We start from the raw sequence: 72,089 nt of genomic DNA on the forward strand, positions 1-72,089 counted from the left end.
GCTACTTGGTCTAAATAGTTTCCGTGATCACTAACTGTTTTCATATAAACAAAAGGAGAAACGGGTTAGAATGTACCTAAGCGGACTGCATAGTATTTATGAAAACAATATGAATGCGTAAAGAAAAAAAATCAACAAAATATAATCTCCACAACAGAAATACTTGACAGGACTTGAAAAGGTGCTGAAAGCACTCATAGAATATGTATGAGAAAATTTGTCAAAGTATATATATAGCGCTTTTAGACCACCATATTCATTAGTACAGTATAGTTTGATCAAGTTAGGATTATGGCATACATGATATTGTCACAAGGAAGAAAGGAAAAGAGGAAAAAAAGTTAAGTACTTTCCGTTAAATTGAAATTATGTGTGCTGCCTTTGTTGTTTGATCCAAACACCGTATACGACTCCTATTTTCAGAACTGCGTGGAAAATAAAGAAAATGAAAGATGTTCAACATTCGTATCAGTCAACTATTTGCAGCTGAAGGCTTGGAAAAAGAAGATGTACAAAGAAAGATGCAAGAAAATGCAAAAGGAAATAAGATCCGTGGCCATCAGTTTGTAAGCTCAGAACGAAATAAACTAAATAGATAAACTGGATCCATGGTTAGCCAATATATGCAGCGAAAGATCTGAAAAACCAATACCTTTGATCTATTGCAGTATTAGTGGCGTTTGCTCGGAGCAGAGAGCAATGTGCTCTGGTTCATAGAAGATATCCATGAAAGAGTTAGAAAGACCTGGAACAATTTGGCTAATACAGATAGCATTACGTCGTGGTGGTGCTCTTATCCATGTCCGGGTTCTCCCTCATGGGAGCATTCTAACGGAGCTTAGGTGTTATAGGGCGTACCGTGGTTTGGTGCTCAGTTCTTCCCGTGCTTTATTTTGGTAGCGTAGTCACATGTGTCAGGTTCCGTTTATCCCAACTAATTAAAAAGAAAATAGGGAAAATGGACAATGTGTTGTAAAATGAAGATGATTACCTTTTTCAGCTGATGTGAAAAAAATAGAACAAACTTGTCACCATCAGACGAATGACGCTTTTGTTTTCTGTTGTACATAGAAACATTAGTTAATAGAATATCCAGGATGAAAGATAGTTAGCTCATGAAAAAGAGAGGGGGGCACCTTTGTTTCTAGAATAAAAATTTATGTGCTATAGCCTGGGCGTTAAAAACCTATGAAATTTTATTGTATATAACCCTCTGATCATTGCTCAGTGTGGCATGCAAAGACCGAGATTCTTAAAGTAGACTGTATTCTTCATCACAAAAGAAAAATCTAAACCACGGAAAATTAGATGTGTAACCTATATGTCAATTTTTTCTCTTACGAATAAGAAGATGTGTAACCTATATGTCAGTTTCTTCTCTTATAATAAGAAGATCCTACAGTGCCCACTCTGTTAGAAGTTCAGAATTGATGGGCATGGAGTTATCACTCGCAACATGTAGCTCTTTTTCTCTCGATCAATTACGTCTATTTATTTTCTCAAAGCTAGTATATATCTGCTGTGAAAATAACTTAACAAGTTTTCTTTGCAGTTTGAATATGGTTAGTCATTCTATATGGTAGTTCATTTTATCTTTGTAGATATGTGATACTGTTGGACTGAAAATATTTCAGTCTTGGTGTCGCATAACTACAGAGTATGTTTGTTTTCTATCTTACGACCTACAAAAATCCAACTTGTGTGGGAAGTGGGATACACTAATTCTAAGACCTAGATGAGACTGAAGAGTGGTGCCCGAGTAATAATATGGAAAAATTGAATCATGCCGAGTAATAATATGAGTAATAATAGAGGGATTTGAATCAGACTGCACATTAGCGTCATGCATCAATCAAAAATTCAAAATGAGAGAATTGAAATAGAGAGAGAGAGAGAATTGGGAGGAGAGAGCCAACAACCTACATCTAAGAGCCACGTGAGGGTCACCTCTTGTCACGCCCAGATGCGACCCTATCCTCAATTTGGCACGAAGGCCTCGTCAGGGATAGAAGCGCATCTCGTCGTGTCGCAAGAATGGATATCGTTACAAGTACATGTACTGAAAAGATGAGATATATATAGAATTGGTTTACACTCGCCACAAGCTACATCAGAGTCACATCAGTACATTACATAATCATCAAGAGTAAAAGCAGGGTCCGACTACGGACGAAAAACAAACGAGAAAAAAGAACGACATCCATCCTTGCTATCCCAGGCTGCCGGCCTGGAACTCATCCTAGATCGATGAAGAAGAAGAAGAAGAAGCAACTCCAAATGAAAAATCAACGCGCTCGCGTCAAGTAACCTTTACCTGTACCTGCAACTGGTGTTGTAGTAATCTGTGAGCCACAGGGGACTCATCAATCTCATTTCCAAAGGTATCAAGACTAGCAAAGCTTAATGGGTGAGGTATGGTTAAGTGGTGAGGTTACTGCAGCGGCTAAGCATATATTTGATGGCTAAACTTACGAGTACAAGAAAATAAGAGGGGGAAGGTCTACGCATAACGGACGTGACTACTGATGATCAAATGAATGATCCTGAACACCTACCTACGTCAGACATAACCCCACAGTGTCCTCGATCGGAGAAGGAACTCATAAAAGAGACATTCACGATTACGCAGACAGTTGGAAGTTTTAATTAAGTTAACTTCAAGTTATCTAGAACCAGTGTTAAACAAAGTTTCCACCTTGCAACATAACCACGTGCACGGCTTTCCGAAAAGATTTAACCCTGCAGGGGTGCTCCAACTAGTCCATCACAAATTACCACAAGCCGCATAGAAATCCTCAATCACGAAGCTCGCGATCTCGTCGGATTCCCTAGTGGAAAACATCAACTCTGAGATTACCCAAAGCATCACCGGAATCCCGATGCACAAGATATGTCGTCAAAGGTAAAACTAATCCAGCAAGGCCGCCCGACGTGTCGACGAACCCGATAGGAGCCGCGTATCTCGTTCTCAGGACACGACGGATGGGTCACACTAGGAGAACCAAACCTCGGGTTGCCCTGCCGTGGCCCCGTAGTCTGCCAGTTTGGACCAACACTCATGAGGAGCACTGCCCCGGGGGTTGATTAAATTATCCTCGGGATCCGGAAAGTCCCTATGCAATTTTATTAGGTGTATAGGCAAATGTAGTACCAAAGTTGGGCCTTGACAGACCAGTCTTAATCTAAAAGGAATTATCAAGGGGGTCCCCATAACAACCCCGATCGTGTTAGGATCGCTCATTTATGGAACATAACACCGGTGGCCGAATACTAAGGGGGCAAAGGTGGAACAAAACACCAGGCTAGAAAGGCCGAGCCTTCCACCTTTTACCAAGTATATAGGTGCATTAAATTAAATATCATTTAATATGATGATATAACAAGGAACCCATGTTTTCACATGGAAGCAACTGCACCTGCAACTAGCAACGGTAACACAGGGTTAAGCAAGCGGTAACATAGCCAATCAGTGGTTTGCTAGGTTGAACAGGTTGAAGGTTTCATGGCATTGTTGAGAGGCTGATATTTAACATGTGGTAGACAACGAGACATAAGCGAGAGAAGCGATAAAACTAGCATGGAAATGATAGTAATGGTATCTGGGGAAATGGTCATCTTGCCTGAGATCCGCTTGGAAGAAGAATGACTCCGTGAAGCAGACGAACCGACGTAGTCGAACGGGTCCTCACAATCCGACACGCTTGCGGAACTCTATCGAGATGAAGGAAACCGGAAACAAGAATCAACACACGATATTCACCACACGATGCACAACACATATGATGCATGAGCAGCTGAATATATGCAAGTCACGGCATGACAATTCACACAATCAAACACTACACATTAAGTGAAGTTCAATATGCAACGAGTTGCATATTGAAGAAACTCCACGTTTATTTATTTAGTTCTATCCCGATTAAATATACGGCAATATTAAATGTGGTTAAACATAGCAAGAGGTGAAGCGTAATTAAACTACCTATCTAGGCATTTTAAATGAGGTCGGAAATGTCATATAGCACTTCCGAAACGACCTGCATGTAAATTTACAATTCTGTCCAGATCTGAACTAACACATTTAATTAGTTTTTAAACAGCAAAACAAATAGGTTCACGTGATTCTACGCGTCATTTCAAGCAATCTACACATAGAGAACATCTCCAACGGAGCTACGGATCAAAAGATACAAGCACCGCAAGAGATGATGACATGAATGCAAAATGTGTGCAACGGCGGCTACGAGAACTTCAAACATACAACCAGCAAAAGAAAATGAAACTACACGAGATTCTAAGCAAGTTTCATGTAGGACACGATCAAATCGGAGCTACAGTTCAAAAGCTACGAGCAAAACAAGAAATCACTACAATCTGCCAAAATCAGCCACATAGCACTTTCTACGCCCCACAACTACGGACTATTCAACTCAAATATAATCAACCAAGGCATGACACAAAAGAGGGTGAGAAGCACTACAACATGCAACCAACAACAACTAGCATGACAGCAAGGAACAGTAGGAAAAGAAGACACAACATGCCATGCCACACACTATTTCAGACTTAGTGAAAATTACACCTCATGAAAGTGCAGTTTTCGATCTGAAGCTATATTGACAGCAGCAAAACCTATAGCTACAGGACTCCAAATGGCATGAAAATTCACATCATCCTAGAGAAACATAAGGGATACAACTAACTCCATTGGACCAACCTCAAAAGAGCTACATATCAAAAGATAGAAGCAAGACAAGACAGCAACAAAATATAACAGATTCCAGACTTAGAAATATTTCAGGTCCTCCAAATCAGCACTATTTCTAGCAACTTGAGAGCAAGCAAACCATACCTAAACATGCATTTCTATTGCAACCAAAAATACCAGGGGCTAGTCTAAACACCGAAGAACAACTTCCTAGTTGACAACTCCGTCACACGACGCACGGAATAAATCCTACGAAATAAACAAAAGGGCATCACGGCAAAATATTGCGCAAACTAATTTGCTCAAAAGCAAAACTAATTGCACAGAAAAATCCCATGGATTTTTCTACCCCGGAAACATATAAAATATGTGGGGTTGCACAACAATATAATGCCCCACAAAAAATGCGAAATAATACCCTAGACACGGTAAAATAAACTAGCACAATTCCCTACACGCAAAAATACCAATAACCGCTCTAAAATACATGGAAAATAGGTTCCTAAAACATGGGCATTTTATCTAAGGCACTCGAGCAATCCGGACTTGCGCGAAAATTAAATACGGGATGTATCCTATTAAAACAGCACGTTATTCTAGGCATCCGGCACGCTAAACGACGTCAAACAATTATGCAAGTTGGAAGAACGGATTCTACGCGAGAAACTACATGGAAACCATATACTACACACTTCGTTCCGACACACGGTTAAGAAACTACGCCATTTTGAAAATCAATGTTTTTTTTCGAAACTAAATAAATCCGAAACCTAACAAAATAAATCTACCGGGCCTAATCTAATAACGGGCCGAACTGGCAGCGGCGAGATATTGCTAAAATGCGCCACGATGCAGAATAGAGGGCAGGGGCTCACCTCGCTCCTGGGCCCGATGTGGTGGAGGGGAGGATGGGCCGAAGCGGTGGGACGAGCTGGTGGGCCGCGACGCTGGCGAGCGAGGCGACTGGGCCGGCTGCTGGGCCATCGGGGCCCACGCGCGGTCAACGCGCTCGAGCCGACGCTCGATCCCGATCTGGAACGCGGCTGCGACGTTGCAGCTCGTGGCGACGGGAACCGGCGATGGGAATGTTGTTGCCGGCGCTGGAGGAGTGGCGACCGACGGGAGGCGGCGGCAGGAGGCTGCTGCCGGCGGGTGGGCAAGCGGCGGCTCGGGGAAAAGCGGTCGAGGGCTCCTCCCCTCGACCTGGCGCACTCGCTCGCGGGATCGAGGGCAGCAGGAGGGCGAGGAAGCTCGTGGCCATGGCGGGCGACGCGACGGCTGCAGGTCCGGGGCGTCGATGGGGCGAGCTGCTCATTCCGGCGAGCTCCGGCCGGCGACGAAGAGGGCTCCGGCCGCAGCTTCCCACGGGAAGACGACGAGGAGGAGCACGGGAGGCAGGGAGGCGCCCGGGAGGTGCTGCGGCGGCGGCGGGGCGATCCGGGCCTGGGCGGGCCCGATCTGGGCTTGTGGGCCCGCGGCGGCTGGGGCTGAGGAGAGAGAGGTGGGAGGCTAGGGTTTGGTGGGGGCTCCGCGGAAAACGAGGAGGAGAGAGTGGGCTGTCTAAAAAATATGATGGAGGGGGTATTTATAGAGAAAAGAGGGGCTCGGTTAATCGGAATCGCGTTCCGGGATCCAACCGTGCGGTCGGATTCGGACGATTCCGCACGCGGGAATGGGTACGCGGCCGTGTAGAGGGGATATCCGGAGACGAGAGGGAGAACGGGCGGCGCGGCAACGATTTTTAAAACACCGACAGACGTCCGACGGTAGACCGAATACGGTGCCGCTACGGTCGACCGTTCGGGTACGAGACGGTCTCCGATCGCGACGAAATTCGACAAGCGGCCTAGCTATATTAAAATAACACCGCACGTCAAATCTCAACCCAATCAGAGAAAGTTTTCAGCACACTTTTAAAAACAAGGATTTGACGATGCCGCGGGAGCGTGCGTGTGTGGTCAGGCTCGGAACGAACAACGACGATAACCGGCAACTAACAACGGATGCAACGTTTGAAAACTGGCGGCAACGGAGATGCCGATGCAATGCAGATGATGCGCATGATGCGATAAAGATGCGACAAAAGAAAATAGACACACGACGAAACGGAAAGAAGGGGGAATTTTCTGGAACGTCAGCATCGGGCTGTCACACCTCTCTAGTTACGCTCCAACGAACCGATTGAGATGCCACTGCTCGCCGTGCCCATCGTGGACAACTATGAAGCCATGGACAACAACGGAAGGGAGGCCTCATAACGTGGCCTGCGTCAGCACGAGTGGTGAATGCGCCCAGTAGACGGCGCCAAGCAAGCAGAGGAGCTCGTCCACGTCGTCCTTGAAGGTGCCTCCGCCTGACCTCCCGCGAAGCCGGCTGCGGATGTCCATCACCCCTGCAACTACTGGTATCCTGGCCAGCACCGCGTCCCCTAGCTTCTACGCCACCACCGTTGATGCGCCGCCCTGCTGCCGTCGTACCATCCCTCAAGAGAGAGATGGGAGGGGGATTTGGATAAGAGGAGGAGTCTTGAGAAGAAATTGGTCGACGGTTTTCTAGATGGGTCGAAGGCCGTGGTACGTGGACATAACTGAGAACGTCGTGGGTCAAAGCGGCAGGCCGAAAAGACGTGAAGGAGGCCACCAGTCCACCGCATAACAGGAACAGAGGGAAAACCAGCCCGCCCGGTCTAGCACAATAAAAAAGGTACGAAAAAATCAGGAGGAAACCATGAATACGTGTCAGTCCGGGGTAATCCATCGCTAGCACGTAGGATGAATGTGGAGTGAGCCTGCTTAGTAGCTATAATATATTGTATTATGTGTCTAAATTTGACATGAAAATTCAGTTTGATGCTGAAACTTGCGGTATATATCTATGTGGTTACACAACTAGGCTTCGTCTTGCGAATACGGTCAGAACCACGTTTGTGTACGAACTGGGTGCTGACGAGGCATGCTTGCGTGGCGCATGACCCGCTGAACGGGACGGGCAGGGCCGCGTGGCTGATTTTTTCACGAAAATCCCTAGAAGTATTATTGCTGATGCAGAAAAGCCCTTACAGAGGTGAGAAAGGTGTTGCACGATAGTTATGTATAGATGATCCCACATATGGTAGGATTAGTGAAGCAAAACCCTACCGATTCAATCTGTTATGATAACGCCCGACGCAACCTCACCCATGCATTTAAGAAATACATCTATCTAGGAGAAACTAGTTGGTGATTGTGGTGTTCAACCATTGAAGCTATCTTGCATTCTTCATTACCGCCCCGATTGACATAAATGGGAGCTTCATATCCACACCTAGTTACTTTGACCTTGCGGCTTTTATTTGAAGGATATTTATCCAAGTAGTTAACAATGCACTTATCTTTTGAGGCCTGACATCCCTCCCTTGAGAATAAAAAATGCTTCCAATGAATTTCATTGTTCACCAACCTTTGCGCCTCAAGGCGGACACCAAATCCCACATGACTTTTAAATATACTTGACCGCCCACTCACAGAGTAAAAGCCCCCCCCCCCCCACTCTCTCGTCGACCACACCCTTCCCACCTGCATTGATCCACTTTCGACGCCACCCTACTTGCCTCCGCCTACCATCACACACAAGCACCGACCCCTCTAGCACCCCGCACTCGTCGTCGCCAGTCGATTCAGTCGCTTCTCATCGCCGGCGCCAGAATCGACGGCTCTACCCCCGTCACCATCATAGCCGAATTCGAGGTCGTCGCTGTCGCTCGTACAAGCCACTTTGACCACTCGGTGTCTCTCAGTATGTCCTCCTCTAACTACGAATTGTCGGCTATTTTGCGATGTTTCACTTGTGTCACGGAAAAAACATTTTTCATCGCGAAACATACTCTCGTCTAACCAATCCGTGAAGCGTCGTCATATAAAATAAAGTCTTGACGGTGCCACTTCATCCATCACGCAAGATCGTGTCTTTGCTGACAAACCCAAATTTGTTGTTGATGATATCTTCAGGGACGGCCAAAATATGTCACTAGAACTGTTACCGTATATGACATGCTCGCCCCTCATCGTACTTTTCAGTGACAATACATCTATCACTAACAACTGAGATGACCAGTCAACGTTTCTGACATACGACCCATAATATGCTGACGTGGCACCTTACAGCTGGGCCTGCCTTAGGTTTTATCCCTGATGATGGCCGGCAGTAACATTAAGATTTGATCGGTCAAAGATCCTCACATGTGGGCCCATGGGATGCTAAAGTGGCTGCTTACATATGGGCCTGGAAACTAGCGGTGACATGTATTTCCATCACTATTACGAACATATGTTCATGAATTCATACAAAAGGTTCGTATAATTCAAAAATTGTTCTTCTGATTAGAAAACATGTTATGAAATCCTGATCATTTTTCAAAATTGGAGAACATTTTTTGAAATACAAACATTTTATGAATTTAAAATTTGTCCATGGAATAAAAAACATTCATCATATTTATTTATTTTCGTAAAAACCCAAAAATGTTCACCTAAATTCATAAAATTTTCAAAAAATATTTCAGTTTCCTGTTTATCAAATTTCAAATAATGTTCGCCAAAATCCAGTTAATATTTGTTTTTCGATTTTCTGAATATTTCTTGAATTTGTGAATTTCTTTTGCATTAGTAATTTTTTTTAAAAAGCCATATTTTTGAAAGAATGAAAAATTAAAAGATGAAAAGAAAATAAAAAACAAAAAAAGAATAATAAATAGCGAAGCCCGTCCGCACCTGGGCGGACCAAGTTTGTGCACGAGGGAGCGTGCTGCACGCCTGCTCTTTCCCCCCGGCATTTCCTATTTAGGGCTGCAGGCACCAGTTAACGTAAATGGTCCGCCCCTTCTAGGTGCCGGTTGACGATTTTTTTTTGACAATTCGATAAACTTCTTTAAATATTGGTAAAAATAAATAAAAATTTTACAAAGATTTTTTTAATATTGATAAGCTTTTCTCTGAAAATTGAGGAACCTTTTCTAAAATATTAGAATTCTATGAACTTTTTTGAATACCGATGAATTTCTTTGAAAATGGATGATTAGTTTTCAAACTTTATGAACTTTTTTAAGATTTGTGAAATTTATTTCAGTTCAATCAACTTTTTGTAAAAATACATAATTTTTTTTTGAATTTCTATGAACTTTGTTCAAATTTAATGAAATTTTTACAAATTTAATGAAGTTTGTCCAAATTGAATGAATTTTTTTTCAATTTCAATGAACTTTTTTTCAATTTGACGAAGTTTTTTCAAAATTGATGAACCTACCTTTTTAAAAGATATGAAGTTTTTTTCAAATTGATGTACCTTTTTTTTAAATCTGTAAAACTTTTTTGATTTCAGTTTTTTATTTTTTTAACAAATAGAAAATCTGGATGATTTTTTTCTTAGTGGATCAATAGAAAAAAGCTGGGCAATTTACGAGCGTGCTAGTGGGCCGACCCATGCCAGCGAGGCTGCAGACGTCGGATCGTGCATCCTGATTAGAGCATCTCTAGTAGACACTGTATACTCGTTGAAATTGTAAAATCCGACGACTATACGGTTCGGGATGTTTTTTGTGCCAGACCAGGTACTGCAAACGCGGCCCGACCCGTAATTTTTTTCGGTGGCCCGTAAACGCGACCGCTCGACCGCTATATCTGTGGGTTCGACCGCTGGATGCGGGTCGAAACCCTAACCCTCCACCGCCGCGAAAAGCACCCCCACCTCATCGCTGGTGCCTCAGATCCACCGCCGCGCGCCTCCATTCCGCCGGCTAGCCACTCCATTCCTCCGCCTTTAATGGCCAACTCCGGCGGCCGTAGGAACAACGACCCCGAGAGGGCTCGTCGCGTCAGATCTGACGTCGCTCGCTGGTACACGCAATGAGGCATGACGCCGTCGCGAGACAGAGGAGTACGACCGCGCGCGCGCCCGCCTCTTCTCCGACAGCTCCTCTGAGGTGTTGAGTTCGCGCTCGTCCCTCCCCTGGGTGAAGAGGGAGCTCGAGGAGCTCCCGCCGATGAAGATGGAGCCGAAGGCCGAGGCGGTGCCGGAGCGACGTGCAGGGGGCGTGGTCGGATCGAAGGATTTCCTTCCCCCCGGAAGAGGCGGATAGCCTTTTGCCCACGCTGTTGGCGCGGAGTGCGTGGTAGGCGGAAGATGACCATCGTCGTCGTCGGAGGGAAGGGGAGATCGACACCGTGCTCTACGAGCAGGGTGTCGCGTCGGCCCTCGCATTCGGCCACAAGCAGGAGTGGCGCCGCGAAGTGACTGCGCAGGAGCATATGTACGTCGAGCTCGTCTCCGACGAGGACAACGAATGAGCGATGGAGAGCTTCTACTACCGCATGAGCGCGACTCCGGTGAGCTCAATTTTACGGAGTGCGGTAGGATAGTTGAAAGCACGTGGATGTCGCCTAGAGGGGGGGGGGGTGAATAGGCGCTTTAAAATAATTACAGTTTAGGCTTGAACAAATGCGGAATAAAACTAACGTTTAATTTGTCAAGCACAAAACCAAAATCAACTAGGCTCAACTATGTGCACCAACAACTTATGCTAAGAAAGATAAACAACTAAGTGATAGCAAGATATATGACAAGAAACAATATGGCTATCACAAAATAAAGTGCATAAGTAAAGGGTTCGAGTAAGAGATAACCGAGGCACGCGTAGACGATGATGCATCCCGAAGTTCACACCCTTTGCGGATGCTAATCTCTGTTGGAGCGGTGTGGAGGCACAATGCTCCCCAAGATGCCACTAAGGCCACCGTAATCTCCTCACGCCCTCGCACAATGCAAGATGCCGTGATTCCACTATTGGGGCCCTTGAAGGCGGCGACCGAACCTTTACAAACAAGGTTGGATCTATCTCCACACCATGCTCAGAGGCTCCCAACAAAACCATGAAGCTTCACCACAATGGCATATGGCTTCAAGGTGAGGACAAATGCTCGGGGCAATCTCCCCAACTTAATTGAAGACCCCGACGCTTGCCCGAGCTTTACACCACAATGATTGAGCTCCGAGGCACCACCAAGGTTCTAGGGGTACCAAGTACCCAAGGGTAATAAGCTTCTCAACTTCTCACTTCCATGTATTACCGTGGAGAACTCAAACCGATGCACCAAATGCAATGGCAAGGGCACACGGAGTGCCCAAGTCCTTTTCTCCCAAATACCACCAAAGCAACTAATGCTCGGGAGGAAACTGAGACGAAGAACAAAGAAGAACACGAAGAACTCCAAGATCTAGACCCAAGGGGTTCCCCTCACTTAGAGGAGAAAGTGATTGGTGGAAATGTGGATCTGGATCTCCTCTCTATTTTCCCTCAAGAACTAGTAAGAATCATTGGAGGGATTGAGAGTTAGCAAGCTCGAAGAAGGTCAACAATGGGGGAAGAACGCGAGATAAAGAGATAAGGTTCAATGGGGAAGAAGACCCCCTTTTATAGGTGGGGAAAAATCCAACCGTTATGTTTCACAACCCGCACAGAGCAGTACTACCGCTCATGGGAGCGGTACTACCGCTCGGTAGGTTCACCAACCATGCTGAGGCCAAAAAGGATGCGCAAAAACAGTCTGACGGAGCGGTACTACTGCTAGGGAGCGGTAGTAAAAAATTACTACCGCTCCGGGGGCGGTACTACCGCTGGCACGAGGAGCGGTACTACCGCTGGATACTGAAACTGCTCTAACTTTCGCATACGGACTCCGAATTCAACGAAACCAAGTTTGTTGGAAAGCTATCAACATGGTCTAACACAATATTGATAGAACTATCAATAAGAAGCAAGTGAGAGAACACCCATAAGAAAATGGTGAGAACCCTTCTTCGAATAAGACCGGTAAAAACTCCCAACATCGAAAACATCATAGAAGATGCATATGTACTCCGTTTTCGATGAACTCGAGCTGGTGACGAAGATGACCATAAGCTCTCAAACTCAGAAAGAGAAACACCAAACAAGAACCAAGAAGTATGATGCAAGGATGCAAATAGTTTGAGCTCTCAACGAACGATACGATCAAGCTACTCAATTGAGAGCCCCCCTTGATAGTACGACAATCTATCCTAAAACAGAAAACCTATCAAGGTGAAACCTATACCTTGAACCTCGTCCTCTTGAGCTAGATGACGATGATCTTGGCTTCCTCAAGATGGACCACCTTTGTTGATTGCGTTGGCTTGATGAAGACTAGTTGATTGCTCCCCCATACACACTATGGGTGAGCCGCTCTTCAGCATATCTTCACAAGTCCATTGCCACCATCCTCCACCACTTGACGTCATCCTCCATGGGTTATGAGATCTTCCTCTTGACACAAGCCCATGAAAACACACCTAACCCCACATAGAACTTTCACGAAGACCTTGGGTTAGTACACAAATACGTAATGGACAATGCTTACCATACCTCAGGGTACATCTTGTATGCTTTGTGTGTTGATCATCTTGATTTACTCTTTGTGTGACGATCTTGATCAAACTTGTGTCTCTATGACCATTCTTTGGATAATACCTTGAATACCACCTTGGTCATCATATAAACTCCTTGAACCCAACAGATGGACTTCAAGAAGTGCCTATGGAAAAATCCTATAAATATAACTTAAGGCAACAATTAGTCCATAGGAATTGTCATCAATTATCAAAACCACATATGGAGAAATATGCTCTAACAATAGTTAGTTGCTCCGGTGAGCTCCAGTAGGATAGGTTACCTCTACCCCGAGTATGTATGATCGTCTACTATGTAATGAACTCTGAATGTAGTGTGCTTCCAATTTCACTTGCGATTTTTTTTCAAATTACGCAGTTTGATTATACGGGTCTGTTCTATAGCAAGATTTTGCCTCGCAAAATCCCACTTCTACGAACTCTAAAACGTTTTTGCAGGTGGCAAATATGGATGTTTGGGAGCTTGAGAGATTGGGAATAGGAGTTTATGTGAGGGAGTTTGTGAAGGGATTAGACTTGAGAAGTAGATTATTAGTCCCAATTCCTTGTTTGGTGTGTGGTGGGAGTTGCTAATGGGAATTTAAGAGATAATTTACTGTTCCTATTTAATTGTTGGGATTAGGTAGAGGAATAAACAACTTTCAATGTGAAATACCTGCCCTCACGGACGTGTCAACTAACAAAACGTTTTTTCTACATCAATTCCCAATCCCCATTTAAATTACCAGGGATCCCCAAGGAAGAGATTTGAAGGAGTTGGACCTGTTAATTCCGGGGGGAGCTGCTGGAAGTATATATGGAGATACAAAGTACCACCAACTATAAAAAACTTTGCTTGGAGACTCTCGATCGATTCGCTACCAACCTGGAAAAAGAAGCATAAGATTCGGTTGGAAGTCACTAGCCGATGTCCAATTTGCGGCATGGAGGAGGAAGACAACTTTCATCCCTTTGTTAGATGTCAGTTTGGTAGGGATCTATACTTAGCTTTGGCTGAAGTCTGGGATCTCCGAGCGCTGCATATAATGGAAGGAATTGGGAAGGAATGGCTTCTTCATGTGCTCGCTCCACTATCCGATCTGCAGAGGGGTTTACTAATGCTAATCTTTTGGAGGAGTTGGTATGTCCGCAATCAACTGGTGCACTCTAAACTTGCTCCCCCACTGGCGGTTTCGGTGAAATTCCTGCAGGATTATGTTGCAGCTTTATCAAGCATCAACGAAGGCTCTTCACAGGATCTGATCAAAGGGAAACAAAGTTTTTGTTTCAGCAAAAACCCATCTAAAAGAGGTGGAGAGAATAGTCCTGCTACCCCCTGGACTCCCCCCCATCAGGTTGGGTGAAACTAAATACCGATGGCTCCTTCCTGGAAGATGGTGATGCTGGGGCAGGAATGATCCTGAGAGACAACCTGGGAGCTATTGTGTTCTCATCTTGTAGATCTCTTTTCTCTTGCAGAGATACTCTGGAGGCCGAATGTGCTTGTATGGAAGGGATCTCCTTTGCCATTCAATGGTCTGACCTGCCAATTATGATAGATATGGACTCAAGCACAACGGTGACGATGATTACAAGCGATGAACCAGATCGATCGGTCTATGCCTCTCTAGTTGGTGAAATAAAACATCTTCTGAGTCTTAGGAAATCTTGTTTTTCTCCTATTCCTAGATCTCAAAATAAAGCTTCTGATTGCCTTGCTAGCTTTGGTAGGATTGAAGGTAGAACTATGATTTGGGTTAGTTATGCTCCAGAGGATGTTTTGAAGTTGGTCTTAGATGATTGTAAAGAGCTTCATATACTATGTAGCCTTTGTTTATGCAAAACTGAGATTTAACTAAGACAGTGTGTGTGGGTGTCTTTAAGACCGTACTGATCTATTTCTATGTGATATTGGTAAATTAACTCTAGTGTTCACATATCATATTTGTTGTAAATATATTTTCAGGTGAGCTTTAAATTCCTAGATCCACCCTCTCCCTCGTCGCCAATAAAGCTGACACCTGTGCGTGCACACGCCTTGCTACGCAGAACCAGGTGGTCTCTCTGCGCAACCCTCCCCGCTCCCCCGCCTCCTCTTGCTCTGTGATCGTTTTCACCTGACTCATCCATTTGTAACCTCTTCTCTTGTCCCAAACAACAGATGCTTCGGTTGGGCAAATCAGATCCGGCCGACCACGAGGACCTTCTCTGGAGTACCAACAGGGGCGGCTGACCCGCAGGTACCTTCTCTCCGCAGAAACCGCCTGTGCCGTGGCCCCGTGGTGTTCAGAGGAATGGCTCGTGCAGGGTGCTGCGAGTTGCGAGATTGATTGAGGATTTCATTCCAAATGCGTGTAACTGATGGCAACTCTGTGCATTGACATGTAGGATTGCGCGGAGAAAGTTGGTCATGTGAAAGCTGGAGATGGCGAGCTCGATGTTGCGATCGTAGGTGGAGGCATGGTGGGCTTGGGTGTTACTTGTGCACTGTGTAGGTTTTGCTGCCTTCGTGCACTTCTGTTCCTTCGATAAATTCTTCACGAGCTTAGCTTCGTGTTACTCTTAGTCTGATAATCGACCCCAGCATTAGTTATAAAAGGAAACTTGGCACCATTAGAATAAAGTTCTCAGGGATTCTCCCTGTCATTTTACTAGTTCAGTGTGAAGTATTGCTAATAATGTTGGTAGAATGGTGGTTGCAGGGGAGTTTGGAAGCTGTATGAAAACACATTGTGTATGAATTAGACAATCCTCTGCTATGATTGTTTCAGATTAGAAGTACCAACTTTTATACAATCTCGAGTTTCTTATATGCTTATTTATCCTGCATGCAACCAATATGCCATTGACCAAACATTTGCGAGTTGCAGTCATCGATAGCAATATGACATTGAAGTCAAGGAATTATTTGAAAAAAGATGGTGTACCTGATTCAAGGGTCAGCAATGTTACTCCTGCAACCATTTCCTTCTCCAGAGGTAAGATTATCAATATAAAATGGATATGGCATGGTCTGTTTCTAGTCAAAACTTTGGATGTGTTTGCATATGTGCCTAGCACTTGTCATCACGAATATTCATCTGAAGTGCATTTCTTGTTGAGTGTAGTGTAGTGATAACCTGTAAATGCCATGGAGTGTATGCTACTGCAATAAAAGACCTTCCAACGGCGCCAGAAATAGGCACGTCGACGGGAGAATACTTGGCTTGATCTTTCTGCTGCGGCTACGCCTTAAGGGACTTCCTAGGCAAGTATGCAAAGGATTTCCCCCGTGGCCTTGGAGCCTTGCGTTGGTGTTCCCTCGAAGCGGAAAGGGTGATGTAGCGTAGCGGTGGTAAGTATTTCCCTCAGTTTGATAACCAAGGTATCAATCCAGTGGAGGAGTATCTCAAGATCCTGCACAAACACAAAAACTTGCTCCCAACGCTATGAAGGGGTTGTCAATCCCTTATAGATTGTTTGCCAAGTGAGAACTGAAAGCAACAAAGTAACAAAGCAAAGTAAAAGCGGAGATGTAAACGATGGATGTGAATAGACCCGGGGGCCGTAGTGTTTACTAGTGGCTTCTCTCATGAAAGCAAGTAGACGGTGGTTGAACAAATTACTGTCGAGCAATTGATAGAACCGCGCAAAGTCGTGACGATATCTATGCAATGATTATTTCTATAGGCATCACGTCCAAAACAAGTAGACTGATACTGTCTGCATCTACTACTATTACTCCACACGTCGACCGCTATCCAGCATGCATCTAGTGTATTAAGTCCATAAGAACAGAGTAACGCCTTAAGCAAGATGACATGATGTAGAGGGATAATCTCAAACCAATGATAAAACCCCATCTTTTTACCCTTGATGGCAACTACTTGATGTGTGCCTTGCTGCCCCTGCTGTCACTGGGAAAGGTCACCACATGGTAGAACCCCAAACCAAGCACTTCTCCCATTGCAAGAATCATAGATCTAGTTGGCCAAACAAAACCCAAGACTTAGAGAGACTTACAAGGATATCAAATCATGCATATAAGAAATCAGCAAAGATTCAAATATATATCATAGATAATCTGATCACAAATCCACAATTCATCGGATCTCGACAAACACACCGCCAAAGAAGATTACATCGGATAGATCTCCATGAAGATCTTGGAGAACTTTGTACTGAAGATCCAAGAGAGAGAAGAAGCCATCTAGCTACTAACTACGGACCCATAGGTCTGAAGTGAACTACTCACGAGTCATTGGAGGGGCGATGATGATGATGAAGAAGCCCTCCAACTCCAAAGTCCCCTCCGGCAGGGTGCCGGGAAGGGTCTCCAGATGAGATCTCGCGGAAACGGAAGCTTGCGGCGGCGGAAAAGTATTTTCGAGGCTCCCTTGATTTTTTGCGGAATATTTGTGAATTTATAGGCCAAAGATCTAGGTCAGGGGGCGGCCAGGGAGGCCACAAGCCTGCCCACCGCCGCCTCCCCCTGGTGGCGGAGTGGGGGCATGTGGGCTCCCTGGAGCCCACCTGGCTTGGCCCAAAGGCCCCCTGATCTTCTTCCGTTCGGGAAAAAATCATTTCGGGGTTTTCTTACGTTTGGACTCCGTTCCAAAATCTGATCTGAAAAGAGTCAAAAACACGGAAAAAACAGGAACTGGCACTTGGCACTGAATTAATAAGTTAGTCCCGAAAAAGATATAAAAGGTACATAAAACAACCAAAGAAGACAAGATAACAGCGTGAAACCATCAAAAATTATAGATACGTTTGAGACGTATAAAGCATCCCCAAGCTTAACTCCCGCTCGTCCTTGAGTAGAGAAGTGATAAAGAATGAATTTTTGATGCTTTCATGCTACCTAGCATAGGTGTCCTTTGTAATTCCTCTTATGTGACGTGAATGTTCAGACCCATTAGATTCAAAACAATGGTTTGCTATTGACGTGGAAACAATAATAATTCAAGCAAACTAGCAAAGTAATCATGAATTTTCAAAATAACAAGGCCAAAAGAAAGTTATCCCTACAAAAGCATATAGTCTGGCTATGCTCTATCATCATTGCACAATGAATTTAAATCATGCACAACCCTGGTATTGGCCAAGTAATTGTTTCACACCTTTACTTTCTCAAACCTTTTCAACTCTCACGTAATACATGAGCGTGAGCCATGGTTATAGCACTATAGATGGTGTGGAATGTAGTGGAGGTTGCAAGACAAAAAAGTGGTAGCATTGTCCCTTCTCTCTTTTTCTCTCCTTTTTTTGTGGGCTCTTTGGCCTCTTTTTTTTGGTGGGCTTCTTTGGCCTCTTTTATTTCCTCACATGGGACAATGCTCCATTAATGATGATCATCACAATTTCAACTCAAAACTTAGAGTAACAATGACTCTATATGGAATGCCTTCGGTAGTGTACCGTGGCAATGATCTAGCATGGCATAGACATCAATGGAAACATCATGCTAGCTATCTTACGATCATGCAATAGCAATGTAGACGTGGTGGCACATGTCATGGTGGTGGTTGCATGGCAATATATCTCGGAATGACTTTGAAAAAGCCATAGTAGGTAGGTATGGTGGATGTTTTGAGGGAGGCTAATGGTGGGTTTTGTGCACCGGCGAAAGTTGCACGGCACTAAGAAGATAGTGATGGTGGAAGGTGAAAGTGCATCTAAACCATAGACTCAACATTAGTCATGAAGAACTCATATACTTGTTGCAAAAGTTTTATTAGTAATCGAAACAAAGCATTCAACGCATACTCCTAGGGGAAGGGTTCGTAGGTATAAACCATCGCGCGATCCCGACCGCCACGAAAAGGATGACAATCAATAGACTAATCATGCTCAGATTTCATCACATAGCGGTTCACCATACGTGCATGCTACGGGAATCACTAACTTCAACACAAGTATTTCTAGATCCACAACACTTTACTAGCATGACTTCAATATTACCAAAACCACAACTCAAAACTAATTGAGATGAATCAAACTTCTCTAACTATTCAATGCACATGAAGGTGGAAGTTTTCGTATCCCTTTGGATAACTACCCCTTTTGAGACTAGTTTCAAAGCATAGATCAACTACCAAGCCACACACCGCTGTGCTCTAAAAGATATAAGTGAAGCACATAGAGCAAAAGTATCTAGCTCAAAAGATATAAGTGAAGCACATGTGAGCTGAATTGTCTACCAAAAGATATAAGTGAAGCTCGACAAAATCACGGTGTGTGCATGTCTCTCTCTCTAGGTGTGCAGCAGGGATGATTGTGACACAACAAAAATAAAAGACTCCTACGATACAAGACGCTCCAAGCAAAAACACATAACATGTGGTGAATAAAAATATAGCCCCAAGTAACGTTACCGATGGATTGAAGATGAGAGAGGGGATGCCTTCCCCGGGCATCCCCAAGCTTAGGCTTTTACGCATCCTTGAATCTCTTGGGGTGCCTTGGGCATCCCCAAGCTTGAGATCTTGCCACTCTTTACCTCTTTTCCATAAGAACTTCACCCAAAACTTGAAAACTTCACAACACGAAACTTAACCAGAAACTCATGATAACATTAGTACAAGAAAGCAAACCACCACTTCCTTAGGTACTATAGCAAACTTAAATTCTACTTGTGCTGATGTTGGGTTACTGTACTTTCAATCTTCCATGGCTAATACATAGTTTTACTATCCATAGTTTCATCAAAATAAGCAACCAACACAACAAAAACAGAATCTATTAACAGCAGACCAGTCTGTAGCAATCTGTATATTTCGTATACCTCTGGTACTTCAAAAATTCTGAAAACTTACGACAGTCTGAAGAATTTGCGTAGAAATCAGCAGCAAAAAGAATCAACTCAAAAGCTCTTACAGAAAACAAAATGAAAATTCTTTTCTTGAGAAGAAAGTTTCTGTCTTTTCCAGCATGACCAAATGATCATCCCCAAGACTAATCATAACGGTTTTGCTTGGCACAAACGCAAAAAGAAACACAAAAAACACAATCATAAAAGAATTATGAAAGTGTGGAAAACATAAAACAGAAAGAAAAAGGATAGATTCGCTGGGTTGCCTCCCAACAAGCGCTTTTGTTTAATGCCCTTAGCTAGGCATTCAATGATGCTCTCACAAAAGACAAGAATTGAAGCACAATGAGAGCATTCTAAAGCATGTGAAAATCACATCTAAGTCTAACATACTTCCTATGCATAGGCATTTTATAGGAAAACAAATTGCCAAGACAACCAATAGCTGCCATATGCAAGGAAGAAGAAAGAGACAAGAGCAATCTCAACATCACGAGAGGTGATTTAGTATCATGAAAGTTTCTACCAAAATATTTTCCTATCTCATTACATATGGGATCATATTCGAATTCAACAATGTAACTATCACATAGGATATTCTTTTCATGATCCACATGCATGCAAAGTTGACGCTCTTCAAAAATAGTGGGATTATCATCAAATAAAGTCATGACTTCTCCAATCCCACTTTCAATATTGTTGCAAATATCATACTCATCATGAGGCTTAAACAAATTTTCAAGATCATAAGGAAGATCATCACCCCAATCATGATTATTGCAAAAAGTAGAGGACATAGGAAAACTAGCATGCCCAAGCTTAGGGTTTTGCATAATTTTAGCATGATTATCACTAATAGAATTTATAGTGAAACCATTGCAATCATGCTTTTCATCCAAGGAGACCTCGTGAATCACTTCATAAATTTCTTCCTCACAATTTTCAGATTCACGCATCTCACGCAAAACTCCATAAAGATAGTCAAGTGCCCTCAACTCACTAGCAATTCTTTCCACATAAGTGGGTCTCTTAAAGAGATTACCAAACGAAGATGCAAGCATATTGAAGGCACATGGCACACAAGCGAACAGAAAGCAAGCGAGAAAAAGGGCGAACAAAAAAAGGCAAATAAAAACGGTAAAAGTGAAGTGGGGGAGAGGAAAATGAGAGGCAACTGGCAACAAAAGTAAATGCAAGAGAAGAGTTTGTGAGACCTACTTGGATAGATCTTGATTTCTCCTCCCTGGCAACGGCGCCAGAAATACTTCTGCTACTGCAACAAAAGACCTTCCAACGGCGCCAGAAATAGGCACGTCGACGGGAGAATACTTGGCTTGATCTTTCTGCTGCGGCTACGCCTTAAGGGACTTCCTAGGCAAGTATGCAAAGGATTTCCCCCGTGGCCTTGGAGCCTTGCGTTGGTCTTCCCTCGAAGCGGAAAGGGTGATGTAGCGTAGCGGTGGTAAGTATTTCCCTCAGTTTGGGAACCAAGGTATCAATCTAGTGGAGGAGTATCTCAAGATCCTGCACAAACACAAAAACTTGCTCCCAACGCTATGAAGGGGTTGTCAATCCCTTATAGATTGTTTGCCAAGTGAGAACTGAAAGCAACAAAGTAACAAAGCAAAGTAAAAGCGGAGATGTAAACGATGGATGTGAATAGACCCGGGGGCCGTAGTGCTTACTAGTGGCTTCTCTCATGAAAGCAAGTAGACGGTGGGTGAACAAATTACTGTCGAGCAATTGATAGAACCGCGCAAAGTCGTGACGATATCTATGCAATGATTATTTCTATAGGCATCACGTCCAAAACAAGTAGACCAATATTGTCTGCATCTACTACTATTACTCCACACGTCGACCACTATCCAGCATGCATCTAGTGTAATAAGTCCATAAGAACAGAGTAACGCCTTAAGCAAGATGACATGCTGTAGAGGGATAATCTCAAACCAATGATAAAAACCCCATCTTTTTACCCTTGATGGCAACTACTTGATGTGTGCCTTGCTGCCCCTGCTGTCACTGGGAAAGGTGACCACATGGTAGAACCCAAAACCAAGCACTTCTCCCATTGCAAGAATCATAGATCTAGTTGGCCAAACAAAACCCAAGACTCGGAGAGACTTACAAGGATATCAAATCATGCATATAAGAAATCAGCAAAGACTCAAATATATATCATAGATAACCTGATCACAAATCCACAATTCATCGGATCTCGACAAACACACCGCCAAAGAAGATTACATCAGATAGATCTCCATGAAGATCATGGAGAACTTTGTATTGAAGATCTCAGAGAGAGAAGAAGCCATCTAGCTACTAACTACGGACCCGTAGGCTGAAGTGAACTACTCACGAGTCATTGGAGGGGCGATGATGATGATGAAGAAGCCCTCCACTCCAAAGTCCCCTCCGGCAGGGTGCTGGGAAGGGTCTCCAGATGAGATCTTGAGGAAACGGAAGCTTGCGGCGGCGGAGAAGTATTTTCGAGGGTCCCCTGATTTTTTGCGGAATATTTGGGAATTTATAAGCCAAAGATCTAGGTCAGGGGGCGGCGAGGGAGGCCACAAGCCTTCCCACCGCCGCCTCCCCTGGTGGCGGAGTGGGGGCTTGTGGGATCCTTGGAGCCCACCTGGCTTGGCCCAAAGGCCCCGGATCTTCTTTCGTTCGGGAAAAATCATTTCGGGGTTTTTCTTCCGTTTGGACTTCGTTCCAAAATCAGATCTGAAAAGAGTCAAAAACACGGAAAAAACAGGAACTGGCACTTGACACTGAATTAATAAGTTAGTCCCAAAAAAGATATAAAAGGTACATAAAACAACCAAAGAAGACAAGATAACAGCGTGAAACCATCAAAAATTATAGATACGTTTGAGACGTATCCGTGTACTACCAACTCTGTTGGTCTATGTATGCCCATAATTCTTTTTCCGTTGCCGCCAATTGTGTCTTTTGTTGGGACACGTAGCATAAATTCAAAATTTTCCTACACCATATTCAGATCTTCCTATGGACAGACCAGCAACGAGAGAGGGGTGGGTGCATCTTCATACCTTTGAAGATAGCTAAGCGGAAGCGTTGCTAGAACATGGTTGATGGAGTCGTACTCGCGACGATTCAGATCGCGGTGTGATTCCGATCTAGTGCCGAACCACGACACCTCCGCGTTCAACACACGTGCAGCCCGGTGACGTCTCCCACACCTTGATCCAGCAAGGAGGAGGGAGAGGTTGGGGAAGATCTCCGGCAGCACGACGGTGTGGTGTCGATGGAGAGACGAGTTCTCCCGGCAGGGCTTCTCCAAGCACCGTGGGAGAGGAGGAAGAAGAAGAGTAGGGCTGCGCCGAGAGAGAGATGGAAAATCGTATCTCCGAAGGCAAAAAACCCCACTATATATAGGGGGAAGGGAGGGGTGGCGCCCCCTTTAGGGTTTCCCCCTTGAGGGGGGGCAGCCCTAGATGGGAGAGGGGGGCGACCAGAGAGGAGAGGGGGTGGCGCACCCCTAGGTGGGCCTTAGGCCCACCAGCGACTAGGGTTTCCCCTCCCTCCCTCTCTGGTGCGCCTAGGCTGAGTGTGGGGGGCGCACCAGCCCACCTAGGGGCCGGTTCCCAACCGCACTTGGCCCATGTAGCCTTCTGGGGCTTGTGGCCCCTCCCGGTGGGCCTCCGGAACCCTTCCGGTGGTCCCAACACTTTGCCGGTGGTGCCCGAAACATTTCCGGCGTCCAAACCCATCCATCCTATATATCAATCTTTACCTCCGGACTATTCCAGAGCTCCTCGTGATGTCCAGGATCTCATCCGAGACTCTGAACATCCTTCGGTAACCTCGCATAACAATTCCCTATAACCCTACCGTCATCGAACCTTAAGTGTGTATACCCTACGGGTTCGCGAATCATGCAGACATGACCGAGATACTCTCCGGCCAATAACCATCAGCGGGATCTGGATACTCACGGTTGCTCCCATCCTCGGGAAAGTCCACCAAAGTCCATACTTTGTTCTCATACATGGATCCTATCTCGGATTTCATAGCCTCAAGCCATTTGTTGGAATCCGGGCCCGCCGTTGCTTCTTCATAGTTCGAAGGTTCAACGTTGTCTAACAACATGATTTCCATCACAGGGTTGCCGAACCACTCCGGTGCGGAGCGTACCCTTGTGGACCTTCACAGTTCAGTAGCAACTTGATCCGAAGCTTCATGATCATCATCATTAACTTCCTCTTCAGTTGGCGTAGGCACCACAGGAACAATTTCCCGCGCTGCGCTACTCTCCGGTTCAAGAGGGGGTGTAATCACCTCATCAAGTTCTACTTTCCTCCCACTTACTTCTTTCGAGAGAAACTCTTTCTCTAGAAAGGATCCGTTCTTGGCAACAAAGGTTTTACCTTCGGATCTAAGATAGAAGGTATACCCAATAGTTTCCTTAGGGTATCCTATGAATACGCATTTCTCCGCTTTGGGTTCGAGCTTTTCTGGTTGAAGTTTCTTCACATAAGCATCGCAGCCCCAAACTTTTAGAAACGACAGCTTAGGTTTCTTGCCAAACCATAGTTCATACGGTGTCGTCTCAACGGATTTAGACGGTGTCCTATTTAAAGTGAACGCTGTAGTTTCTAATGCGTATCCCCAAAATGATAGCGGTAAGTCGGTAAGAGACATCATAGATCGTACCATATCTCATAAAGTGCGATTACGACGTTCAGACACTCCGTTGCGTTGCGGTGTGCCAGGCGGCGTCAGTTGTGAAACAATTCCACAATTCCTTAGGTGTGTGCTAAACTCGTGACTCAAATATTCTCCTCCACGATCAGATCGTAGACACTTAATTTTTCTGTCACGTTGATTCTCAACCTCACTCTTAAATTCCTTGAACTTTTCAAATGTTTCAAATTTGTGCTTCATCAAGTAGATATACCCATACCTACTCAAATCATCGGTGAGAGTGAGAACATAATTGTAGCCACCGCGAGCTTCAACGTTCATTGGACCACACACATCAGTATGTATTATTTCCAATAAGTCGTTCACTCTCTCCATTATTCCTGAGAATGGAGTCTTAGTCATCTTGCCCATGAGGCACGGTTCGCATGTGTCAAATGACTCAAAGTCAAGAGACTCTAATAGTCCATTAGTATGGAGCTTCTTCATACGCTTAACACCGATATGACCAAGGCGGCAGTGCCACAAGTATGTGGGACTATCATTATCAACTTTACATCTTTTGGCACTCACACTATCAATATGTGTAACATCACGATCGAGATTCATCAAGAATAAACCATTCACCAGCGGAGCATGACCATAAAACATATCACTCATATAAATAGAACAGCCATTATTCTCTGACTTAAATGAGTAGCCGTCTCGCATTAAGCAAGTCCCTGGTACAATATTCATGCTCAAAGCTGGTACTAAATAACAATTATTAAGATTTAAAACTAATCCCGACGGTAGATGTAGAGGCAGCGTGCCGACGGCGATCACATCGACCTTGGAGCCATTCCCGACGCGCATCGTCACCTCGTCCTTGGCCAGTCTCCGCTTATTCCGCAGTTCCTGCTTTGAGTTGCAAATGTGAGCAACAACACCGGTATCAAATACCCAGGAGCTACTACGAGCGCTGGTAAGGTACACATCAATAACATATATATCATATATACCTTTAACGTTGTCGGCCTTCTTGTCCGCTAAGTACTTGGGACAGTTCCGCTTCCAGTGACCTTTTCCCTTGCAATAGAAGCACTCGGTCTCAGGCTTGGGTCCATTCTTTTTCTTCTTCCCGGTATCTGACTTACCGGGTGCGGCAACGGCTTTGCCATATTTCTTGAAGTTCTTCTTACTCTTGCCCTTCTTAAAACTGGTGGTCTTATTGAGCATCAGCACTTGATGCTCTTTCTTGATTTCTACTTCTGCAGATTTCAGCATCGAGTACAACTCGGGAATGGTCTTTTCCATCCCTTGCATGTTGTAGTTCAACACAAAACCCTTGTAGCTTGGTGGGAGAGACTGGAGGATTCTGTCAATTATAGCTGTTGGGGATATTGCTTATTAAGTGACCCGCCCAATATGGGCCGGGTTACTAGTAAGGCGATTCATCCTTTGGGGCTAGTTGGGCCTCAGCCTGGGCGGTTCAAGGCCGCAGGATGGTTATGATTTATGGAAGGTCTCTGGGTTTTGCAAGACGGCGACTCAGAGACCGCGGTGGTCACGATTTGTAAAGAGGAAGGGACTCTTGTAAAACCCTAAAGCCTCGACCTCTATATAAAGGCGAGTTTGGAGGGGGATAGATAGGTTAGAAATCATCGAGCGCTAGGTTAGGCGAGTTACGCCTTTCTTGTAATCAAATCCACATCAGTACACGCCAAGCAGGACGTAGGCTATTACCTCCACGCGAGGGGCCGAACCTGGGTAACCCGCCGCGTTCCTCCTGTTCACCCCCTTTGAGTCGCCACCAAAGTGCGATGGTCCCCATACTAAGTCCTTTCACGAGGACATCTGCCATGACAAAACCACGACAGTTGGCGCCCACCGTGGGGCCTACGCACGATGGAGTTGAGTTCTCAAAGGGAGCCCTACCAGGGTTTGGGAGTTATGCGACGGCGCTCATGACTTGGAGCCGACGCGGCATAGCCTACATCGACAACCAACGATGGGGACCTGAAGCGAATTCTCTCGAATCAGGCTACAGGGTCCCCTTCGGCAAGATCAACGTCTTCATCGGCATGATCGGGTCATCTGTTCCTGAGCCGGACATCTCCTCCGACATCGTCGAGCCGGCCAGGTACGTCCATCCAGTCATAACACGGAATCTGACCCACCCGGTCTTTGTGGGGTTCACGCAGGGGTCGGAGGAGCCAGAGCGCGCGGCAGCTCAGGAGGTCACCCCGGTCAACTCTGACGATGAATCATCCATGGGCGATTCAGATTCCATCTAGTCCCTCCACGGAGACGGTCTCGGAGGCTTGTCATTGGCCATGGATCCGGAAATCCTCGATCGAACCCGCCGCCAGATCGCCATCTACATGGCCGGGGCGACTCAACCCGCACAGAACCCCGCCGGAGGCGATGGAACCGGCGGGACATCCAGGAGTGCGTCAACAGTCCTGGTGGATTTAGCGGCGGAAATCACGAGACTAATGTCAACCCCCCTCATGCCAGAGAACCAAGAAGAGATAAACGTAGAGTTAGCAAAGCTGAGGGAGGCGGTGGCAAAGGCCCATCAGGATGCTGAGACGGAGTCTGCCAGGATGGAAACTCGACAAGCCCAGATTACGGCCGAAAGGATGCGATTGAACACCGACAACTGGCGGCTTGAAAGACAGCAGCGCGCGTCCGACCCCGTTCATCAGCGGAGACACTAGGGTCGCCTGCCCCATGACCTCAATCCGACTCGCCTGTTCGACACTCCCCAAACACCCGGGATGGGAGCCGCCCCAGCAGGAGGACCGGGCCGCCCTCCTAACCCGCCGATTCAGCCGACTGAGGGTCAAATTCCTCGTTTCCGTACCCCTCGAGGCCACTTCTCTAACCCGGTGGATAACATGCTTGCCGCAACTCGCCATTTGGAGTCTCTTCCGATCCACGGCAACACCCCAGCTGAGATTGAAGCAAGGAACGCCATCGAGATGTTGAAAACGGCGGTGGTCCAAAACGCGCAGTTCTCGCACAACCCTGAGAGATTGCACTCCACCCCCCAGGCGAGCTACACGAGGAGTAGGCCGGAGGATCAGCCAGCCGTAAACAGTGCCCCGCGACACTTCCCGCAGGACAACCCGACCGAGCGGAACCCGCCGGGCAGGGATCCACCCAACATTCAAGAGGCCCAGACTCCCCTCGTGGGGACCGGAGGGCGAGTTGGGGTGCCCTGCTTGTCCCTAGCCCTTCGAAACGAAAGAATTCCCAAGGATTTCAAAGGACCAAGAAAGGTGCCTAATTACACACCAGATCTCGAACCAACATCATGGATCGAGGGCTATGAGATCGCCATGGACATGCTCGACGTAAACGAGGCGGTTTGCGCCAGGTACTTCACCATGATGCTCGAGGGATCAGCGCGCACTTGGTTGAAAAACTTACCCCCCAATTCTATCCAGTCCTGGGCCGAGCTGAAAGAGCGTTTCATCAGAAACTTCCGGGGAACCTGTAAACGGCCGATGACGATCGTCGACTTACAACACTGCGTACAACGCCCGGATGAGTCGGCGCACCATTGGTCGCGACGAGTCGCGGAAATTATCCATTCATCGGATGGCATCACGGCAGCGCAAGCTGTGCTTATCCTCGAGCACAACTGCCACTATGAACCGCTGGTCCAGAAATTGGGGCGACTCAAACGGAAAGTTCAGGATATGGGCGAACTGATGAACACCCTCACTAGGTACGCCGAGGCTGATGATACCAAGGATCCCGGCGAGGATGGCAAGGGTAACTCGCCCAAGAAGGGCGATTCGACCAAAAACAACACCCGCCACCAAGGCCGCAACCGTCACAACCAGGGGACCAACGGCAAGCGTAGGTCACAAGAGGAGCCCTCGGATTTGGTTGCCAACACCAACGCCAATGACGGCAAAAAGAAGAATCGAGGCTTCAGTGGGAAAAGGCCGCGTAATTATGAAGAGCTACTCAAAGGCCCTTGCCCGCACCACGCCACGGCCGACGGCCCGGCGGGCCACTCGTGGGAGAACTGTTTCGTGATGCGAGAATTTTGGGCCGAGGAAATCAAGAAGAGCCAAAGCGAAGATCCGAACCGTCGCCAGGACCAACTCGCCGCGCCCAACCAAAGGCACAACCCCTTCGGCGGCTTTCCCGAACAGGAGGCTCAGGGAGGCCCGCACCCGGGCGGCGGCCAGTACCCGGTGCACCACCAACGGCGGTACAACCCGCCGGGAGTTTTCCAACAGCCGCCCCCACAGGGGGCTCCACAGGACCAGGATGACAACGGGGGCTTCCGCAGCAATCCCAAACAGCTAAGTAATGGGCAGTACCACGTTTTCACCACTAATGCTTGCAGGCGTGATAAAAAGGTAAATCACCGGGCGTACAGCGTAACTGAGCCGGCGATTCCCAGGTATCTCCATTGGTCCGAGCAGACCATATCGTGGAGCAGAGAGGATCACCCGCCAAGAATAGATAACCCGGGTGACCTGGCATTAGTCGTGGCTCCCCAAGTGGGGGGTTACACCTTGTCAAAGGTATTAATGGATGGTGGAAGCAGCATTAATATCCTATACTTCGACACCTTTCGGAGGATGAATCTATCGGAAAAAGACTTGATGCCTTCAGCCACGGTTTTCCATGGCATTGTCCCGGGCAAGTCGGCTTATCCCATAGGCCGGGTCAGGCTCTCAGTGGCATTTGGGACTGCGTAGAATTACAGGTCGGAATCCCTAATCTTCGAGGTGGTCAAACTGAAAAGCCCATACCACGCGCTGTTCGGGCGACCGGCTTACGCCCGTTTCATGGCCCGCCCGTGCTACGTCTACCTCAAACTAAAAATGCCGGGTCCCAAAGGACCCATCACGATCGATAGAGATAGAAGAATCGCAAAGGAGTGCGAGGAAGGGGACGCGGCTTATGCGGAGGTCGCCTGTGCGGCGGAAGAGCTCAAACACCATCGGGCCAATGTTGACCCGGCAGACATGTCACCACTCAAGAAGCCGACTACAAATTCTGAGTCGCCCCTCAAATTCAAGCCGACGAAGGATACTAAGACAATCGACTTCATTCCTGGCGATTCATCCAAGCAGTTCACCATTGGGACGGGTCTGGATCCCAAATAGGAAAGCGCGCTCATCGAATTCATCCGTGAGAATCGGAACATCTTCGCATGGAAACCCTCTGACATGCCGGGTGTACCGAGAGAATTCGCTGAGCACCATCTTAATATTGACCCAAAATGCAAACCTGTCCAACAATACCTTCGCAGGTTTAACGAGGAGCGACGGAAGGCGATTGGAGAGGAAGTCGCCCGTCTTTTAGCCGCCGGGTTCATCGTGGAAGTCTTTCATCCCAAATGGCTGGCTAACCCGGTGTTAGTACTCAAGAAGAATGGCACGTTCCGTATGTGTATTGACTATACGGACCTCAACAGAGCTTGTCCCAAGGATCCTTTCGCTCTTCCCCGCATCGACCAAATCATTGACTCGGTGGCGGGATGCGAACGATTGTGCTTTTTGGACGCTTATTCAGGTTATCATCAGATTAAAATGGCTGTGGAAGATCAGGAGAAGACGGCCTTCATAACCCCCTTCGGGGCCTTTTGCTATGTATCCATGCCGTTCGGGCTCAAGAGCGCAGGGGCGACTTATCAACGCTGCATCCAGAATTGTCTTCATAACCAAATCGGCTGCAACGTCCATGCTTATGTTGACGACATTGTGATCAAGACCCGCCGGGAGGAAACACTTCTGGAAGACCTTAAGGAAACCTTTGATAATTTACGGGTATATCAGATGAAGCTAAATCCTACCAAATGTGTTTTCGGCGTACCTGCGGGAAAACTACTGGGTTTCTTGGTATCGGAGCGCGGCATCGAGGCTAACCCGGACAAAATTGAAGCGGTTACTTCCCTCGGCAAGCCGACGAATGTTAATCAAGTTCAGCGATTGGCGGGTCGCATTGCGGCTCTAAGTCGCTTCGTGAGCCGCCTCGGAGAAAAGGCGATTCCTCTTTATCAATTGTTGAGGAAGTCCGACCGATTCGTATGGACAGAGGAGGCAGACGAGGCGCTTCAGGCCTTGAAGCATCAATTGGTTAACCCGCCGGTCCTGGCGGCTCCCACTGGAAAGGAGCCTATGCTCCTGTATATTGCCGCGAATTCCAAAGCGGTCAGCGTGGCTGTGGTCGTCGAAAGAAAGGAGGAAGGAAAGGAATACCCGGTGCAACGCCCGGTGTACTTTATCAGTGAGGTGTTAACTCTTTCCAAACAGCGATACCCACATTGGCAGAAACTAGTCTATGGGGTGTTCATGGCGAGTCAAAAGCTTAAGCATTATTTCCAGGAGCACCCGATCACCGTGGTCAGTTCCGCGCCCCTCGGTGACGTCATCCAAAATCGGGAGGCAACAGGGCGAATGGCCAAATGGGCGATAGAGCTTGGGTCGCATCACATACAATATGGCCCCCGCACGGCCATCAAGTCCCAGGCACTAGTTGATTTCGTTAACGATTGGACGGAGCTTCAGGCTCCGGAAGATCGGCCTGACCTTACCTATTGGACTATTTACTTTGATGGATCCAGGCAGTTGGAGGGCTCGGGGGCTGGTGTGGTGTTGATATCCCCTCAAGGAGATAAGTTCTGCTATGTTCTCCGCCTCATGTTCCCTTGCACAAATAATGCGGCAGAATATGAAGCTCTGCTTCACGGTTTGCGACTGGCAAAAGAGATGAACCTAACCCGAGTCAGATGCTTTGGGGATTCAGATTTGGTGGCGCAACAGGTTTCGGGTACCTGGGACTCTCGGGATCCTATGATGGCGGCTTACAGGCGAGCTGTATCTGACGTGGCGGGCTATTTTCATGGGTACCAGGTTGATCACGTTGATCGGTGACTCAACGAAGCAGCTGATGCCCTCTCGTGAGTCGGCTCACAGAGAAAACCGGTCCCCCCTAATGTTTTCTTGGATGTTTTGCATAAACCGTCGGTGACTGTACCCACGGAGGAGGAATTGGCGATACCAGATCCCGAGTCTCAGCTTGTGGCGGCTCTCCATGCCACTCCGGATTGGGCTCTTCCTTATCTGGCTTATCTCGCTCGTGGCGAGTTACCCACCGACGAAGTTTTGGCCCGCCAGATCGTTCGACGTAGCAAGTCCATGGTCATCATTAATGGCGAGCTATATAAACGAAGTGCTTCAGGGGTCTTTCAGCGGTGCGTTTCTTCCGAGGAAGGATGCGTAATCCTAAATGACATCCATTCTAGAGACTGCAGACATCACGCCGGGTCACGTTCTTTGGTATCAAAAGCTTTTCGACATGGTTTCTTCTGGTTGACGACTCATGCAGATGCAGAAGATATAGTACGGTGGTGTGAGGGGTGCCAACGATATGGGAAACAGGCTCATGTGCCGGCTCAAGAATTGAGGATGATTCCCATTACTTGGCCTTTCGCGGTCTGGGGGCTGGACATGGTCGGTCCCTTTAAGATGTCCTCTAACAAGAAAACTCACTTATTGGTGGCGGTTGATAAGTTCACTAAATGGGTTGAGGCGGAACCTGTTGGAGCTTGCGATGCGGAGACTGCGGTCAAATTTCTGAAAAAGCTGATTTTCCGTTTTGGATATCCACACAGTATTATCACAGATAATGGTACTAACTTGTCCCAAGGAGCGATGCTGGATTTTTGTCGCCGTGAACATATCCGGCTTGATACTTCTGCAGTTGCTCACCCGCAGTCAAACGGGCAAGCAGAGCGGGCGAATCAGGAAGTCCTACGAGGGATTAAACCTCGCCTCATGGTTCCCCTGGAAAGGACCCCAGGGTGTTGGGTTGAGGAACTACCTTCGGTATTATGGAGCATCCGGACCACCCCGAATCGGTCCACAGGGTTCACCCCTTTCTTTTTGGTCTATGGAGCAGAAGCTGTTTTCCTACCGACATAAGACATGATTCTCTTAGAGTCGCCGCATATGTGGAGCAAGATAACGAGTTGGCGCGTCAGGACTCCTTGGATGCCTTGGAAGAGGCGCGTGACTTAGCGGCGGCTCGATCGGCCATCTATCAGCAAGATCTGCGGGGTTATCATAGTCGCCGGGTTAAGAGTCGGGCTTTCCAGGAGGGCGACTTGGTACTTCGTCTGATACAGGATCGGGCAGGCATGCACAAGCTCTCGCCCCCTTGGGAAGGGCCTTTCGTCGTCAGCAAGAACCTCCGCAATGGCTCTTACTACTTGATGGATCTTCGGCCTGATCGACCGACTACAGAGGCTGAGTCAACTCGCCCTTGGAATATTGCCCATTTGCGGCCTTACTACAGTTGAGTTCTTAAAAACTCCATGCTTTGTAAGTTTTTCAGTTTCATTATGAAGTAATAAAATGTTCTCCGACTTGGGGGCTTCTTCCTTAAAAAGAGCAATTTGTGTCATCCTGTTGCGACCTTATGAGCCGATAGAACATGCATTTAGGGTGGGTGCACGAGCTTTCTGACTCGCCTCCCCCTGTCGCGACCGTATGAGCCGACGAAACCTGCATTTAGGGTGGGTGCACGAGCTTTCTGACTCGCCTCCCCCTGTCGCGACCGTATGAGCCGACGAAACCTGCATTTAGGGTGGGTGCACGAGCTTTTTGACTCGCCTCCCCCTGTCGCTTCCGTATGAGCCGACGAAACCTGCATTTAGGGTGGGTGCACGAGCTTTCTGACTCGCCTCCCCCTGTCGCGACCGTATGAGCCGACGAAACCTGCATTTAGGGTGGGTGCACGAGCTTTCTGACTCGCCTCCCCCTGTCGCGACCGTATGAGCCGACGAAACCTGCATTTAGGGTGGGTGCACGAGCTTTCTGACTTGCCTCCCCCTGTCGCGACCGTATGAGCCGACGAAACCTGCATTTAGGGTGGGTGCACGAGCTTTTTGACTCGCCTCCCCCTATGGTGACCGTATGAGCCGACGAAACCTGCATTTAGGGTGGGTGCACGAGCTTTCTGACTCGCCTCCCCCTGTCGCGACTGTATGAGCCGACGAAACCTGCATTTAGGGTGGGTGCACGAGCTTTCTGACTCGCCTCCCCCTGTCGCGACCGTATGAGCCGACGAAACCCGCATTTAGGGTGGGTGCACGAGCCTTCTGACTCGCCTCCCCCTGTCGCGACCGTATGAGCCGACGAAACCCGCATTTAGGGTGGGTGCACGAGCCTTCTGACTCGCCTCCCCCTGTCGCGACCATATGAGCCGACAAAATTACTCGTGTTATGGTTTAATCTTGGAGATTTTTATCCTTTCTGCATATTTGCTGAAACTATTTGTAGTTCTTTTGTTTTCACAGATGATGTGTTCAAGGTTTCATCCTTGGCGGATTAATCATTGCAGAAGATTCTTATAAGGGCGGACCAAATATTTCAAACCGCCTCAAAAGCGGTATAAGTGTTTTTCTTGCAGAAGATGTCATCAAAAGATAGTACTGACTATTACATGGCTCGCGGGCCAAATTCAAGAAAAGTCTACTCCGCTAAATCCCGGCGTGAGCTCTGACCAGCTTCGATTTGTAAATCGCCCAAGACCCAATTGCACCTGGACAAAGAAGCAAAATCGTCTTCATCGGTCAAGATTGATGCCAGGTCTGCTTCCCAGTCGAAGGGATTCTTGGGTCGCCGAGGAATTAGGTTGGTCACCACGAAGGTTGGCGGGCTGATTTTCTTATTCTTACCGTCATAAGTTGCATGATACTTCGTTAAATCAAGACTGGCGGCGAGTTGGGTTGCAGCCAACCGAGAATCCTTGACAACTTTCTGGTAATCCTCTTCCACGAATTCCGAGCCATCGTCTTTGAGCTGAGGGAAGCCGGCAGCTACTTCTTCCAAATTAATCTCCGGAGCATACGCTAAGCAGCGACTCAGGACCGTCAGGACGCCCTTCCGGGCGGCTGACCGAGTTAACTCGCCAATCTGGGGAGGAAGTGTGGACAGACATCCAAGTACTTTCTTGATGGAAGTAATCGGCTCTTTTGCGCCCATTACAGCTTTTACGGTCAACACACTGCCTGTGTACAGTTGCTCTGTCAGCATATAGATCGCCTTCAGCATCAACACACAGTCTTCTTGCAGGTTGGCGACTCTTGGACCTGGAATTTGATAAACCGGTAACTTAACGTCAGGAATTTGGCCCAAAGGAGGGGATAAGATTGGAGATTTAGGTAAGGCTTACCGAAGATGGCTTGCGTCATGTTAGAGATATGACGTTTTAAGCCGGACAACTCCTGTTGGATAGTCGCCAGCTTTGCTTCAGCTTTTTCTGCTCTCTTCAAAGCCGTGTTTTGGTCATCTTGAGTTTTTTCTAACTCGGCTTTGAGCTTTTCCAGTTCAACCAGAGCCAATTTATACTTATTTTCCGACTGAGTTCGGGCATCTTGTTGATCAGCTAAGTTTTTCCTTAAGTCGCCCAGCGCTAGTTCGGTCTGGGCAAGGATTTCCTATTTAAAAAGTTTAAAACAAAGACAAGTCTCAAAATTATTGCAAGGCAATACCCCTGACACTTGGGGGCTAATGTATAATTTCTCAAGGAAAATTATACAGAAATCGAGACCCGGCTCATCATTTTACTGATGACCCGGCCCTTGGGGGTTACTGGTCGCGAATTTTTTTTAAGACCCGGCTCATCTTTTACTGATGACCCGGCCCTTGGGGGTTACTGGGAATGATATAGAGTATAAAGTTTACCTCATGTTTGTCGTTTAACATCTTCAGCAGATTTTTCTCCATCTCATAGCTCGCTTCCAGGCGACTTGCGAAGCCAGAACAGAGTTATTTAAACTCCAGATTTGCATAGTCGGAAAGCTTCGCCTTGGAGAGCCCAGACTCGGGGATTGCTTGAGAGGAGGATGCGACGTGTTTGGACAGAACTGTCGCCGCCGGCTTGGAAAAACCGGAACCAGTAGTGACTACAGCGTCTGGGTCATCCGCTATTGCCAATATGTTTGGCGATTCAGGGGCATCCGCTGTTCCTTTCGGCGACTCAGGAAGATCCACTTGCATGGCCGGCTTAGCTTGACCCGGATCCTCTTGAGTCGGAGTTGATTTCCTTGGAAGTTCGGAAGTTGCGTCAGGGATTGATCCACTGGTTTTCCTTTTTTTGGCTTGTGCCCTAACCAAAGGAGATAAGCGAGTTAAGGAATTGAAAAAGATCATTACTCTCAAAAAGACAAGGCAAAAGACTTACCCCGGAACTCAAATCATTGGTGGAAGTGTTGACATTGCTGAGTCGCCGGAAGAGGGGGGAGAATTCTGCAGGAATTATACATTAATAATGCAGGCGGGTTGCAGATGTAATCCAAAGCAGCACGAACAATGGTTGTTCTTATATAAAAAAGGGTACCTCGCTTGGTTTTCTTTTGTTTGTTGCTGGCAAGCCAGATATTAGATCGCCGGAGTGATTTCGTGTCTTCCGGTTTGAGGCGTGCTGTGTTCTCTTCAATGAGAAATTTGGGTCCAAATGGGCATCTGGATGTGAGAAGGGGACTTTCCCACATATTCACCGGGCCGGCTTAGGCGGGGAAGGAGATGAATCGGAGGAAACAGAAATTACCTCGACGGAGTCCTCTTGGCTTTCATTATCTTCATTCTGTTACAAGAAGAATGGGAGATATGAATAAGAGGTCAAAAGTAATAAGTGGCGAGTGAAAAGGGGACGGATTTGTACCTCTGAAAGTGCGTCGCCGGCTTGAGATTCGTCGACTTCAGATGGCTCGGCCGCAACAGATTTACCTTTGCCCTTGTTTTTCTTGGAGGGCGGCTTAGCAGTCTTCATGGCTTGCTTTTTGGGTCTCCTAGACCAGAACTTGTCGCATTTCTGGAAATATATATGGCATGAAGTTATAATGACAATAAAACAGAAGGAATAAAAATCAAGGGCGGGTCAGCTTTGGTTACCTTGGGCGCCGGGTTGATCTTGCAGAAGGGCTTAAGGCCGATTTGGCCGCACTTTCCTGCGGGCTCGCCGGTCAGTTTTTTTATGATGGCGACGATGTCTTTCTCCGTTAATGCTGTGTGAAAGTAGCATTGGGGATGATCCAGAGTGCCGTCAAATTCACACATTAGACCATCTCGGCGGCTCAGAGGAAGAATCCGCCATTCGACCCAGCAGCGGATCAGGTCAACCCCGGTAAGACCATTGTTCGTCAGGGATCTCAGTTCAGACAAAATTGGGATGAACTCCGACTCTTCTTCCTCGGTGAGCTTGTCGGGGAGCTTGAAGTTAACTGGAAGGCGGGTTGGCCTGTAGCCCAGAAGTTTGTTCTCACCAGCAGGGGACGTTTCTTTACAATAAAACCAAGATTCACCCCAGCCCTTGGGATGGCTAGGCATGGTGAGTGAAGGAAACAGACTGTCCCTACGACGCTGGACGTTGACACCGCCGAGTTCCAAACTAGGGCCGTTGTAGAATTCTGTGTGGCGATTCAGAAGGAAAAAGTGCCAGAATAGGGGAACGGAAGGCTCGATCCGCAGATAAGCTTCGCAAAGGACTTGGAACTGACTCAAGTTGCTTATGGAATTGGGTCCCAAATCCTGGAGTCGGACATTCATGAAGGTCAAAGCGTCCCTAAGAAATTTGGATCCGGGCGGCTTAAAACCCCGTTCCAAGTGTTCCACAAAGACTACTATTTCCCCTTCTTTGGGGTTGGGGAGATCTTCTCCCAACCCGGTGCGCCATCCAATGACGTCTTGAGGATCCAAACAGCCGACTTTCACGTAATTAGCTAGAACAGCGTCATCAACTTTGGTAGGAAGCCAATCGCTCTTGAAAACGGCACCCATGCTACAAGTAGGTAGAAGTATGGTATTACATGTCTCGAACATCTACTGTGTGAATTGGGATCAGTTCATATTAACCCGCCAGACTAAGAGGCCGGGTTGGGTTGATGTGGCGACTTATCGAAGCAGGGCTATTTCCAAAGGCAATATTACTGTGGATGGTAAGGTCTACTCGTTCTGAAGCACTAAGGGGGGGACGAAGGTTACAAACAGTTTTTTACAAAACAGTGAATGAGGAATGGATCTGCCGAACAGATATAAGACCTACGAATATGGCTGAGCATGAACAATATATTATCAGGTAATGCCCCTCGTTTGGAGAAGGTATTGTATTCAGAAAATCGCAAGAACAGCGAATGGTTAAAATTATTCGAAGCACTGGCTACCCTAGCGGCGCTCGGACTCATGGATTCGAGGAAGATAAACGACTACCAGCGGAAAGCTTCAAAGCTACGGCAATGGCGAATATACGAGCAAAGAATAAACCTACTCCTAAGAGGGGGAACGAGGACCTAACCTGATGCTCGTTCGTCGAAGAAGACCGGCGGTGGCGAAGATCGCCGGGGAAGCGTGGGGGTCCCGACGAACGAAGAGACCTTCGGCGGCGGCGGAGCTCGGGGCAAACGGCGAGGTTGTCGGTGATGGTGCGACGGACAATAACGGCGGACGGATTGACCAAGGTGCGAAGCTTGACGACGGCGACGGCTTGCGGGCGGCGCTGGAGCTCCTCGAACGGGGGCGGAGGTTGCGGCCGGCGGCGAAACCCTCGGGAAGCGGTGCGGTTTTCTGTTGCGATAATGGGGGGGGACTGACGAGACTGGTAGGTGGCCAGTGTCAGCCCTGTCCCTTCCGCCTATTTATCAGGACGGGCGCTGGAATCGAGGCGCCGTGAGCGGGAACCGTTTGGGAATAAAAGATTCGCCATGATGACGTCCGAAAATTTTGGGATAATGATGCACTAAAAGATCCGTTGGGATTGTGTTAAATTTCCTGAAAATTGAGGGCTAAGGAAGGTGCTGACGGGAAATGCATTGGCGGCTCAAAGATTTTTCCGGTACCGGTTGGCGAGTTAAAATTTCTGGCGTATGGAGGAACACGAAGGAGTGAATCACCTTCAACTAAAACAGAAGCATTGGCATGAAGATTCAAGTCAATTTGGGGCCTAATGTTGGGGATATTGCTTATTAAGTGACCCGCCCAATATGGGCCGGGTTACTAGTAAGGCGATTCATCCTTTGGGGCTAGTTGGGCCTCAGCCTGGGCGGTTCAAGGCCGCAGGATGGTTATGATTTATGGAAGGTCTCTGGGTTTTGCAAGACGGCGACTCAGAGACCGCGGTGGTCACGATTTGTAAAGAGGAAGGGACTCTTGTAAAACCCTAAAGCCTCGACCTCTATATAAAGGCGAGTTTGGAGGGGGATAGATAGGTTAGAAATCATCGAGCGCTAGGTTAGGCGAGTTACGCCTTTCTTGTAATCAAATCCACATCAGTACACGCCAAGCAGGACGTAGGCTATTACCTCCACGCGAGGGGCCGAACCTGGGTAACCCGCCGCATTCCTCCTGTTCACCCCCTTTGAGTCGCCACCAAAGTGCGATGGTCCCCATACTAAGTCCTTTCACGAGGACATCTGCCGTGACAAAACCACGACAATAGCGTCATCCGGAAGTTCGACTCCAAGTGAAGTCAGATGACCGTGTAACCCAGACATTTTGAGTATGTGCTCACTGACAGAACTGTTCGCCTCCATCTTACAGCTAAAGAACTTGTCAGAGACTTCATATCTCTCGACACGGGCATGCGCTTGAAAAACTAGTTTCAGCTCTTGGAACATCTCATATGCACCGTGTTGCTCAAAACGCCTTTGGAGCCCCATTTCCAAACTGTATAACATGCCACACCTAACCAGAGAGTAGTCATCACTACGCGTTTGCCAGACGTTCAAAATGTCCTGCGCTGCTGCAGGAGCAGGAGGGTCACCTAGCGGCGCATCAAGGACATAAGCCTTTTTAGCTGCTTCGAGGATGAGCTTCAAGTTGTGGACCCAGTCCGCATAGTTGCTACCATCATCTTTCAGTTTGTTTTTCTCTAGGAATGCGTTGAAATTGAGGTTGACGTTGGCCATCTACAATATTTATAAAGAGAACTTTTAGACTAAGTTCATGACAATTAAGTTCATTTAATCAAATTAAGTATGATCTCCCACTTAAACCGACATCCCTCTAGTCATCTAAGTGATACATGATCCATGTTGACTAACCCGTGTCCGATCATCACGTGAGACGGACCAGTCGTCATGGTGAGCAACTTCATGCTGATCGTATTCAACCATACGACTCATGTTCGACCTTTCGGTCTCTTGTATTCGAGGATATGTCTGTACATGCTAAGCTCGTCGAGTCAACCTAAGTGTTTTGTGTGTGTAAATCTGACTTACACTCGTTGTATGCGAATGTTAGAATCTATCACACCTGATCATCACGTGGTGCTCCGAGACAAGGATCCTTCGCAACGGTGCACACTTAGGGGAATACGTTTTCGAAATTTTAAGAGGGATCATCTTATTATTCTACCGGCGTTCTAAGCAATAAGATGAAAAACATGATAAACATCGCATGCAATCATATAGTGACATGATATGGCCATTATCATCTTTGCTCTTTCGATCTCCATCTTCGAGCATCGCATGATCATCATTGTCACCGGCGTGACACCATGATCTCCATTATCGTGTCTCCGTGAAGTCGTCACGCCAACTACTACTACCACTACTATTATAGCTAACCGTTAGCAATGAAGTAAAATTAGTAAACACATGGCGTTGCATCTCATACAATAAATTAAGACAACTCCTATGGCTCCTGCCGGTTTTCATACTCATCGACATGCAAGTCGTGAATCCTATTACAATAACATGATCATCTCATACATCACACATGTAACATCACAACTTTGGCCATATCACATCTCATGTCAAACCCTGCAAAAACAAGTTAGACATCCTCTAATTGTTGTTGCAAGTTTTACGTGGCTGATTTGGGTTTCTAGCAAGAACGCCTTCTTACCTACGTGACAGCCACAACGATGATATGCCAAAGCTATTTACCCTTCATAAGGACCCTTTTCATCAAATCCAATCCGACTAGAGTGGGAGAGACAGACACCCGCTAGCCACCTTTATGCACGGTGTGCATGTCTGGCGGTGGAACTTGTCTCACGTAAGCGTACGTGTAAGGTCGGTCCGGACCGCTTCATCCCACAATACCGCCGGAAAATAATAAGACTAGTAGCGGCAAGCAATTGACAAATCAGCGCCCACAACCTTTTGTGTTCTACTCGTGCATAGAATCTACGCATAGAAAACCTGGCTCGGATGCCACTGTTGGGACACGTAGCATAAATTCAAAATTTTCCTACGCCATATTCAGATGTTCCTATGGAGAGACCAGCAACGAGAGAGGGGTGAGTGCATCTTCATACCTTTGAAGATTTCTAAGCGGAAGCGTTGCTAGAACGCGGTTGATGGAGTCGTACTCGCGGCGATTCAGATCGCGGTGTGATTCCGATCTAGTGCCGAACCACGGCACCTCCGCGTTCAACACACGTGCAGCCCGGTGACGTCTCCCGCACCTTGATCCAGCAAGGAGGAGGGAGAGGTTGGGGAAGATCTCCGGCAGCACGACGGTGTGGTGTCGATGGAGAGACGGGTCTCCCGGCAGGGCTTCGCCAAGCACCGTGGGAGAGGAGGAAGAAGAAGAGCAGGTCTGCGCCGAGAGAGAGATGGAAAACCGTATCTCCAAAGGCAAAAAAACCCCCACTATATATAGGGGGAAGGGAGGGGTGGCGCCCCCTTTAGGGTTTCCCCCTTGAGGGAGGGGGGGCGGCAGCCCTAGATGGGAGAGGGGGGGGTGGTGCACCCCTAGGTGGGCCTTAGGACCACCAGCGCCTAGGGTTTCCCCTCCCTCCCTCTCTGGTGCGCCTGTGCTGCGTGTGGGGGGGGCACCAGCCCACCTAGGGGCTGGTTCCCTCCTGCACTTGGCCCATGTAGGCTTCCGGGGCTTGTGGCCCCTCCCGGTGGGCCTCCGGAACCCTTCCGGTGGTCCCGGCACTTTGCTGGTGGTGCCCGAAACATTTCCGGCGTCCAAACGCATCCATCCTATATATCAATCTTTACCTTCGGACCATTACAGAGCTCCTCGTGACGTCCGGGATCTCATCCGGGACTCCGAACATCCTTCAGTAACCTCGCATAACAATTCCCTATAACCCTACTGTCATCGAACCTTAAGTGTGTAGACCCTACGGGTTCGGGAATCATGCAAACATGACCGAGACACTCTTCGGCCAATAACCATCAGCAGGATCTGGATACCCATGGTGGCTCCCACATGTTCCACGATAATCTCATCGGATGAACCACGATATTAAGGATTCAATCAATCCCGTATACAATTCCCTTTGTCTGACGGTATAGAACTTGCCCGAGATTCGATCGTCGGTACACCTATACCTTGTTCAATCTTGTTACTGGTAAGTCTATGTACTCGTTCTGTAGCACGTCATCCTGTGACTAACTCCTTAGTCACATTGAGCTCATGATGATGTTCTACCGAGTGGGCCCAGAGATACCTCTCCGTCACACGGAGTGACAAATCCCGATCTCAATTCGTACCAACCCAACAGACACTTTCGGAGGTACCCGCAGTGCACCTTTATAATCACCCAGTTACGTTGTGACGTTTGATACACCCGAAGCACTCCTACAGTATCCGGGAGTTGCACAATCTCACGGTTGAAGGAAAAAACACTTGACATTAGAAAAGCTTTAGCATACGAACAACACGATCTAGTGCTATGCTTAGGAATGGGTCTTGTCCATCACATCATTCTTCCAATGATGTGATCCCGTTATCAATGACATCTAACGTCCATGATCAGGAAACCATGATCATCTATTGATCAACGAGCTAGCCAATCTAGAGGCTTGCTAGGGACACATTGTGATCTATTTATTCACATATGTATTACTGTTTCCTGTTAATACAATTATAGCATGAACAATAGACGATTATCATGAACAAGGAAATATGATAATAACCATTTTATTATTGCCTCGAGGGCATATTTCCAACATATTTTCCCAAGTTTGATTAAAATTGTTGCACAACTTGCATACTGGGGAGTGAAAAATACAGAGTGAAGGATGAGCAGGCTGCATCCCTAAGATGTCGGCTAGATGAACTTAGATACTTGCTCCTTTTGTGTTTGTTTCCCATCCCTTATGTTGGCCCCCTCCTATAAATTCTCCTCTTGTATATTTTTGTCCCCTTTGAATAAAGCTTAATGTTGGGCCTTCCCTACAGTTTCAGTTTTAGAAAAGAACTCGATAACATGGAGTTAGCTAGTTCAAGTTTAGTTACTACTGATAATATTGTATACATGACATATTTTTTTTATCATGTGGTAGATATTGGTGCATGGGAGCATATTCTACATCAAAGACATGCATTCTTTGGTAAAATGCAGGTGATGACATGCAATTTGTTTCATGTGCGTGGTGATTTCCTTTTACCTGCTTGTGCTTCATGACTCTTAAAAAGTTGCCGATGCTTCTTGTAGTAGATTTCGTTAATCATGCACATATCTTAGTAAGTAAAGTTGAATAAACCATTTGAATTAATTGAAATACCAACGTTCAAAAAAGGGGAAAGCGTAAGCGAAGCGCAAGGCTGCGCTTAAGCGTTTTCTTTGGCTAGAATTTGACAGATTTGAATAATATACACAGAAAAATAGGAAACATGTCACATGGGTAATTGAAACAGGATCTAAAATACAGTTCACACCATAGCAAATACACATCAGGTTCACATAGCAAGCAAAATAATAACTAAAATGCAGTTCAGTTCAAATAGACATAACCTATTGATATCATGTGGCCAGAATACGAAGGAAATAGTTCCCGAACAGAGCCTAATAGTAAGACAAATGACATATTTCCATTACTGCACAAGCAGAGAAGCAGAAGTAGTTCAAAAATAGCTAAATTTTGACCAAATTTAAAGAAAAAACGCTTAATCTACCACTTATGGAAACAGCAAAGCGTTTTACCATCGCTCAGCGCTTAAGCGTCGCGTAAAAACATTTTTTTGAACACTGTGAAATACCAATGAAACATGCAACACACACTTCACACCTTCAAGCTATTCACTCGGCTTCAAAATTGAAGATAAAAGATAATCTGTTATACCTTATTATGCATCTGTTTTACCTGGCCCATTTCATTTTAATTTTAGATAGAACAGATCACTTGAAGTTTAAGTGTTTAACTAGCTTGAATGGTACATGTTGTCCAGCCATATGTGCATGCAATAGCGTGGCTCCTTTACCCGTGGCATTGTCCTTTCGTCTTTGTTACAGTTGCAAACAATTAGAGCAACATCTTCTTCTTGTTTGTCACATTTACACACAACAAGTGCAGCAATTTCTTCCATCTCAATTGCTGCACTTGCACACAACAAGAGCAAGAATTTCTTGCTTTAGATACTGGGTGTTCAGCGTAAGCATTGATTGCAACACATTTTTGCTGGCAGGTGTGGGATTACACCGGACTAGGATACACGAGGTACAGCGCAAGAGATGTGGGTAAAGAATATCTTGGTTATGTTTGAATGGGAGCTGTTGTAATTGTCTGATACCATTTTTACTGCTTCACTGATACATGATAAACTTTGCTTTGTTTTTGTAGTAATTAACCTAGTTGTAGTCTATAGTAAGATTAGGTAGCTAGATCAAAATGTCCTAGACAACGTTACGTGCATGTCCGAGTTTGAGTCCAAACCAGTGTCTTGTACAAGTTGTAAACGAGTCTGGGTCGCGTCGTGTTGGTTGCCGACTCGGCAACGTGTTGGACGCGACGACGTTGTATGTCTTTATATACCAAGCTAAAGTATGAAATCGGTGGAAGCAATACGCACCACCAAATACCAGTTTCGTTTTGTTTGATTCGCTACGTTCCGTCGTCGAGACGATCAACTCGTTCAGTCAACCACAAGCTAGCTATAGGATCCATCCACCTGCCTGCTAGCTTGCTTGCTAGTGTACGTGAAGCTCCGGGAGGACTTTGAGGGTCCAAAAGCCAACAATTGGTATCAGAGCCTCAACGATCTACGATCTATGATGACGGACAACGACGCTGAGTCAGTCAAGTCCGGCAGCGACGGTGCCAAGGCGAACAAGAACGGCGACAAGGTGAAGAAGGGCGTCAAGTCAGCAACCAGTGGTGGAGGAACGAGCGGCGCCAATGTCCAGGCGCATCGCAACATCCCCATCCAGTACCCGATGCTCACCGACGCCAACTACGGCGTGTGGGCGGTGAAGATGAAGATTATTCTCCGAACCCTTCGAGTGTGGCAGGCAATCACGGACGACGACGTCGATGACGAGTCCGATGAAGGTGCCATGGCCGCCATAGCCCAGTCTGTGCCGGATTCCGTGCTGATGACATTGGCGGAGTTCGAGACGGCAAGAGAGGCGTGGAACGCACTCAAGGAGATGAGGATCGGAGAAGATCGCGTCACCAAGGCAAGGGCACAAGTGCTGAAGCGCCAATTTCACAAGTTGCAGATGGAGGAAACTGAATCGGTGAACGACTATGCCATGCGTCTTACTACTCTGGTGGGAGAGATCCGCGCGCTTGGTTCAAAGCTCGAGGAGACCGAGATCGTGGAGAAGTTTTTCAGTTCAGTGACTGATAAATTCACGTACATCATCGGCACGCTCGAGCAGCTTTACGACATCGACGACATGACCATAACGGAGGCGATCGGACGCCTGCGGACGTGGGAAGAGAATGCTCGTGGCTGTCGAAAAGGCAAAGGAGGAGGTAGTGACCAACTCATGTACTCGCGCGCAGATTGGGAGGCCCCAAGTAGCAAAGGAAGGCGTGACGGTGGCGAAGGCTCAAGCAACACGAAGGGCGATGGACAAACCGGAAAAGGCAAACCACAAGGTCGTGGTAAGGCGGGCCAATCTAAAGAGCAGAAACCACGGAACTTGGACTTGTCCGAGGTCAAGTGCTATAACTGCAATAAGATGGGTCACTTTGCGAAGGATTGTCCAAAGCCTAACAAGCGGGAGATCAAGGCAAATTTGGCAAAGCAGGAAGACGAAGGTCCAGGTCTTCTGATGGCCGAAGTTTGTGATCTCGCTGAAACGGTGGTTGTGAAACCAAGCCGGAAGGTGCTACTTCATGAGGAAAAAGTGACACCAAAGTTATCCGGTGATCAGAACGTGCCGTGGTATCTCGACACGGGTGCCAGTAACCACATGACGGGGTGCAAGGAGAAATTCCTCGAGCTGGAATACGATGTTGAAGGCTCGGTCAAGTTCGGTGATGGTTCAGCCGTGGAGATTTGCGGGCAAGGATCTGTCCTCTTTGAGGGTCTCACAGGCGAACATCGCATACTCACCGGAGTGTACTACATCCCACGGCTGCGCAACAACATCATCTCTATTGGGAAGGTTGACGAGAATGGATGGAAGGTGAATATCGAGAGCGGAGTGATGACGATCTTCGACAACCTCCGAAATGTGCTAGCTCGTGTTAATCACACACGTAATAGGCTATATATCCTAAACCTTGATCAATCTCAACCGGAGTGTTGGCTCGCCAAGAGTGATGATGATTCGTGGTTATGGCATGCTAGATTTGGACACGTTAACTTCTATGCCTTGAAGAAGATGTCAAAGATGGAGATGGTATCCAGGATGCCAGTTATCGACCATGTTCATCGAGTATGTGATGGGTGCTTGGTTGGAAAACAGCACCGCAGGCCATTCCCTGCTCAGTCTACCTATCGTGCAAGTGATGCACTCGAGCTGCTCCATGGTGATCTATGTGGCCCTATCACCCCGGCAACTCACGCTGGAAAGAAGTATTTCTTCCTTGTGGTAGACGACTACTCGAGATATATGTGGCTCGTTCTCCTACGGTCTAAAGATGAGGCGTTTGAAGCATTCAAGAAGCTGAAGGCTGCAACAGAGATGGAACACAAGCTGAAGGTTCGCGCTCTACGGACAGATCGCGGCGGAGATTTTACGTCGAATGAGTTCAACGACTACTGCGAGAAGATTGGCATAAAGAGGTTCCTCACGGCACCTTACACGCCGCAGCAGAATGGAGTCATTGAAAGGCGCAATCGAACCGTCGTTGACATGGCAAGGAGTTTACTCAAGAGCAAGAACCTGCCGGGGACTTTTTGGGGAGAAGCTGTCTCGACGGCGGTCTATCTTCTCAACGGGGCTCCAACGAAGGCGGTGATCGGCAAGACTCCGTATGAAGCAATTTACGGACGTAAGCCGAATGTGTCTCATCTACGGACATCCGGGTGTGTGGCACATGTGAAGACGGCGGAGCCGCACCTCTCAAAGCTTGCCGATCGTAGCACCAAGATGGTGTTCATCGGATACGAGAGAAGTTCCGGCACCAAGGCATACCGCTTCTATGATCCACAAACCAAGCGTCTACGGATTTCACGCGACGTCGTGTTTGAAGAAAACCAACCGTGGAATTGGAGCGCCGCAGCCGACGATGCTCCAAACAGTAACATATTTGCAGTTGAATTTCCAACTGACGATGATGCAGGAGAAGATGTCCAGGTGGTTGGCAAGACGCCCAACCAAGGTGACCACAATGGTAGTGATCATCGTGGTGCCGATACCGACGACGACGCGCATAGGTCGCAAGGAGATAGCGACAACGCCGCGCACGACACAGGCGGAGATCTCGACGACAACATCGACAACGAGGCGCATAGTGACGACGACAATCAAGATGATGGTCACGGTCACGACGACTACGCCGACGACACGGATGTCGATGACACACCAGGGTCTCAGCCGTCTTCCTCAAGTGCATCAACACCGACACAATTTGCGTCGCCTCCTTCGCAAGCCACAACGGACTCCTCAGGGCCTCGTCGCTACAAGACCCTCAAGAAAGTCTACAAGTACACAAAGCCAGTTACGCTCGAGTACTCCGGACTATGTCTGTTCGGAGTTGAGGAGCCGGCGAACTTCGTAGAGGCGAGCAAAAGTCCTAGCTGGACGCACGCCATGGATGAGGAGATGAAGCCAATTGAGAGCAATGGCACGTGGACTTTGGTAACCCGACCTCCAAACCAAAAGACGATAGGTTTGAAGTGGGTTTACAAGTTAAAGAAGGACACGGAGGGTGCCATTGTGAAGTACAAGGCAAGACTCGTTGCAAAGGGCTACGTTCAACGTCAAGGAGTTGATTATGATGAGGTGTTTGCACCGGTTGCTCGAATCGAGACGGTGAAAGTGCTCCTAGCTTTGGCAGCACAAGAGGATTGGAAGGTTCATCATATGGATGTTAAATCCGCTTTCCTCAACGGCGATCTCACAGAAGAAGTGTACGTGGAACAACCCCTCGGCTACGAGAAGAAAGGCGAAGAAGGGAAAGTTTACAAGCTCAAGAAGGCACTTTACGGGTTGAAGCAAGCGCCAAGAGCTTGGAACTCAAAGTTAGACCGAAGTCTGGTCTCGCTCGGGTTCAAGAGATGTCCCCTCGAGCACGCAGTCTATACAAAGAACTCCAAAGGCTCAAACCTGCTAGTTGGAGTTTATGTCGACGATCTGATTATCACCGGAGATAGCGTACAAGAAATTGAACGTTTCAAGGCGCAAATGAAGAACAAGTTTAGCATGAGTGATCTGGGATTACTCAGCTATTACTTGGGCATCGAAGTGAAGCAAAGCTCCGGAGAGATTTCCCTATGTCAATCGGCTTATGCGGTCAAGTTATTGGAAAAGTGTGGCATGTCAGATTGCTACGCGACACAAGTTTCAATGGACCAACGTCACAAGTTGAGCAGGCGTAGCTCAAATCCGCCGGTGGACACCACAATGTATCGAAGCGTTGTGGGTAGCCTAAGATACTTGGTGCATACCCGACCTGACTTGGCTTATTTAGTCGGGATCGTGAGTCGTTTCATGGAGAATCCGACAACCGAACACATGAGCGCGGTCAATCAAATTCTACGCTATGTGAAAGGCACCATTAATCTTGGTTGCACGTACATAAAGAAAAAGGAAGGATTGATCCTTCGTGGATATTCAGATAGTGACATGGCAGGTGATGTTGATGACCGAAAGAGCACAACGGGCATGGTTTTCTACCCTGGCCCGAATCCGATTAGCTGGAATTCTCAGAAGCAAAAGGTGGTGGAACTGTCTTCATGCGAGGCAGAATACATAGCGGCAAGCACGGCGGCTTGTCAAGCAGTTTGGCTGAGAAGACTCCTAGCTATTCTTGCAAAGCGGGAGGTGCAGAAGGTGTCATTGAAGATTGACAACCAAGCTGCAATCTCATTGTGCAAAAATCCGGTTCATCATGAAAGGAGCAAGTACATAGATACCCGGTTCCATCACATCCGGGAGTGCATTGAGGAAGGGTTGATTGAAGTTCAGCACGTGAACACGAAAGACCAGCTTGCCGATATTTTCACCAAGTCCCTCGGTCGACAGAAGTTCATCGAGATGAGGAAGAAAGTCGGAGTGCAAGCAATGAAGACAAAACAACCAGGTTAAGGAGGTGAATGTAGTAATTAACCTAGTTGTAGTCTATAGTAAGATTAGGTAGCTAGATCAAAGTGTCCTAGACAACGTTACGTGCATATCCGAGTTTGAGTCCAAACTAGTGTCTTGTACAAGTTGTAAACGAGCCTGGGTCGCGTCGTGTTGGTTGCCGACTCGGCAACGTGTTGGACGCGACGACGTTGTATGTCTTTATATACCAAGTTAAAGTATGAAATCGGTGGAAGCAATACGCACCACCAAATACCAGTTTCGTTTTGTTTGATTCGCTACGTTCCGTCGTCGAGACGATCAACTCGTTCAGTCAACCACAAGCTAGCTATAGGATCCATCCACCTGCCTGCTAGCTTGCTTGCTAGTGTACGTGAAGCTCCGGGAGGACTTTGAGGGTCCAAAAGCCAACAGTTTTTGCATTGTTTAGATGTGTGGTTGAGAATAAGGTGCTTTGCAACTCACTTTTGTTACGTTTACATGTCTGTCTTTTTCAACGAACTTTGGATGATTTTGATTTGCATCTAGATGTTTAGCCTGATGTTTGAACTCGCCTAATACTACCTCACTCCATACCAATGGTTTGTTTCCTAGTTTATAAGCTTGTTGAATACCAATGTTTTTTTTCTCCATCGGAATAGTCACCTTAAATTGATACTTAGTATGTTTACCTTATCAGGAGCAAAATGAAGATCTTGAAAAGATGATCTACCCTACCCGATTGGCGTCTCTTGCTTTCCCATCAAAGAGCAGGCATGTAGGAGTAGAAGGCGTGAAGCCACCATCATCTGAGGCAGATTCCATTGGGCATACTTCAGAGGAACTACCCCGTAGTAGTTTGGTTAAGCTTGACCTAAGTGATGGACATACTTTATATTCGATGTTGGTGGTAATTTCATATATACGATTCTCAATTCATTCAAACTTTTGTATTTCTTTATTACCTTCATACGCTTATTTAAACTGATGGTTACAGGTAGGAGCTGATGGTTTCAAATCCAATGTAAGGAAGGTTGCTGGCATAAAAAAAACTGGGTGGCGTTATCCTCAGAGTGTGATTATATGCACAATAGAACATATGACAAGGAATGATTGTGCATGGCAGAGGTTTCTCCCTTCTGGTCCAATTGCCCTACTTCCAATAGGTGTCAACTTCAACAATATGGTATGGACAATGATCCCCGAGGAGGCATCGCGCCATAAGTCAATGAGCTCTGAAGATTTTGTGATGTCACTGAACCGTGCATTGGATTTTGGTTATGGACCGCGTCCCAGCTCTGGTAGTCTTGACCATTACATGGAAAAGGTATTTTCTGGCATTGGAGATACTGCAGCGTCTACAAAAGAATGCTTTGAAGTACCACCAAGAGCAATCGGGTTGATCTCTGATAGAATGGCATTTTTGTTGTCACTGATGCATTCCCATGATTATGTTTCCAAAGGGCTAGCACTGGTTGGTGATGCTGCTCATACAGTTCACCCCTTGGCCGGTCAAGGTGTAAATTTGGGTTTTGGAGATGCAGCTGCCTTAGCAAAAGTTATTTCTGAAGGAATTTCTGTTGGTGCTGATATTGGGGATGTAAGTATCTAGTGTTGGTCTCTGAATCAATAATATTGCTGCGTTTTTTGTTTGATTTTTTTCAGAGACCATTATATCCGAGCTTCTATGAACAACCCGTAAATTATTAAATAACCCATAATATTATTACTGGACTGATTCAGTGCAAGCAAAAGATGTGGAGCGGGTCATTCTGCAGCTTAATCATTTTTTTAATATTTCTTTTTGCGACTCCAGAGCTTTGTGTTTGGATGCATTGTTTATCATCTTACATAGTGCAGTTAGCCATTTTTATCATCCACAGCAAACTAACCAAACCTTTTTCGGGTTTTCAGCTATCTTTGCTAAGTCGGTATGAGAATGACCGGAAGACTGCCAATGTTGCAATGGCGGCAGTTGTAGATGGTTTCCAGAAGATGTACTCTGTCGATTTTGGACCCCTGAATGTGCTAAGAGCCGCTGCATTCCATGGGCCCCAGTATCTGTTACCGCTGAAAAGGAATATAATCTCTTATGCAATGGGCGACAAAAAATCTCTTATATTTCCATAGGCAGCAGGTTTGGAAACTTGTTGGCTTGCTATTACTGCAGTGCTGTCCTGAAATGAGAGCATCTTCAATAGATGATCCAAAATTTGGCCGTCCAAAACCGAAGATGTAAAATTTGGACCGCCAAAAAGTGCGTTTTGGAGCTTCGAAAAAAAGCCAACTCCAACAGATGGTCCAAATTCTCACGGTCCAAAAGACCAACTCCAATAGATGGTCCAAATTCATGGTTCAAAACCGGCCAGTCTTGATAACCCACAAGTATAGGGGATCGCAACAGTTTTCGAGGGTAAAGTATTCAACCCAAATTTGTTGGTTCACCAAAAAGGAAGCGAAAGAATATTCTCAAGTATTAGCAGCTGAGTTTATCAGATTCAACCACACCTGAAAGATTAGTGTCTGCAAGCAAAGTATCAGTAGCAAAGTAGTATGATAGCAACGGTGCCAGAAATGATCTGTTGACGGCAGACTATTCCTAACTGTTGTATCAATGGCGCCAGTAGGTTGCACGTGGGCGAGTAACTATTCTTCCCCAACAACAGTGTCGGAAGAGATCTTGCAACAAGTAACAACGAAGTAGCAAGGAACAATAGTAGCAGCAGTAGCAAATTAACAGCAGTAGCAACAACAATAGCAAAGTGGCTCAATCCCTTTTGTAGCGAGGGACAAGCCTAGACAAAGTAACATAGCGAGGACCAGTAGTAAAAGACTCGTAGGCAGTGGATCTGTGATGGATGAGTATGACGGATGTGATTCATCATGGAACAGCTATAACACAGAGAGATATGTAACTAGCTCCCGTTCTTCAATCTAATGTAGGCAACATGTATTCCATATGTAGTCATACGTGCTTAGGGAAACGAACTTGCATGACATCTATTGTCCATCCCTCCCGTGGCAGCGGGGTCCTAATGGAAACTACGGGATATTAAGGTTCTCCTTTTAATAAAGAACCGGACCAACGCATTAACACTTGGTGAATACATGAACTCCGGGCGTGGTTCCGGCTATTGTCACTCCGGGGTTGCCGGGTCATAACACATAGTAGGTGACTACAACTTGTAAGATAGGATCTAAAACACACATATATTGGCGACAACATAATAGGTTCAGATCTGAAATCATGGCACTCGGGCCCTAGTGACAAGCATTAAGCATAGCCAAGTAGTAGCAACATCAATCTAGAACATAGTGGATACTAGGGATCAATCCCCGTCAAGAACTAACTCGATTACATGATAGATCTCATCCAACTCATCACCGTCCAACAAGCCTACGATGAGATTACTCACAAACGATGAAGAGCATCATGGAATTGTCGATGGAGAAAGGTTGATGATGACGATGGCGATGATTTCCCCTCTCCAGAGCCCGAAACGGACTCCAGATCTGCCCTCCAGATGAACAACAGGATGTGGCGGCGCCTCCGTATCGCAAAACGCGATGAAACCTTCTCTCTGATTTTTTTCCGGCTGAGACGGAAGATATAGAGCTGAGTTCGGGGGCGGTGGTGCCACGTGGGCCCCACAAGCCCTCACGACGCGACTTGGGGGGGGGGGGGGGTGGCCGCGGCCTCTAGGCTTGTGGCCCACTGGTCCACCTCCTCTGGTGGATCTTTGCGCAGGTATTTTTCTTTTATTCCAGAAAAAATCTCCGTAAATTTTCAGGACATTCCGAGAACTTTTATTTCTGCACAAAAACAACACCATGGCAATTCTGCTGAAAACAGCGTCAGTCCGGGTTAGTTCCATTCAAATCATGCAAATTAGAGCCCAAAACAAGGGCAAAAGAGTTCGGAAAAGTAGATACGACGGAGACGTATCAACTCCCCCAAGCTTAAAGCCTTGCTTGTCCTCAAGCAATTCAGTTGACAAACTGAAAGAGACAAAAGAAAAACTTTGACGAACTCTGTTTGATCTTGTTGTTGCAACTATTTCTAACTCATATCCAGAGTTTCAGCAAGATCACAAGCAAACCACATAAGCAAATGACATCTAGGTCTCACGGTAAACTCATATAAATGGCATAATCAACTAGCGAGCAAATAATAATAAGTCTCAAATGTCAACACTTCAATCAAAACAACATGAAGCAGTACGAATAGATGGTATCTCGCTAGCTCTTTCTGAGACCGCAAAACATAAATGCAGAGCACCTTCAAAGACCAAAGTCTGACTAAACATTGTAATTCATGGCAAAGAAGATCCAGTCATAGTCATACTCAACACAGTTAAAAGCAAAACATAAAAATGACAGAGGTGCTCTCTAATTGGTGCTTTTGTAAGAGGAGGATGACTCAACAGGAACATAAATAGACAGACCCTTCGCAGAGGGAAGCATTGATTTGCAGAGGTGCCAGATGTCACGCCCAAGATGCGACCCTATCCTCAATTTGGCACGAAGGCCTCGTCAGGGATAGAAGCGCATCTCGTCGTGTCGCAAGAATGGATATCGTTACAAGTACATGTACTGAAAAGAAGAGATATATAAATAGATTTGGCTTACACTCGCCACAAGCTACATCAGAGTCACATCAGTACAGTACATAATCATCATGAAGAAGAGCAGGGTCCAACTACGGACGAAAACAAACGATAAAAGAAAAACGACGTCCATCCTTGCTATCCCAGGCTGCCGGCCTGGAACCCATCCTAGATCGATGAAGAAGAAGAAGAAGAAGCAACTCCAAATGAACAATCAACGTGCTCGCGTCAAGTAACCTTTACCTGTACCTGCAACTGGTGTTGTAGTAATCTGTGAGCCACAGGGGACTCAACAATCTCATTTCCAAAGGTATCAAGACTAGCAAAGCTTAATGGGTGAGGCATGGTTAAGTGGTGAGGTTGCATCAGCGACTAAGCATATATTTGGTGGCTAACTTACGAGTATAAGAAATAAGAGGGGGAAGGTCTACGCATAACGGACGTGAACTACTGATGATCAAATGAATGATCCTGAACACCTACCTACGTCAGACATAACCCCACCGTGTCCTCGATCGGAGAAGGAACTCACGAAAGAGACAGCCACGGTTACGCACGCAGTTGGCAAGTTTTAATTAAGTTAACTTCAAGTTATCTAGAACCAGTGTTAAACAAAGTTTCCATGTTGCCACATAACCGCGGGCACGGGTTTCCGAAAAGATTTAACCCTGCAGGGGTGCTCCAACTAGTCCATCACAAATTACCACAAGCCGCATAGAAATCCTCAATCACGAAGCTCGCGATCTCGTCGGATTCCCTAGTGGAAAACCTCAACTATGAGTTTACCCAAAGCATCACCGGAATCCCGATGCACAAGATATTTTGTCAAAGGTAAAACTAATCCAGCAAGGCCGCCCGACGTGTCGACGATCCCGATAGGAGTCGCGTACCTCGTTCTCAGGACACGACGAATGAGCTAGACGTCGGGATCGCTAAACCTCCGGGTGACCAGAGGGGCGCCAAACATCGCTCAGGTGGGGCCAACACTCATGAGGAGCACTGGCCCGGGGGTTGATTAAATTATCCTCGGGTTAATTACTCCCTATGCAGTTCATTAGTTATTAGGCAAATGTAGTACCAAAGTTGGGCCTTGCCAGACCAGCTTTAATCTAAAACGAATTATCAAGGGGGTCCCCATAACAACCCCGATCGTGTTAGGAGCGCTCGTTTATGGAACATAACACCGGTAGCCGAAACTAAGGGGGCAAAGGTGGAACAAAACACCAGGCTAGAAAGGCCGAGCCTTCCACCTTTTACCAAGTATATAGGTGCATTAAATTAAATAGCATATAGTATGGTGATATGACAAGGAACCCATGTTATCACATGGAAGCAACTACACCTACAACTAGCAACGCTAACAACAAGGTTAAGCAAGCAGTAACATAGCCAAACAGTGGTTTGCTAGGTCGAACAGGTTGAAGGTAATCATGGCATTGTTGAGAGGCTGATATTTAACATGTGGTAGGCAACGAGACATAATCGATAGAAGCGATAAAACTAGCATGGCAATGATAGTAATGATATCTGGGGAAATGGTCATCTTGCCTGAGATCCCGCTTGGAAGAAGAACAACTCCGAGAAGCAGTCGAACCTATGTAGTCGAACGGGTCCTCACATTCCGACACGCTTGCGGAACTCTATCGAGACGGAGCAAACCGGAAACAAACATCAACACAGATATTCGCCACACGATGCACAACATGATGCACAACCTACTATGATGCATGATCAGTTCAAAATGCAAGGGATGGCATGGTAACTCACCTCACGCAAACACTACACATTAAATGAAGCTTGATATGCAACGGGTTGCATATCGACGAAACTCCACGATTAATTATTAAATTCACTCCCGATTATTTACACGGCAATATTAAATGTGGTTAACATGGCAAGGGGTGGAGCGACGGTCCTACATGGCATCCTAGACGGTTAACACGCGGAACATAGAACGGAGCTACGGCACAAGAACATGCAACACAAGATGTATGCCATTAATGCGTCATGCAAGCAAGTTCAAACATCACGGGCAAGAAGAGAAAGAAACAGGTGTCGCCACGGCGAGCGAGAGGGAACCATGGCGGCAAAACGGAAACGATGCCACGACAACGTTCCTATCCCGATAACTCATCGAGATATCGTGCCAACGTATATGAAGCGTGTGCGCGCTAAATAAAGAATGGGGTGATCCCGTTACCGGGTTCCCATGTGTCGGGGGAACGACGGAAAGGAACAACGTGCAACGGTCAAACATACGGTGCAAACATACATACAACTCATACATCACATTCGTTCGTTACACGACACGTCTCATCGGTATACCTTCGAAGCGTGCGATTCGAAGCGGATCGGTTCGTAGCGGACGTCGTGGAAGTCGTGGTCGTCGTGGAAGTAGTCGTACACGGTCTCGTCGACGGTAGTCGTTCTCTTGCGTCGGTAGACGATCTTCGGCGTCGGGAGTCGAACACGTTTCCGAAGAGGCCGTCGAGGACGACGTGGTACTCCCTGATCTTGTCGACGACCCACGGCGGCGGGGATGGTGCACGCGATCTTCGTGACGTTCCAACAGGCAACCGAGCAAGGCAACAACAAGCGGCGACGGCAAGCGGCAGCACGAGCAAAGGCGAGCAGAGGCCACTGGTACTAGTGGCAGCAACTAACATCGCCTCTAGCAACTAACGGCAAGCTACGACACAAGCTAGCAACATCTTCTAGCATGCAAGCAACCTACATCTACTAGCAACTAGCACTAGTAGCAGCAACTATCTAGAGAAACACGCAAGCAAGCAAAGCAAGCTAGCAAGCACACTAGCAAGCAGCGTGAACAACACAACAAATCGGCAGCAACACACATCAGCACAAGAGCAGATAGCAAGCATGGCCAGCAGCTAGCTCACAACAGCTAACAACCTAAGCAGCTACAGGCAACAGCACTAGCAATAGCGGCAGCAAGACACGGCAACAGCAAAGCGCAGCAACATGCATCCGCGGTCTAGCAGCAAAACGCAACAACTACAGCTCGCAGCAACGACATGCATCGGCAGCAGCAAAATGGCAACGGCTCCAGCGAGCTAGCTAGCAGCAGCAAGGCAACGGCAGCAACATCATCCCCGTGGCAGGCGGGGCGGCGCGTGGAATACGCCACGGTGGGGAGGGCGCGACGACTGCGGACATGGCACGGGGCCAAGGCATGGCGACAGCACCTCGGGCAGCGCGGGGAACGGCAGCTCGCGAGGCGACACGGCGAGCATGGCGGCGACCGACGTTGCGCTCGGGTCGAGGGGCGAGCACCGACGACGGGAGGCGCGGGGAACGCGGAGAGGCGGTCTGGGCGGCGACCGGGAAGCGCGGCAACGTCAGGGGACACGGGGAGGCGAGGCCAACAGCACGGGCGAGCATGGCGGCGCGGTGGGCGAACGCCATGGCGGGGCTCGCAGGAGAGGGAAGCCAGGGCGGCGCGGGGCTGCTGGCGCGGAGGAGGAGGGGCGAGGGCGAGCAGCGCGGGGAGAGCTGCGCGGCTCGGGCGAGGGAGGCCATGGATCCGGGAGGAGAGGGGAATCATGCAGAGGAGGGAGGAGACGCTGGGAGAAGGAGGTTGCGCGAGGGGAGGGATCGGGACAGAGGGGGCTAGCTCGCTAGGGCTAGCCAGGGCAGCTGGGCCTGGGCCTGGGAAGGCCTTAACCGGCTCGGCTGGGCTCCCTCTCTTGGTTCCTTTTCGCTTTCTAACAAAATCAGAAAAACAAACATAAAGAAAAAAAAATAGGTTTTTAACAAAATGAAGAAAATGCCTTTTACTCCTTTTAAAGAAATATACCCAACTTTAAAAATAGATTGGCATTTTTTAAGCGAATAAAAACTAAAACCTTTTTAAAGAATTAAAAATTAAAACCATTTTGAAGAGTAAAATAAAACCTCTTTTATTTAAAGAATAAAATAAAATCCCTTTAAAAGAGAAAAGTAAATGAGACGGTTTTAAAATAAAACCAAAGGAGAAAAATAAAGAAAATCCAAGGGTTTGCCCGCACATTTAATAAAAGGATCTTTTCTTGAAAAGAAGAAGATGAACCCTTTTAAATAGGGGTTTAAAACGGGAAACTTTAGCAAACCGCAAAAACGAAATAAGAGGGGAGAGGGGGAGTTCCTATCACACTAAGACTCGGTGAGCACTCGAAGCACACACACTCAAAACACCACACGTGACAGACGATGCAAGATGCCATGCATGATGCGACGATGCAACAAATAAAACTAATCACATGACGGAAACGGAAATAAAGGGGGAATCTTCTGGGGCGTCGGTCTCGAGCTGTCACACCAGAGCTCAAGCTTTGAAAATAGAGATAATAATTTTGGGTGGCATGCTTTCATTGTCAACGCAATGACTAAGAGTTCTCAACATCTTCCACGCTACACATGCTATAGGCGGTTCCCAAACAGAAAAGTAAAGTTTTGACTCCCCCACCACCAATCAATCACACTCCACGGCTAGCCGAATCCTCGGGTACCGTCCATACCAACATCAATCCTGGGGGAGTTTTGTTTGCAATTATCTTTTCGATTTGAGCATGGAACTAGGAATTCCAATTACCGGCCCCTTTCTCGTGAATGATAGTGAATAAACACATATCGAGGATAACACGCCTAGCATGGAAGATACCAATAGCCCCCTGTCACCACATGAGCGGTTCGGGCATGCAAAACAGATTATTTCTTGAAGATTTAGAGAGTGGCACATGCAAATTTACTTGGAACGGCAGGTAAATACCGCACATAGGTAGGTATGGTGGACTCATATGGCACAACTTTGGGTTTATGGAAGTGGATGGACAAGCAGTATTCCCGCTTAGTACAAGTGAAGGGTAGCAAAAGACTGGGAAGCGACCAACTAGAGAGCGACAACAGTCATCAAAATGCATTGAGATTAACTAATATTGAGTGCAAGCATGAGTAGGACATAAATCACCAAGAACATGAACATCATAGAGGCTTTGTTGATTTTGTTTCAACTACATGCGTGAACATGCGCCAAGTCAAGCCACTTGAAACATTCAAAGGAGGATACCATCCTATCATACTACATCATAGTCATCTCAACATTCATGTGGGCAACCAAGACAAACCATTATAAGCTCCTAGCTAAGTAAGCATGGCAAAAGCAACTATGATCTCTAAGTTTTCATTGCAAACATGTTTCTCTCACAACAAAGCTGAACTAGGAATAGTGAGCTAGTCATATTTACAAAAACAAAATAGATCGAGTTCATACCAGCTTTTCCAGGCTCAGTCACTTCATCATATATCGTCATTATTGCCTTTCACTTGCACGACCGAACGATGTGAACAATAATAAGAGTGCTCGTGCATTGGACTAAAGCTGGAATCTGCAGGCAAACACAAAGGAGAACACAAAGTAATATGGTTCTTTGAAAGCTAAACAAGTATGCAAGCAAGAGCCACTAAACATTGTAACCAATATCTTCTACCTTGACCCAAAGAAAAAGAAAACTATCTACACGGGAAAGCTCCCAACAAGCAAAAGAAGAAAAAGGAAATATTTTTGGGTTTCTCTCAAACTAGACAGACACACGAAAAGAAAACGAGAAAAAGAAAATAAACTAGCATTAATGATAGAGTGGCAAAGTGTGAACATCGGCTAACAAAGTGAAAGCATAATCAAGAATGTAAAGTCGGTGAGAAACACGTACTCCCCCAAGCTTAGGCTTTTGGCTTAAGTTGGTTTACTCCCAAGGAGGGAAATAACCAGCTCCGGGGTACTCCGAAGTGGACTGAGGATTCCACTGTTGTGTGAGCTCCTCTGGATCCCACTGATAAACCGGCGTCTGGTACTCGACTGGTGGCTCGGGCACGGGCACCTGTGGTTGGGCTAAGCCCCAATATGCGTAGATGTCCGAGGGCATAATAGTGTACCTGCCTGCATGAAGATTGAACAAAGAAGGAGCAGGCAAAGTAATAGTCTCACGAGTACCCTGACTAAATACCAGGTTATAAATCATCCTTCTATTTATATCTCTATCAAGAAAGTCATGGCGAACTATGCTATCGTAATCTAGATATCTCTCGGGAAGAAGAACCTCTTCTTCCTCCTCCAGTCTAATAGGTATCTCAAAATGTCTAGCAAGACGAGTAGCGTAGATACCTCCATAGACAACACCTTTACAACGGTTCAGGTTCAACCATTGAGCTACTATAGCGCCCAAGCTATAAGTTTTATCGTTATAAAGGGCTTCGCGCAAGACCGCAAGATCTGGGGAACTAAGTGACCCAGCTTTCCCACGGCCAATCAAACATTTTCCCACAAATAGTGAGAAGTACCGAAGCACGGGAAAATGAATGCTAGTAGCTCTAGCGCAAGACACTCCTCTCTCCTCTCCTACAACAATTGTACCAATGAAAGCTTCCAAGTCCCGTGGACGAGGTTCATAAATATCCTTAACACAAGGTAATTTGCAAACATTGCAAAAATCCTGGAGTGACATGCGGTGGGGGATATCATAAAGTTTGAACTCAACCATAGGAGGATTCTTCCTCGGATAGAAGTTAAAGCTTTGTACGAAGATATTAGTGAGGAGGAGGTATTGCGGACACTTATCTTCAACGAAGGCGGTAAGTCCTGCGTTTTCCACCAAGTGATAAAAGTCCTCATAAATTCCAGCGGCGCGTAAGAACACGTCGCTTGGCCACTCGCACGCTCGAACTTCTGCGACTCGAGGGACCAAATACTTGGGCTTCTTCTCACTCCGATCATCCTTGGGGTCACGATTTGACGAGCCTCTTAAGAACCTCCTCATCTTTTCCTTTTTCCTATCTCTGAAATTTTCTGAAATTTTTAGTGATTCTAAGGAAAAGTGAACAAGGCTCAACTAAACTCGTAGCAACTACTCCAACTAGTGCCTAGAGACCATATTACGCATCAAAACTACTTGGGACCAGCTAAAATCAGCATGCAAAGCTCAAGAACATGGTCACCAAGGCAACAAATATACGCGGAGTATAAGGCACTAGAGCAAAAACTAATTGGACCAATGGAGGAGTCACTTACCAAGGAGTAATTTCCCCAAAACAGTTTGGAGAACGGTGATTTGAGCAAAGAGATCGAAAATCCTAGCAAGAGGAGCAAGAACACGGGTTTGAGCTGCGAAACGATTTTTTTTGGAGGTAGGAAACCAGGTGAGAGCAAGAATGACTGGAGGGGGTGCGTGTGGGCCCCACAAGCCTGGGTGGCGCGGCCAGGGGGTGCCCGCGCCCCTAGGGCTTGTGGCCCACTGGTGCAGCCCCCAGACAAGCTCTTCGCCTCAGTATTTTTCAAAAATTCCAGAAAAAATCATACTTGATTTTCACAGCGTTCGGAGAACTTTTATTTTCGGTGTACTTTTCTACCGGACGCTAAAACAGAAAACAGGAAAAACTAAACTAAATCTATCATTTTTCTTCTAAGCAACCTAAAGTGAAAGCTTGGAACAGAGGTTTGTGACTCCTCGATTCATCCATCTCATGGTCATCGAAAGAAAATCCGCCAATGAGGTTGATCAAGTCTCCTTGACAAACCTTTTCGAATCGCAAAAGAGAACGGAGAATTTTTGAATAGTCACTAGGTCACCTCAATGGGGATGTGAATTTCCCCAACAAGCAAATCATACTTCATCTTGACACGAGGAATAGGGCATTGAAAGCTCCCAACAAGAATCAATGATGTTTTTTCGATAGCATTGATGCAATGTACTCGATATTGTTTCTTCGGAAAGTGCACCGTATGCTCATTACCGTTGACATGGAAAGTGACATTGCCTTTGTTGCAATCTATAACAGCCCCTACAGTGTTTAAAAAGGTTCTTCCGAGGATGACAGCCATGGCATCGTCCTCAGGAATATCCAAGATAACAAAGTCTGTTAAGATAGTGGTGTTAGCAACCACAACAGGCACATCCTCGCAAATGCTGATAGGGAAAGCAGTTGATTTGTCAGCCATTTGCAGAGAGATTTCAGTGGGTGTCAACTTATCCAGTTCAAGCCTACGATAAAGAGAGAGAGAGATGCATAACATTAACACCGGCTCCAAGGTCGCATAACGCAGTTCTAACGTAGCTGCCTTTAATGGAGCAAGGTATAGTGGGCACACCGGGATCACCTAGTTTCTTGGGAGTTCCACCCTTGAAGGTATAATTAGCGAGCATCGTGGAAATCTCAACCTCAGGTATCCTCCTCTTATTAGTCACAATATCTTTCATGCCCTTAGCATACGGAGACATTTTGCGCATATCTGTCAAACGCGTTTGCAGAAAGACAGGTCTGATCATCTCAACGAATCACTCAAAATCCTCATCATCCTTTTTCTTGGATGGTTTGGGAGGAAAGGGCATAGGTTTCTGAACCCATGGTTCCCTTTCTTTACCATGCTTCCTAGAAGCGAAGTCTTTCTTATCGTATCTCTTAGTCTTAGGTTGTGGGTTATCAAGATCAGGTTCAATCTCCACATCCTTTTCATTGCTAGGTTGAGCATCTTCATGAACATCACTATTGGTATTATCATTAGGCTCATGTTCATCACCAGATTGTGTTTCAGCCTCAGAGACAGAGGCATCGTTTGGACTCTCAGGTGTAGCAGCAACGGGGTTGCTAGCGTGCAGGTTCCTATCATCTTTCTTCTTCTTTCTAGGATGACTAGGTACATCAGTGCTAACTCCTTGAGAATCTTGTTCAATTCTCTTCGGGTGACCCTCAGGATACAAAGGTTCCTGGGTCATTCTACCGCTTCTAGTGACGACTCTGACGGAATTGTCATTCAACTCATTGAGCAAGTCATTTTGAGCTTTAAGTACTTGTTCTACCTGAGTAGTAACTATGGAAGCATGTTTACTCAGAAGTTTAAGATCATTGACATTTCTGTCCACACAAGCACTTAAATGACTAAGCATACGAGCATTCTTTTCCAATTGTCTGCTAACATAATCATTGAAACTTTGTTGTTTGGCAACGAAGTTATCAAATTCATCCATGCATAAGCTAGCAGGTTTATCAAAAGGAATATCACTCTCATCAAACCTATGCAGAGAATTTACTTCTACTACCTGTATCGGGTTATCGAGACCATAGATCTCTTCAATAGGTGGTAGATTTTTGACATCTTCAGATTTAATGGCTTTCTCTCGCATAGATTTCTTGGATTCTTGCATATCTTCAGGACTGAGGAATAAAATACCTCTTTTCTTCGGAGTTGGCTTAGGAGGTGGTTCGGGAATAGTCCAAGCATTCTCATTGCACAAGATGTTATTCAATAGAATCTCAGCTTTTTCTACAGTTCGTTCCCTAAAAACACTACCGGCACAACTATCTAGGTGGTCTTTGGAAGCATCAGTAAGTCCATTATAGAATATATCAAGTATTTCATTCTTCTCAAGAGGGTGATCACGCAAAGCATTCAGTAGCTGGATAAGGCTCCCCCAAGCTTGTGGGAGACTCTCTTCTTCAGCTTGAGCAAAGTTGTATATTTCCTGCAAGGCAGCTTGCTTCTTATGGGCATGGAAATATTTTTCAAAGAAGTAGTAGACCATATCCTGGGGGCTACGCACACAACCAGGAGCAAGAGAAGTGAACCAGGTCTTAGCATCATCCTTTAGCGAGAAACGAAACATATTGAGCATGTAGTAGTGGCGGATCTTTTCCTCACTCGTGAATAGGGTGGCTAAATCGTGCAGTTTGGTAAGATGGGCTACAACCGTTCCAGACTCATAACCGTGAAAGGGATCAGATTCGACCAGAGTGATTAACTCAGGATCGACAAAGAATTCATAATCCTTATCGGTCACAAAGATAGGCGAAGTGGCAAACTTCGGGTCGTATTTCATCCTAGCGTTCAAAGATTTTTCTTTCCACTTGCGCAGTAATTTCTCAACATTATAGCTATCCTTACACGCAAGAAAATCCTCAGCTATCTCTCCCTCCATAACATAGCGCGTATCAGGCATAGTAGCAGGTTCTACTTCAATAGTATCAGCAGTTTTAGAAGTATCATCACATCTAGAAGCAACTCTAGCAATATGTGCATCAAGGAATGCACCTAGTGGCAAAGCAGTATCAGGCATAGCATCATCAGGCATAGTATCATGCATAGCAACATCAGGCACAGTATCAAGCATAGCATCATCAGGCATAGTATCAAGCATAGCATCATCATAAGCATCATGGGCAGTAGAAGTAGCATCATCAAGCACATGCGACATATCAAGATTTCTAGCAGGAGGTGATGTCGCAAACTTACTCATAACTGAAGGTGAATCAAGTGCAGAGCTAGATGGCAGTTCCTTACCTCTCCTAGTAGTGGAAGGCATGATTTTAGTTCTTGGATCTTTCGTATTCCTCATAGTGATCAGCAGACGTAAATATCAAGTGACTCAGAGAATATAGATGTGCTTCCCCGGCAACGGCCCCAGAAAAAGGTCTTGATAACCCACAAGTATAGAGGATCGCAACAGTTTTCGAGGGTAGAGTATTCAACCCAAATTTGTTGGTTGACCAAAAGGGAAGCGCAAGAATATTCTCAAGTATTAGCAGCTGAGTTTATCAGATTCAACCACACCTGAAAGATTAGTGTCTTCAAGCAAAGTATAAGTAGCAAAGTAGTATGATAGCAACGGTGCCAGAAACGATGTGTTGACAACAGACTATTCCTAGCTGTTGTATCAATGGCGCCAGTAGGTTGCACGTGGGCGAGTAACTATTCTTCCCCGACAACAGTGTCGGAAAAGATCTTGCAACACGTAACAACGAAGTAGCAAGGAACAGCAGTAGCAGCAGCAAAGTAACAGCAGTAGCAACAACAGTACCAAAGTGGCCCAATCCCTTTTGTAGCAAGGGACAAGCCTAGAACAAAGTAACATAGCGAGGACCAGTATTCAAAGACTCGTAGGCAGTGGATCGGTGATGGATGAGTATGACGGATGTGATTCATCATGGAACAACTATAACACGGTGAGATATGTAACTAGCTCCCGTTCGTCAATCTAATGTAGGCATGTATTCCGTATGTAGTCATACGTGCTTAGGGAAAAGAACTTGCATGCCATCTATTGTCCATCCCTCCCGTGGCAGCGGGGTCCTAATGGAAACTATGGGATATTAATGTTCTCCTTTTAATAAAGAACCGGACCAACGCATTAACACTTGGTGAATACATGAACTCCTCATACTATGGTCATCTCCGGGAGTGGTTTCGGCTATTGTCACTCCGGGGTTGCCGGGTCATAACACATAGTAGGTGACTACAACTTGAAAGATAGGATCTAAAACACACATATATTGGCGACAACATAATAGGTTCAGATCTGAAACCATGGCACTCGGGCCCTAGTGACAAGCATTAAGCATAGCCAAGTAGTAGCAACATCAATCTAGAACATAGTGGATACTAGGGATCAATCCCCGTCAAGAACTAACTCGATTACATGATAGATCTCATCCAACTCATCACCGTCCAGCAAGCCTACGATGGGATTACTCATGAACGATGAAGAGCATCATGGAATTGTCGATGGAGAAAGGTTGATGATGACGATGGCGACGATTTCCCCTCTCCGGAGCCCGAAACGGACTCCAGATCTTCCCTCCATAGGAAGAACAGGATGTGGCGGCGCCTCCGTATCGCAAAACGCGATGAAATCTTCTCTCTGATTTTTTTTCCGAGCGAGACGGAAGATATAGAGCTGAGTTTCGGGGCGGTGGTGCCACATGGAACCCACAAGCCCTCACAGCGCGGCCAGGGGGGTGACCGCGACCTGTGGGCTTGTGGCCCACTGGTCCACCATCTCCGGTGGATCTTTGCGCACGTATTTTTCTTTTATTCCAGAAAAAATCTCCGTAAATTTTCAAGACATTCCGAGAACTTTTATTTCTGCACAAAAACAACACCATGGCAATTCTGCTGAAAACAACGTCAGTCCGGGTTAGTTCCATTCAAATCATGCAAATTAGAGTCCAAAACAAGGGCAAAAGAGTTCAGAAAAGTAGATACGACGGAGACGTATCATTCAGCCACTGTACAGCCGCACATATTGCATAATAACATGTTTTGAAACAACATAAAAAAAATCGTTCTCTCCGAATGAACGCACGACCATAAACGGAACCACTGTGCTTCGGTTTGTTCCTCTTGTTCATGGCCACTAGCACAACAACCTCCTCTTCTTCATGCAAATCAAATTCCTGGTCCGACGATGAATCATCCACGAAAGAGGAGTCAACTGCGCTCATCTACATTGCACACAACCACCGTCAAACATACTATCCAATCCCAAGTTAAATCATCAAGTTTCGTCATTTTTTACCTTGGGGAATTCCGTCGAACACCTAGTGCGCGCGGTGGAATAAGATGGCCGTCGGTTGGATTGCCTGCTGCTGACTGCTGCGGACGGCCGCGGTCGGCTGCTCCGGCTGGCGGCGGTGATAAGAAAAGAGCTTCGAGGCCAGCCAAGAGGAGTTCGGTGGGCGGCGAACAGTACTTCGGCAGCCGGGCGGAGGGCTTCCTGCGGTGGTCGTGCGGCCGGCGCAACGGTCGTGAACAGGCTCACGGCCGACGGGGACGAGGTCGGCGGCAGCCTTAGACCCGGCGGAGGCCTACCGCGGCAGCGAGACCGCCGGAGGCGCCGAATTCCGCGCCGGCTGCCTCCCGATTTGGCGGCGTCCGGGCGGCTGCGAGTCGGCTACCGGCGAGGGAGGCGACAACGACGGAGGGAGGCGACGGGGATTTGGGGTGGTGGCGGCGCCGACGGCGTGGTTTTCGGCGGTCGCGGCGTCGGATTCTGGCCGGCTGGTCTTCGGGCGGACGGGCGCGGGTGGGAACGGAAAGGAAGTGGCGATTGGTCATTCACGGGCGCCGACTGGTTTTGGACCAGATGCACCTCGTGATGTAAATTTGCACCGCGAGGTGTTGGATTTTACATCACGAGGAGTGTGCGGTCCAATTGTTTTTGCATATGGACCGTCTGTTGGAGCACCATTTTTTGCCATAGACGGTCCAAAAGTTAGTTATTTTTACATTTGGACCATCTATTGGAGATTCTTTGAGTCGTTGTGAAGTAGCAGTATGGTGAACTATGTGCTTGTACTGAGGAGTATTTTAGCTTGTTGATGTTTTCTTGGAGAAACTTTAGAGTGGATATAATGTAACAAGAAAGTAATTGTAGAAAATAAAATGAGATCTCCTTCCTGGTGTCGTTAGAATGTTGATTGGATTGATTTTCTATAGCGTTCTGTTGAATAGCTTGCCATCAAATAATATCCCAACAATGGGTCTGACGGTCCACAAAGGACCTCATGTGAGTATCGATACTCAATCAAACGAAGAAGAAATGCAAGGCATCGAATTAAAGATCATCTAAGTAATATCGATACTAAAATACTAAAGGAATTTATGATTTTGAGGTTGGTGTATCAGATTCAGATGCTCTGATCAAATACAAGTAAGTTGAATGGACTTAGATGGACAATCAATCAAAGTTGATTTGTCGAGAACCAGCTCCTGTTTGGAAGGACGTCTGGGCCGGAAAGATAATTTATGAGAATCTACTCATGGTTGTGTGCATTCACACAAAGATTGAATCAATAAGATCAAAGGAAATCACAAAGGATTTTAATGAATGTTGCTAGACATATAGGTTTAACCATAATGTAAGCAGGTGAGAAAGATCATGAATAATAGGCCACCGAGGATTTTGGAAGATTGAATAGTAATTCGAGGGACTTGCGAAACCCATGACATCCGAGGACAACGAACGAATCCTCGGTAAGATAGTTTGTTGTACCTTGTATAACAAGAGCAACTCGAAAGAAAATATGAATGACATTTGTATGTAGTCATCCATAGGGTTGACGAAGGAAGGGAAATCGCAGAAGCGATGAGCACAAGTTCTCAAGAGAACATCAAAGAGTATCTTAGGAGTCTTCTGACGAATCAAGCCATCGTCTGGAATGCGGGGCTCTCCAGGAGGAAGTATTTACAAGAACCTAAAGTTAGAGTTAGCAAAATCTTTAACCCGAAAGAGAAGAGAGATCAGAACCCAGAGTATACAAGAGGAGTAAAAGATACTAATATCACCCGATGGAGATGTGGGCCCGTAAGCCACACAACAATGTTACTAAAAGGTTTTCAAGTACTAGACTCAACTTCGTCCAAGGAGTTGGAAAGGGGAGTACCTACACGCAGTCGGCTTTGATACCAACTTGTGACACCATCGATTTGATCGTACGCTAATCATAGACGCAAATGCGTACAACCAAGCTCAAGGACTCAAGGGAAGATATCATAACACAACTCTAAACACAAATAAAAACATAGAAGCTTCATATTACAAGCCACGGGCCTCGAGGACACACGAGTCAGCGGAAGCAACAAATATCTGAGTACAGACATAAAACAAGGAGATGCCTTAGAGAAGTCTAGCACAAAAGATACATCGATCGAACGAGGCGAGGCCTCTTTAATAGATATTTTGGCTTCTGCATATCTTCAGGAACAAGGAATAAAATACCTCTCTTCTTTTTAATAGGCTCCGGTGGTGGTTCGGGGAGTGTCCAATCATCGACATTTTGTAATATATTACTTAATAGTTCTTCAGCTTGTCCAACAGTTGTTTCCCTGAAAACCACTATCTAGGAAATCCCTAGAAGCATTGGTAAGTCCATTATAAAAGATATCAAGTATTTCAATTTTCTTAAGGGGATGATCATCAAGAGCTCTAAGTAACTCGAGAAGCCTCCCCCAAGCTTGAGGGAGATTATCTTCTTCAATTTGTAGAAAGATAAATATCTCCTGTAAGGCAGCTTGTTTCTTATGAGAAGGAAAATATTTTTCAGAGAAGTCATAAAGGATATCGTTGGGACTACGCACACAACATGGAGAAAGATAAAGGGACCAATCTTTAGCCTCGCCTCTTAGCGAGAAAGGAAAAAGCTTAAGAATGTAGTAGAGGTAACATATGTTTTCCTCATTACTAAACAAAGCAACAATATCATTCAATTTAGTGAGATGTCCAACAACAGTTTTAGTTTCATAACCATGGAAATGATCAGATTCAACTACAGGAATCAACTCAGGGTCTATAGAGAATTCATAATATTTATCCGTAAAAATATAGAAGAAGTAGCAAATCTAGGATCACATTTCATTTTTCCATCATAGATTTTCTTTCAGTTTGCATAGTAGTTTCTTCAGATCATCTCTATTTTCACAAGCAAGAAAGTACCTAGCTACTTGCCCATCCATAGCATAACCTAAAGGTATATAAGGCAATTCATATTAATTGGGAGAGCAAGGTGTAGTAGGCGAGTTAAAATCTTCATGAGTTTCAACATTTTCAAGTTCTTTAGCTTTAGCAATATGGGCATCAAGTAATTCACTCAGTGGCACATTTTCAGTTTCATAAAATATAACAGTAGTATCATCATTAATTTCAGAGGTAGCATCATGAAGTTCAAGCGATGTATCATAATGAGTAACGGGCGGTGGTGTAATAAGGTGATTCAAAATAGTAGGTGAATGAAAAGCAGAGCTAGATGTCAATTCCTTAACTCCTCTCATGCGAGAGTGGGTGATCTTAGTTCGAGTATCTTTCGGATTCTTCGTAGTATAAATTATATATCCTCGAGTTAACACAATAAATATAGCTATGCTCCCCGGCGACAATGAGAGAAAAAGGTCTTGATAACCCACAAGTATAGGGGATCACGACAGTCTTCACGGGTAGTATTTCACCCTAGTTTATTGATTCGACACAAGGGGATCCAAAGAATATTTATAGGCCTTGTCAGTTGAGTTCTCAATTCAACCGCACCTGGGATATATCTCTTCAACAAAGTTTTATTAGCACGGGAAATAATGGTAGTCGCCGTAACAGTGATTGTAGCAACTTTGTGACAGTAGTGATAGTGACAGCAGCAATAGTAACAGTAGTGATAGTGACATCATCAATAGTAACTTAGCAAGATACAGTATATGTAAAGCGTAGGCCAAGGTGCAATGATGGAAAGATATGAATGACATCAGTCATGTAATAGTTACACATTAGGATGACACATAACTAGCTCCAATTCATCAATATAATGTAGGCATGTATTTCGTATATATGCATACGTGCTTGTGATAAGAACTTGCATGACATATTTTGTCCTACCCTCCCATGGCAGCAGGGTCCTATTGGAAACTAAGGGATATTAAGTCATCCTTCCAATAGAGAACCGGAACAAAGCATTAACACATGGTGATTACATGAACTACTCAAACTACGACAATCACCGGAAAGAATCCCAATTATTGTCACTTCGCGGTATGCGGATCAATACATGTAATAGGTGCATATAGCTTACAAGGTAGGATCTAGACACTTTTCGTATTTAGAGAGATAATAATAAGTTTAGGTCTGAACTCATGGCACTTGGGCCCTAGTGAGAACTGACAAGCATTAAGCAGAGCAAAGTCATAGCAACATCAATCTCAGAACATAATGGATACTAGGAATCAAGCCCTATCAACTTAACTCAATTACATGATCAATCTCATCCAAACACCCTTCATCAACCAGCGAGCCTACAAAGTAATTAATCACTCCCAGTGGTGATCGTCATGGAATAGAAGGGTTGGTGATGACGACGACAACAAATCCCCTTCTCCAGAGCCAAAAATAGACTCCACATCAGCCCTTTGGAGGAAGAATAGGAGGTGGCGGCGACTCCGTCTCGTAGATCGTGATGAAAACTTTTGTCTAATTGTTTCTCTGAATATGTGAATTTATATGACAGGAAATAGGCGGAGGAGCCTCGTGGCCCCACCACACAACAAGGCGTGTCCTAGGAGGGTGGTCGCGCCCTGTTACATCCTCCCATAGAAGTGGTCCTTCATAATAGAGATGCTATGCGTAAGTTGGAATCTAATGACCATCAAGGTTTAGTGAGAGTATGAGGAGGAAGGTCCCTCCCGAAGAATTAATGCAATCACTATTCCTTGAATGTTGTGGTAAATTTGAATGGATTTCGAAAGGGATTAATGAAGGTTTTAGTAAGGATTTGCATGATTATGCCATTTGGGATCCTATTAATGATGAAATTCATGTCCTATATGATGACCCCTATGATGATGATGATGGTAGTAATGATATCACAAATATTAAGAACATCTTTGAACCTTTGGGTTGCCAAATAGATTTGAGAGAAGTGATATATTAAGTAATATTTTTGAAGATCTAGTCCTAAAGGACATGAAGGGGTCCAACACTTGAATCATAGGCATTATGTCTAGCTAGGGGCGTAAAAATAGCGCTAGTTGGGAGGCAACCCAATAGTTATCTTAATTTTTTTTACTTTCTGTTTGTTTGTGATAACATGATTATTGTCTCACTAATTATTTTTTTATGTTTATATTAGTGTTTGTGCCAAGTAAAGCCTTTGGGATGATTTGAATTATAAGTAGAATTGATATGGTACAAAAACAATAACTTTAGCGTCTAGTGCAGAAATTCTCTGATTTTACTCGAATATCGTTTTGATCTGAACTATTTACACATTGTTTACATACCAATTCCCCAAGCCATTCTATTTTTTTGGAATTTTTAGAGTTACAGAGTATGGTACTTAATTATATCATTACGGATTGTTCTGTTTTAGTCAAATTCTGTTTTTGCTTGCATAGTTTGCTTGTTTTGATGATGCCATGTATTGTATTGGGGGGTATAAGTCATGGAAAAGTTAGAATGTAGTACCTTATGCAATGATAAAATATGAACCAATTTATAACAGTACCTAAAGTATTTGATATGTTTATTATACTAACGGATCTCACGAGGTTTTCGTTGAGTTTTGTGTGCTGAAGTTTTCAAGCTTTCGGTGTTATGACGACGGATGAAGGAATCATGACAGGAAAGACCCTAAGCATGGGGATGCCCAAGGTACCCCAACTTAGTATTCTAGTAAGACTTAAGCATTTAAGCTTGGGGATGCCGTGTAAGGCATCCTCTCTTTCGTCTCAATCCAACAGTATGTCACTTGGAGGCTCAAGCTATATTTTTATTCATCACATGATATGTGTTTTGCTTGGAGTGCCGTTTGATTTAGTTTGCTTTTGTTTTAGTTTCCCACAATCATTTTGTGCTCGACACACCCACTAGAGAGAGGCACTATATCACCATTATTTGTGATACGTCCATTTTGCATCGTGTCTTGTTACTATTATTTATAGTGTTTTTATGCATTTTGCCACTTTATGGAGTAACTCTAATACCTTTTCTCTCATAATATGCAAGGTTTACATCAAGTGGGAGAATATCGGCAGATGGAATTCTGGACCTAAAAAAGCTAGGTCACAGATATCTATTCTGCACATCTCCAATTGGGCTGAAAATTTACGGAGATTTATTTTATAATAAATAAAAAAATACTGGAGCAAAGAAGTACCGGAGGGGGGCCACCAGGCGGCCACTAGATACCA

General features: G+C 46.1%; 1 protein-coding gene across 1 annotated transcript; it reads left to right on the top strand.

Annotated features, from left to right (window-relative positions):
* The first annotated feature begins 11,031 nt into the window (after positions 1-11,031).
* Positions 11,032-51,122, top strand: LOC123442102 (ubiquinone biosynthesis monooxygenase COQ6, mitochondrial-like). Its single transcript, XM_045118203.1, has 11 exons — positions 11,032-11,067; positions 15,111-15,199; positions 15,306-15,384; positions 15,533-15,635; positions 15,979-16,122; positions 42,874-42,932; positions 43,997-44,068; positions 49,421-49,495; positions 49,693-49,902; positions 49,990-50,592; positions 50,907-51,122. The coding sequence occupies exons 1-11, from the start codon at positions 11,032-11,034 to the stop codon at positions 51,120-51,122; spliced, it is 1,686 nt and encodes a 561-aa protein (XP_044974138.1).
* The last annotated feature ends 20,967 nt before the right edge of the window (positions 51,123-72,089 follow it).

The sequence above is a fragment of the Hordeum vulgare genome, chromosome 3H (assembly GCF_904849725.1).
Source record: "Hordeum vulgare subsp. vulgare chromosome 3H, MorexV3_pseudomolecules_assembly, whole genome shotgun sequence".
In the NCBI taxonomy this organism is placed as follows: domain Eukaryota; kingdom Viridiplantae; phylum Streptophyta; class Magnoliopsida; order Poales; family Poaceae; genus Hordeum; species Hordeum vulgare.

Coding starts and splice junctions, on each gene's coding strand:
- LOC123442102 (XM_045118203.1), top strand. CDS start 11,032: ATGGAGAGCTTCTACTACCGCATGAGCGCGACTCCG. Junction 15,200..15,305: donor GCCTTGCTACGCAGAACCAG/GTGGTCTCTCTG, acceptor CCCAAACAACAG/ATGCTTCGGTTGGGCAAATC. Junction 15,385..15,532: donor CAGGGGCGGCTGACCCGCAG/GTACCTTCTCTC, acceptor ATTGACATGTAG/GATTGCGCGGAGAAAGTTGG.